At 48.9% G+C, this 69452-nt stretch overlaps 4 protein-coding genes across 9 annotated transcripts in view; 3 read left to right on the top strand and 1 right to left on the bottom strand.

Annotated features, from left to right (window-relative positions):
• The first annotated feature begins 6003 nt into the window (after positions 1–6003).
• Positions 6004–11708, top strand: LOC111139113 (small integral membrane protein 9). The gene is made up of 3 exons (XM_022491264.1): positions 6004–6145; positions 7309–7438; positions 11681–11708. Exons 1-3 carry the CDS (start codon positions 6004–6006, stop codon positions 11706–11708), a joined length of 300 nt encoding a protein of 99 aa, XP_022346972.1.
• Positions 11709–18105: 6397 nt separating this feature from the next.
• LOC111139162 (membrane palmitoylated protein 1) lies at positions 18106–40957 on the top strand. Of its 3 annotated transcripts, none has more exons than XM_022491330.1 (12): positions 18106–18274; positions 28661–28753; positions 29038–29116; positions 29848–29933; positions 31679–31747; positions 33432–33628; positions 34828–34934; positions 35769–35849; positions 36696–36776; positions 38567–38769; positions 38954–39028; positions 40371–40957. In XM_022491330.1, exons 1-12 carry the CDS (start codon positions 18173–18175, stop codon positions 40545–40547), a joined length of 1350 nt encoding a protein of 449 aa, XP_022347038.1. In that variant the 5' UTR covers positions 18106–18172; the 3' UTR covers positions 40548–40957. The 3 variants fall into 3 exon arrangements, with proteins under 3 accessions (XP_022347038.1, XP_022347039.1, XP_022347037.1); XM_022491331.1 differs by having other exon boundaries at positions 28661–28804; positions 33492–33628; XM_022491329.1 differs by having other exon boundaries at positions 18107–18274; positions 28661–28804.
• Positions 40958–41790: 833 nt separating this feature from the next.
• On the bottom strand, positions 41791–53999 carry LOC111139157 (dyskerin pseudouridine synthase 1). 2 transcript variants are annotated; one of them, XM_022491321.1, is made up of 15 exons: positions 53890–53999; positions 53053–53120; positions 52312–52398; positions 50932–51023; positions 50433–50617; positions 49522–49586; positions 49039–49165; positions 48688–48818; positions 48149–48292; positions 46385–46505; positions 45018–45136; positions 44266–44369; positions 43683–43791; positions 42841–42960; positions 41791–42536 (listed from the first exon to the last, which is right to left on the bottom strand). In XM_022491321.1, exons 1-15 carry the CDS (start codon positions 53903–53905, stop codon positions 42471–42473), a joined length of 1554 nt encoding a protein of 517 aa, XP_022347029.1. In that variant the 5' UTR covers positions 53906–53999; the 3' UTR covers positions 41791–42470. The 2 variants fall into 2 exon arrangements, with proteins under 2 accessions (XP_022347029.1, XP_022347030.1); XM_022491322.1 differs by having other exon boundaries at positions 44281–44369.
• A 13854-nt stretch (positions 54000–67853) lies between these two features.
• LOC111139210 (GRB2 associated binding protein 3) overlaps positions 67854–69452 on the top strand; it is a 79915-nt gene continuing 78316 nt past the window's right edge. For all 3 annotated transcript variants that reach the window (XM_022491413.1, XM_022491414.1, XM_022491412.1), the window contains exon 1: positions 67854–67925. In XM_022491413.1, coding sequence (XP_022347121.1) covers positions 67854–67925 — 72 coding nt within the window. The remainder of the gene's footprint in view (positions 67926–69452) is intronic.

Here is a 69452-nt window from a genome sequence, read left to right as displayed (position 1 = left end):
TTTCATTTATTTATTCATGAGAGACAGAGAGAGAGGCAGAGGGAGAAGCAGATTCTCTGCTCGAGCAGGGAGCCCAATGTGGGACTTGATCCCAGGACCCTGGTACCATGACCTGGGCTGAAGGCAGACACTTAACCAACTGAACCACTCAGGCACCCTATTTTATTTCATTTTCTAAGATTTTTAATTTATTTTTAAGTAAGCTCTATACCCAGCATGGGGCTCAAACTCACAACTCTGAGATCAAGAGTCACATGTTCGGGGCACCTGGGTGGCTCAATGGGTTAAGCCTCTTCCTTCGGCTCAGGTCATGATCCCAGGTCCTGGGTTCGAGCCCCACATCGGGCTTTCTGCTCAGCAGGGAGCCTGCTTCCTCCTCTCTCTCTGCCTGCCTCTCTGCCTACTTGTGATCTCTCTCTGTCAAATAAATAAATAAAATCTTAAAAAAAAAAAAAAGAGTCACATGCTCTACTGACTGAGCCAGGCAAATGCCCCAGAAACATTTATTTTAAAGCCATAGTAATTGGGGAGCCTGGGTGGTTCAGTCATTAAGTGTCTACCTTCGGCTCAGGTCATGATCCCAGGGTCCTGGGATGGAGCCCTGCATCAGGCCCCCTGCTAGGTGGAAAGCCTGCTTCTCCCTCTCCCTCTCCCCCTGCTTGTGTTCCTTCCCTCGCTGTGTCTCTCTCTGTCAAATAAATAAATAAAATCTTAAAAAAAACAAAGTCACAGTAATTAAGACAATGTGCTATTGACACAAGGACAGATCAATAGACTAGTGGAACATATTAGAATCCAGAAGTAGACCCACATTATATATGGACACTTGATTTATGATAAAATGGCTCTCCAGAACAGTAGTACCAGGTCAATCAGAAATCCATGTGGAAAATTGAAATTTGGGGCACATAGCCAGCTCAGTCAGTAGAGAATGTGACTCTTGATCTCAGAGTCGTACACGTTGAGGGTAGTGATTACTAAAAATAAGTAAATCAATAAACTTAAAAAAAGCTATTTTTTAAGAAATAAAATTTGACCCCTTCCTTGCTCTATATGAAAATGAAGTCAGTTTTAGGTTAATTAAACCTCTGTGACCAGCAAAAAATGAAACTTCTAGGAGGGTCATAGATAAGTTTCTTAAACAGCATCCCCAAAACCACTAACCATGAAGGAAAAGATTGATCGATGTGACCACATTTAAATTCGGAGCTTCTGTTCATTCACAGAGTGGGAGGAAATATTTGCAGTATGTGCAATTGACGAATGCATATGGAGCAGGTGGCACTCTCTTCTGCTGTTTATTTATTTCAGGAGATAATCTGGCATAATCTACTGAAGTCGGGCATGTAAATGCCCTATGATGATTCTTTCAGATAATGACCTACGAGTAGAATTGCCATGTGAACCAGGAGACAGCTCCAAACTGGAAACTGGCCTTATTGCATATGTTTCCTAGTGGCTCTGTTTTTTAAAAAATTTTATTTATTTATTTGACAGAAAGAGAGAAAGCACACAAGCAGGGGGAGTGGCAGGCAGAGTGTAAGGGAGAAGTAGACTTCCCACTGAGCAGAGAGCCCAATGAGGGGCTTGATCCCAGGAAGCTGGGGACATGACCCAAGCAAAAGGCAGACGCTTAATGACTGAGCCACCCAGGCACCTCTTTAGTGGCTCATTTTATTTATCTTTTATTTTTTAAGATTTTATTTTATGTATTTGACAGAGAGAGAGAGGTCACAAGTAGGCAGAGCAGCAGGCAGAAAGAGAGGGGGAAGCAGGCTCTCTCTACTGAGCAGAGAACCCGATACGGTGCTCGATCCCAGGATCCTGAGATCATGACCCAAGCTGAAGGCAGAAGTTTAACCCACTGAGCCACCCAGGCATACCCAAGTGGCTCATTTTAATTACTGTATGCTCTTCCATTATATAGTATATACCACAATTTATCCACTGTTTTTCTGATAGAATTCTAATACATCATTTATGCTGGTTCTTCTATGGAGGTGATCATCTTTTCTTAAAAATTAACTTGTAAGATGGGGTACCTCGGTGGCTCAGTCAGTTGAACATCCAGCTCTTGGTTTCAGCTCAGGTCATGGTCTCAGGGGTCATGGGATTAAGCCCCAGGTTGGGTTCCGCACTCGGTAGGGAGTCTGCTTGAGGATTCTCTCCCTCTGCCCCTCCCCCCACTCATTCACCCACATTCTCACTCTCTCTGTCTTTGTCTTTCTCTATAATAAATAAATAAATATTAAAAAACATTAACTCAGGGGCGCCTGGGTGGCTCAGTGGGTTAAATAAAGCCTCTGCCTTCAGCTCAGGTCATGATCTCAGGGTCCTGGGATCGAGCCCCACATCAAGCTCTCTGCTCAGCGGGGAGCCTGCTCCCCTCCCCCCCCGCTCCCTGCTTGCCTCTCTGCCTACTTGTGATCTCTGTCAAATAAATAAATAAAATCTTTTAAAAAATGGTTTAAAAAAAAAACATTAACTCATGGGGTGCCTGAGTGGCTCAGTTGTTAAGTGTCTGCCTTCAGCTCAGGTCATGATCCCAGGGTGCTGGGATGGAGCTCCACATCAGCCTCCCTGCTCAGTGGGGATCCTGCTTCCTCTTCTCTCTCTGCCCTGCCCCGCTCACGCTCTTTCTCTCTGAAAATAAATAAATAAAATCTTTTAAAAACAAAACAAAACAAAAAAGCATTAACATGTAACAGTTCTCTGTGTGTTGAGGATCTTAACCTATTTGTCATATATGCTATGAAATGTATTACCTAATTTGTCATTCATCAGTTATATTTCTTTACAATATTTTGTTTTATGAAAGCTTTACATTTTTTATGCAATAAATTTATCATCAGTACTTTCTTTTTATTTATTTATTTATTTGACAGACAGAGATCACAAGTAGGCAGAGAGGCAGGCAGAGAGAGAAGAGGAAGCAGGCTCCCCACTGAGTGGAAAGCCCAATGCGGGGCTCGATCCCAGGACCCTGGGATCATGACCTGAGCCGAAGGCAGAGGCTTTAACCCACTGAGCCACCCAGGCGCCCCTATCATCATTACTTTCAATTATGATTTGGGGTTTTATGACATGCTTAAAGTAGCTTTTTCCACACCAAGATTATAAAAACATTAACCCATATTTTATTCAAATATGTATATGGTTTTATTTTTGTTTAGTCCTTGATCCATCTAGAAGTTATTGCTTTTTGTGTGTAGGGCCTTTCCTTCCATGCATCCAAATGAATAGTCCATCATCATATTAAACCATCTCTCTTTTCCCCACTAATATGAAATGTCATTTTGATCATTCAAGTCATGTGTACACTGTTGTAAGGTACAGTAGACACCACGGGGCAAATAAAATACCTGAGAATTCTTCAAGCCTAAAAGGAAACACAGATGTTTGTACATAGGCAGTAAAAGATGCTCTGTGTTTAGCTGTCAGAGAGAGGTGGGGGGAGGGTCGTATGCATAGATGATGTCATAAGGAGCAGTGGAGTTCTAGTTGGAATTTTAGAGACTTTAGGGGGAGACTCTGACCAGTGTCTTCCGCAGACCACTGCACTCTGAAGACTGAAGCCTAATTCACTGAATTCTTTGATTCCCTTGTCCCTAAGTCAATTTTCAGGTAAGCAGCTTCCCACCTGACATGGGTCTCTTTAAGTCCTGTCAAACAGTAGATGAATGTATTAGTTATAAATGTCTTAAGTAATAGAAAGTCCAAAATAGGGGGCACATTGGTGGCTCAATTGGTGAAATGTTTGCCTTCAGCTAAGGTCATCATGATCCTGGAGTCCTGGGTTCGAGCCCCGGGATCGAGCCCCGTGTCCAGCTCCCTGCTTGGCGGAGAGTCTGCTTCTCCCTCTGCCTCTCACCCTGCTTGTTCTCTCTCTCTCTCTCTCTCTCTCTCTCTCTCTCAAATAAATAAATAAAATCCTTAAAAAAAGAGAGTCCAAATTAGAACGGCTCAAATAGGGGTTATTTTTCTCATACCAAGAAGCCTAGAGGTGGGCAGATGGAGGTGTTTGTTTAGTAACTTGAAACTGGCAGAGCCAAAATAGACGTCATCATCTTGGCCTTTCCTTCACATACATTGCCTCGTGGTCACAGATGGCTGCTCCAACCTCAGGTAATCCTTAAACAATGTTCAAGGAGCAAAAAGAGAAAAATGGCAAAAAGTCTTCCCAGATGCTACCCAACAGATTTCTGTTAGTCTTCATTGTCCAGAACTATGTTTTTATCTTTTCTTCTATTTTATTTTTTGTCATGTTATGTTAGTCACCATAGAGTACATCATGAGTTTTTGATGCAGTGTTCCAAGACTCATTGTTTAAGTATAACACCCAGTGCTCCATGCAGATCATCTGTGCCCTCCCTAATACCCACCACCAGGCTCTCCCAACCCCCCAACCCCTCCCCTGCAAAACCCTCAGTTTGTTTCTCAGAGTCCACAGTCTCTCATGGTTCATCTCCCCCTCCGTGTTCCCCCAACTCACTTCTTTCCATCTCCCCATGTCCTCTGTGTTATTCCTTGTGCTCCACAAATAAGCAAAACCATACGATAATTGATTCTCTCTGCTTGACTTATTTCACTCAGCATAATCTCCTCCAGTCCCGTCCATGTTGCTACAGAAGTTGGGTATTCATCCTTTCTGATGGAGGCATCATACTCCATAGTGTATATGGACCACATCTTCCTTATCCATTCGTCCGTCGAAGGACATCTTGGTTCTTTCCACAGTTTGGCGACTGTGGCCATTGCTGCTATGAACATTGGGGTACAGACGGCCCTTCTTTTCACTACATCTGTATCTTTGGGGTAAATACCCAGTAGTGCAATGGCAGGGTCATAGGGAAGCTCTATTTGTAATTTCTTGAGGAATCTCCACCCTGTTTCCCAAAGTGGCTGCACCAACTTGCATTCCCACCAACAGTGTAAGAGGGTTCCCCTTTCTCCACAACCTCTCCAACACTTGTTGTTTCCTGCCTTGTTAATTTTGGCCATTCTAACTGGTGTAAGGTGGTATTTCAATGTGGTTTCGATTTGAATCTCCCTTGGCTAATGATATTGAGCATTTTTTCATGTGTCTATTAGCCATTTGTATGTCTTCTTTTGAGAAGTGTCTGTTCATGTCTTCTGCCCATTTTTTGACGTTATTGTTTGTTTTTTGGGTGTTGAGTTTGAGGAGTTCTTTACAGATCTTGGATATCAGCCCTTTGTAGTGTCATTTATAAATGTCTTCTCCCATTCTGTGGGTGGCCTCTTTGTTTTGTTGATTATTTCCTATGCTGTGAAGAAGCTTTTGATCTTGATGAAGTCCCAAAAGTTCATTTTCGCTTTTGTTTCCTTTGCCTTTGGAGACATGTCTTGAAAGAGGTTGCTGCCTGTGCTCTCCCCTAGGATTTTGACGGCTTCCTGTCTCATGTTGAGGTCTTTCATCCATTTAGAGTTCATCTTTGTGTGTGGTGTAGGAGAATGGTCCAGTTGCATTCTTCTGTATATAGGTGTCCAGTTTCTCAGCACCATTTATTGGAGAGCCTATCTTTTTTTCCATTGGATAGTCATTCCTGATTTGTCAAAGATTGGTTGACCATAGAATTAAGGCTCCATATCTGGCCTCTCTGTTCTGTTCCATTGGTCTATGTGTCTGTTTTCGTGCCAGTCCATGCTGTCTTGGTGATCCCAAGCTTGAAATCGGGCAACATGATGCCCCCATAAGTGTCCAACTCTTAATATCAGCTCAGGTCATGATCTGAGGGTCGTGAGACAGAGCCTCACGTTGGGCTCCGCACTCACTGTGGAGTCTGCTTGAGATCTCTCTCTCTCTCTCTCTTTCCCTCTCTCTCTGCCTCTCCCCTGCTGCTCACTCTCTCTAAAAAAACAAAACAAAACCCCACCATTTTCTAACTTTTCAGACAAAGCTGCTTTGGAAAGAGCCAAGGAAAAGGACATCTCCCCTTGACTAGATGAGCTAGGAGTACAGCTGAGTGACTCTACAGAGAATTCATGGAGCCCTGGAAGGTGCTGAACATTGCGTTTCTGATGAGTTCCTTGAGCTGTGTATTGGTGGAGACTGCTGCTTCCTCGACACCACTTTCATCTGCTATTGGGATGCAAGACAAAGCAGGGTCAAAACCACGCTCAAGAGGTTTGTTTGCTGTTAGGATCAATGTTCCTGTTATCTTTGTGAGACATAAGACTCAGGTCTCAGGTCAGGAAAAGCTGATTTTGTATTGGTGAAAAATAGTGTTCACAGGGGCTCCTGGGTGCCTCAGGCAGTTACGTGGCTGACTCTTGATTTCAGCTCAGGTCATGATCTCAGGGTCCTGGGATCAAGCCCCTAATAGGGCTCCATGCTTGGTGGGGAGTCTGCTTGGGATTCTCTCTCTCTGCCTCTGCCCCTCCCCCCGCTCATGCTGTCTCTCATTCTCTCTCAAATAAATCAATAAGATCTTTATTTTTTAAAAGATTTTATTGACTTATTTGACAGAGTGAGAGAGTACAAGCAGGAGGAGGGACCGAGGGAGAGGGAGAAGCAGGCTCTCCGCTGAGTAGGGATCCCCACATGGGCTCCATCCCAGGACCCCGGAATTGTGACCTGAGCCAAAGGCAGATGCTTCACCGACTGAGCCCCCCAAGCATCCCAATAAATAAATCTTTAAAAACAGCCAAGAAAAGAAAAAAGAAAAATAGAGTTCATAGTAAAGCAGACTATTCTGGTTTGGTCAATTCAGATCAATAAGCCCTAACCCAGCAACTGTTTCACAGAAGGATGTGGAGTAGGAGTTCACAGATGGCCAAACCCAGAGACACAGGTCTTCTGTGAGATATGACAAAGGCTCCCTGAGGACAAAGGGATAATTCCAGTTGTTTGGGAGGAGGGGTTTCATACAAGGGGGCAAAGATGATATCCATCTGAGAGTACCTTTTTTAAATGCAAATCCCTTGAATGACTTAGAGGCTTCACCACAAAGTAGTTAAGAATATAGGCTCTGGGGGTGCCTGGGCGGCTCAGTCGGTTGGGCATCTGCCTTTGGCTTGTGTCATGATCCCAGGGTCCTGAGATCCAGTCCCACATTGGGCTCCCTGCTCGGCGGGAAGCCTGCTTCTCTCTCCCTCTGCTGCTCCCCCTGCTTGTGCTCTCCCTCTCCGTGTCAGATAAATAAATTAAAAAAAAAAAGAATATGGGCTCTGGGCAACTATAAGATCATGATATCTGAGAAAATGACTTGAACTTGGATCAGGGTTCCCATTACAGCCTTCTCATGTACTTGATCTCTCCTCATTGGACATCCGTGCTTTTTTCTGCAGAACACCACAGGTTCTGGCTTAGCAACTTCAGAGATTACTTGTGGGATCGCATCAGGAGCTCTGTGCCTCCAGCTGCTATTTTTGCTTTTCTTCCTGCCATAGCTGTCATGGGGGTCCTCTGCTGCCTCACGTAAGATGCTGTGGGATGAGGAGAGGGAGGGAGAGGGGACCCTGAGGGAGAGACAGAACAATCAAGCTCCCCACCAGCCTATACATCTAGAATTAAGGGTAAGTTTTAAGGAATGTCATGGTTGTTTTATCCAGCCCACTCCATCCATTAGCAACAACTTACAGGTGACATTCAATAACCAGTGTTTCTAACTGATTTTTTTTTTACTAACTTCATTAACTCCCATTAACTCCTAACTATCTTTCCCTTTGGTTTAGGAATTATACATGGAAAATATACAATTAACTATGTTTTCCAGGGCCACAAATTCAAAATTTGCCACAATATTTATATAAATCATATGAAATCGAAGAGATCCTTGAAATAGTTAACAAAATAAAGATAGGTAGAAAAACCTTAATTTTATTAATCCAATCAGAATTTACTGAGAGATGACTACTTGCCTGTCTCTGTCCTGGTTGCTAGTGAGACAGAGGAATGAGACAACAGAAGAACTGTCTGGTGGGTCAGTGTTACAGTGGGAGACAGAGTCCAAGTGGGGAACCTATGGAAGTATGCTCAAGGGTTGTTTGAACTGCACAGCCTAATAAAACGACTGAGGGCAAAGATCAGCTAAGGGTGTGGCATCCCCACCTAAGACTCCTGATAATCTCAGATGATCATGGGACCAAGAACCTCATCTAGGAAACGACCTTGGGTATGGTTGCTGATACACAGAACCGGTCGGAGCCAAACAGATGTCAGGTAAGTTTTTGAGAGAAGCTTCTTACCTAAGAAACCATGAGCCAGAATTAAATGAGTCTTAAAACAGGACTTGGACCTCTGGTCTTCCATGAGAAGGATATAGGCCTCGAAGTTTCCTAGGATGGCATCTTCCAGTCCCAGAGAATAATGGCTGGGAAGAACCTCCCAGAAGGTGGGCAGCAGGCCACAGAGCTTCTCCTACAAAGTGGCTCGGGCCTAATCAGTATGTGTGCCCAGCAGGGCTACAGGAGCACTTACAGAGCAAATGGCTGCTGTGTGTCTCCCATATTCCTTTCTCCAAATGGGAATATTTGTGGTGGGTATACTCCTCCTGCTCTGTCTTTGTACTGGGCGTGTGGAGAGCCACAGATAACTTGTTTTTCTTAATACGTTACTCAAACCAAGAGCAGCTGCACCCAGATTGGAGAGAAGCAAGCCTCACCCAGGTACTCTGGACTTTGAGCTGGGTACAGTGATAAATGGGATTTTAGTCTCGTGATAAAGTCGTGCCACGAGTCCACTGTTGTGAGACGGGAGTGCTGTGTTCAGGGTTAGGGTTAATTGTCAGGGGCCAACACCTGTGGAGCGTAGGGACAGGAAGGGAAAGGTCATACTGCTTTGCAAGCCCAGCAAAGCCTTGGTTGACCCCATCAGAGCTGTCCCCGTTAGCCTGAAAAGGGTAAAAAAAAAAAAATTTTTTTTGAGAGAGAGCACACGAGAACAGGGGAGGGCAGGGCAGCAGGAGAGGGAGAGCAAGAGAAACTCAAGCGGGCTCCACACCCAGCACGGAGCCCGATGCGGGGGCTCTATCCCAGGACCCTGAGCTCACGACCTGAGCAGAAATCGAGAATCAGACACTTCACCGACTGAGCCCCCCCAGGCGCCCCTGAAATGGCTGTCACTTTATAGAGGCTGGGTGTGGACGACACTCCCAGCAGCCAGAGAAATCAGGCTGCTCTCAAGGGGGAGCCTGAGTGGCGAGTGTCCTTGTGCCCTACAGGGTGGCTGTACCCCATGCAGGGCAGGAAAAATGAAGCCACGTTGCCCAACGAGAGAAGGCGGGACACAAGTGGAGAGCTATCTGATTCCGAATCTCTCCTCCCTGTGACTCAAACTCCCGCCTCAGAAGCCTCAGGAGGACTTTGGGGGAGATAAAACCCACAACACGCCCAAGGAAGGACTTCCTTCTTTGAAGTCGATGCCTCAACCTGGGGAGAAGAGCAATGAAAGCCCTTGCTGGGGACAAGCAAGCTGGCTGGGGAAAGAAACACCAGTGAGGACAGTGAGGGCAAGAGGAAAGGCAAGATGGAGTAAAACGAAAGAAGACATGGATGAAAAAATACAAAAGGAGATAGGGAAGACAGGGTTTAGGAAAGCCAACACCATTAAATAGACTTAATTTATTTAAAAACCTTATTTAGTTATTAAAAATACCTTAGGGAAAGTGGTATTAAAGGGAAAACTGATAGATGCAGGGGGCACGAAATAACCACTTTGTAGAAGAGACCGAAATCGCACAACAGGAAAAGAATGCTTCGAGGTATAATTTTAAGTGTTACAGTAATAAAGGCAGGTTTGAGTCTATAGTCATAAATGGCACATAAAGTCCCAGGAAAAATTGGCAATTGATACTGGGCACATAGCAGACTCTCAATAATACTGGATTTTTTTAAACGATTTTATTTTTAAGTAATCTGTACCCCCAATGTGGGGCTTGAAGTCACAACCCCGAGATCAGGAGTTGCATGTCCCACCAACTGAGCCAGCCTGGTGCCCCAATAATACTGATTTAAAAACACATTTCAGTGGGGTGCCTGGATGGTTCAGTTGTGAAGCGTCTGCCTTTGGCTCAGGTCATGATCCCAAGGTCCTGAGATCAAGTCCCGAATCCAGCTCCCTGCTCAGCCTCTGCCACTGTCCCTCCCCACTACTCGTGCTCTCTCTGTCTCAAATAAAGAGAATCGTTTAAAAAAAAATACATTTCACTGTAAAGACTGGGAGGAGTTTCTCTGTGCCTCTTACCCTCTATCTGGGCTGATACAGCACTAGCTGCTTTGTTGCCTGAGGAAATCAACATGGAAGCCTTCATCTTCCAGGGTGCTGGTGGCGATCAGGGACGCTGACTGCAGCTAACAAGTATGCAAAGAAACGTGTATAAGGAGTTTTTAATATGGTTTATTTATAATAGTGAAAAAATACATGAAACTTACATGGTTACTGGCTGGTTAACGAAAGCACCGAATGTTCATACAATGAGTATTATATGGTCACCAAAAAGTTGTTGTAGAGGATAATTCCATGGAATCCTGTTCATGAAATACTGAGTGGGAAAACGCAGATTATAAGAGAGGATATACAACTGAAACTAATTTGTTATTAGAAACTAGAGTCACCTGGGTAGCTCAGTCTGCTAAGCATCAGACTGTTGATGTCAGTCTGGGCCTGCATCTCTGCGGGGTGAGCTCAAGCCCCATCTCCACTAGCATGGAGCCTACTTAAAAACAAACAAAAAAATTAATTTAAAAAAAAAACTATATGTAGGGGCGCCTGGGTGGCTCAGTGGGTTAAGCCTCTGCCTTCGGCTCCGGTCATGATCCCAGGGTGCTGGGATCGAGTCCCACATCGGGCTCTCTGCTCAGCAGGGAGCCTGCTTCCTCCTCTCTCTCTGCCTGCCTCTCTGCCTACTTGTGATCTCTGTCTGTCAAATAAATAAATTAAAAAAAAGTTTAAAAAGCTTTTAAGGATCTAACCAAAGTATTAGACATTGGTTATCTTCTTGTGGTGGTAAATGGGTGATTGTAATTATTATTACTATTGTCGTTATTGATTTTCATGTTGATTTTCATCTAGCTGCATTTCCCAATCTTTTCAGAACAAACTGTGTTGTTTGGTTAGTAAGTTTTTTATCAAATACTTGATTTTCCTAAAAGATGTGTTTATTTGAGAGAGAGTGCAAGTGGAGGGGCAGAGGGAAAGGGAGAGAGAGAATGTTCAAGCAGACTCTGAACATGGGGCCCAATGTGGGTCTCGATCCCACGACCCATGAGATCGTGACCTGAGCCAAAACCAAGAGTTAGACACTTAACTGACTGAGCCACCCAGGTGTCCCCAAAAGATACTGTAAAAACAAAAGAAGAGGGGCACCTGGGTGGCTCAGCCAATGGACCATGTGATCCTTGATCTTGGGGTCATGAGTTCAAGCCCCATGTTGGGTGTACAGATTGCTTAAAATAAATTTTAAAATATTAATCACTCAATAAAAACAGAAGAAAAGCTACCTAACCATAGTTCTACATCTACCTCCAATCCCAACTATACAATGCTAGAAACATTCATACTCTTATTTTCTCAAGTCATCAAAGCATTTTGTCTGAATGAAATTACGTGGTTCATATTAAGAGGAGATGTTGTCTAAAATCATTTGTTGGAAAAGGGAACTACAAAGTACCTCGATGCAATCCAGACCACTTAGTTCATCGATTTCGCTTCTTTTCCCAGTATTCTCGTAGGTGACCCAGGCCAGTGAATCCGGAAGATTCAGCTGTGCAGAATACGCTATTTGCTTACAATGAGGAAGTACCCATGAATTAAAATTAAATTGTCTTCCATCTTAAACTATCTTTGCCTTTATTTTCACCTTTAAAACATGTAGTCGAAAAATGGGAATAGCCTTATTACTGTTTTGATTATAAGAGTATTACGTATTTATTACAAAAAAAATTTTACAAAATACTGAAAGAAGAAAAAGTACCTGTAATCCTAGTACACAAAAATAAACATTGCTTTAAGATTTTATTTGTCAGATAGAGAGAGCACAAGCCAGGGAGCAGTAGGCAGAGGGAGCAGCAGGCTTCCCATGGAGCAAGTTGAGAATATAGGGGAGCAGGGACAGGGGCTGGAGGCTAGTCAGGTGACAACTTCACTTGGACCCAGTGGGGAGCAGCCGATTCTGGAGTCATTGTGAAGGGAGAGCCTGGCAGGATCTGATTCTAAGTTGGATGAGTGTGGGGGAGAGCAAGACTTCAAGGATGCCTCGCAGGCCTGTGGCCCGAGCCAGTGAAGAGAGGGAGTCATCATTTACTGAGCTGAGGCAAACTACTGGAAGGTAGGAATTTGCTACATGGAAAATGCAAAGAGAAAGAAAGACCAAAATGGTATTCTAATTGATGCTGAGATGAGATCTAGGGAGCTGTGGGCCGCAGCCACACCGCAGGCCAGAGGGGAACTTGGGTAAGACCGACAGGCTGCTGAGAGCATGATCAGACCCAAAGACCATGGGCTGCCCTAGAGGCCAAAGGGGAACAAGTGGACAAAGTGAACAAATTCGTCATCCCCCTCCCCCCACCCCACCATCGCATCACCAGCCCCTCCTCGTCCCCAGGGCAAACCCTGTCCCATCTTCTAACACCAGAGCCTTGTCTGTTTTTAAACTTTATCAAACCTCAGTCATATGTATGTGTTCTGTGGTTTTCTTTCTTTACTTGCTTTATGTTCTGAGATTCTCCCAGCTTGGTACTTGGAAAGCATTCTCCTTATTCAGACCATCGAGTGTACAAGGACATTTCTACTGTTTCCGGGTTGGTTGGTTTGTTTTCTCTTCTCCATAAAGCTTCTATAGGCATTATTGCCTGTCTCACGCTGCACACGAACGAGAGTTTCCCTACAGAATGTGCCCTGGAATTGACTTGCTGGGTCAAGGGGTAAGTGCACGCCCCGCCCCAAGGTCAGTGCCGGCTTCCCTCAAGTGACTACAGGGATTTGCACTCCTCCCACCAGGAGGGAGGAACAGTCCCAGTGTCCCTCCCGCTTGAGAACAGGAAACATCACTTTTCATTGCCCATGAGAAATTACACCCTGTTGTTTTCTTTGTATTTCCCTGAAAACCCATGAGACCGAAGACCTTTTCATGTATTTGTGAATCATTTGTCTTTCTCTTCTATGAAATTCCTATGAATGAATTTTGCCCACTTTTCTAATGTGTAGTTTTATTCATTCTTCTGTAGGAATTCTTTACGTATTCTGTATACCATTGTTTTGAACACTATTGATGTGGAAAATACCTTCTTCCAGTTCGAGGATTGCATTTTCACTCTTGATAAGATGTATTTTGAAGAAGGGACATACTTACTTTAAAGTGATCAAATTTGGCAATCACTTTCTTCTAAGAAATCCTTTTTTACCCCATTGTCATAAAAGAAGTCTCCTACATTGCCTTCTAGAAGTTTTGTGCTTTTACCTTTCACTTTTAAGTCCTTACACTATTCAAGCTAAGTTTTATATGGTGTGAGGTAGAGTCCAATTGTATTTTATTTTATTTATATTTTAAGGTTTTATTTATTTGACAGAGAGAGAGAGAGCATGCACAAGCAGTGGGAGCATCAGGCAGAGGCAGAGGGAGAAGCAGGCTCCTCGTTGAGCACAAAGCTCCACGCAGGGCTCCATCCCAGGACCCCGGGATCATGACTTGAGCTGAAGACAGATGCTTAACCAACTGAGCCACACAGGCGGCCCCAATTTCATTTTTTTAATATTGTGAGAAGCTATACTTTTCCTTTCATGAACTTTGACCTGGAATTCTGTGCCTAAAGGCAGTTCTAGGAACTGAGAAAAACAGATAATTGCAATAAATTCCAAGAAGCAATAAATTCCAAGGAGCAAAGCCAGATTCTGAGCAATGAGCACCCTGAACTGGAACGGGCCACCCAGGAAAAGGCTGTGTGACCATCCCTTCTCTGAGCCTGCTGACTCACTTGTCGGGTACTTCTCCACCCTGAGCTATGCCTCAATAACAACTTTAGCTAAGTTTTGCTCAAGGGGTCATTCTCTCTGAAGGTCTTCTGAGAGCAGTAGTTCGGATAAAGTGTTTGCCTTCACTTCTAACCGGCCTCAGCTTCTATTTTGCTAAGATCCATTTCTAGTACGGCCAGTGCCACAGAATCCATAGGCCGGTCTTCCAAACCATGATCATGACTTCTCTCTATTTCTGAGCTCTTCTGTAGTGGATTCCAACAGAATGTTATAATTCTGTCTCCACAGTATATAGAGTCACATTTATTTCTAAGTATTTTATTGTTTTAGACGTTACACTGAATGGTATCTTTTAAAATTATATTCTCTGTGTGTTGTTGGTATGTAGAAATGTAATCAATTTCGGTATTTAAAAAGCTATCAGGGGCACCTGGGTGGCTTAGTGGGTGAAGTGTCTGCCTTCGGCTCAGGTCATGATCCCAGGGTCCTAGGATCCAGCCCCGCATCATCGGGTTCTCTGCTCAGTAGGGAGTCTGCTTATCCCTCTGGGGTCTCCCTCTCTCTTTCTCTCTCTCAAATAAATAAATAAAATCTTTTTAAAAATAAAAAAATAAAAATAAGATTATATTAATAGCCTTACACTTAGCGCTTTTTGTTTTTATTAAGTTATTGATAGATTTTTTTAGTTTACAAAGATAATACAATATCTGCTGATAGAGACAATTTTGTTTCTTCTTTTCCAATCTTTGTACCTTTATAATAATTTTACTTTTACCTTACCTTATACAGGTGCTCACGCTCTCTCTCTCTTTCTGCCAAATAAATAAAATCTTTGAAAAAAATTGAATATTTTTCATCTATTGAGATAATAGGATTTTCCCATTAATATGGGAAATGCAGTTAATTTGGATTAATGCATTTTCTTTTTTCTTTTTTTTTTAATATTTTTTATTTATTTACTTGAGAGAGAGAGAGAGAGCATAAGCAGGGGGAGCAATTCAGGGGCTGGATCGCTGGACCCTGGGATCGTCACCTGAGCTGAAGGCACTTAATCCACTGAGCCACTCAGGAGCCCCCCAATTTTCTTTTTTAAAAAAGATTTTATTTCTTTAGACAGAGAGAAGGGGGCAGGGCAGAAGGAGAGGGACTCTCTGGGAGAGAGAGCTCAGCCTCACTACCCTGAGAACATGGCTTGAGCCAAAATCAAGACTTGGACACCCAACCACTGAACCACCCAGGCGCCCCTGGATTAATAAATTTTCTAACGTTAAGCTAATCTTGAATTCTGAAAATTCAAATATCTGAAGGTTTGGTCCAATTTGGTTATCTGTTGTTCTGCTGGATCTCACCCATGGTTCCTTGTATTTTGATTGTATGTAGTATTTTATTTTATTTTATTTTTTTATTTTACTATGAGCTGCAAGGGCCGAACTATACTTATCAATTCTCAAGGGAGAATTTGTGTTGAGCCCTTTGTGGTAGACTCAGTTAGTCCTGCAGAAAATGGGTGAGTGCTTGCCAGGAGCTAAAGACCACAGGACTGGGCAGTGACTGAAATGATGGCTTCATCTGGAGTGATGACTGTACAACTCTGTGATTATGCTAAAAGTCACTGAATTGTTCACTTTTTTAAAAAAAGATTTTATTTTTATTTATTTATTTGCGAGAGAGGGAAGAAGACCATAAGCAGGAGAGAGGGGCAGAGGGAGAGGGAGAAGCAGGCTCCCTGCTGAGCAAGGAGACTGACTGGGGCTTGATCCCAGGACCATGGGATCATGACTCAAGCCCAAGGCAGACGCTTCACCAACTGAGCCACCCAGGCCTCCCTGAATTGTTGACTCTAAGTGGGTGAATTTTATCTTGTCTTGGGCCAGCCCTCAGAGGAGGTCTGCTTCATGGGGAATTGGGAAAAAGGAAGAATGGTTTGGCTCAGAAGAAGCAAGGCCATGTGTTCTGCGGTTTCTCTACCTAGACTGTAGTTCTGAATACATTCTCTGCACAGAAAGGAAGGTCTGGAAACCTAATATTCCAAAGTGGGTAAGGTTGTTCCCTCTGCGTATTGCGAAGGGGTGAAGGAGGGATTTTTCTGTACTTTATATATTTGTGTATCTCTGATTTGTTTTCTTCTTAGTTGTGTGAGTATGCCACGGTTGATGGGCATTTGAGTTGTTCATAGGCTTTTGCTATGAACAAAACCATTTTCATGAGCATTGTTGTCCACGTTCTTTGTTGTACATATTCAAGAATTTCTCTTGGATATATATACGTAGGAGTAGAATGGCTGGCTAAGAGGGTAGATGTGTGGACTCATATGGACTCACATTGTCTCTCACAGTTGATATTTTAAGTCTTTTTAAATTTTGATAACTGGGTGGGTATATAGTAGTATTTCATTGTGGTCTTGATTTGCATTTCCCTGGTCACTAATGAAGTTGAACATCTGTTCCTATGTTTATTTCTCCATATGTGAGATATTTAGCCATGTGTTTTACCCATTTCTCTACTGGACTTTTAAAATTTGTAATTTATAATCCTTTGTATATTTATAACAGGAATCCTTTGTCATTTGTGTATGCTCAGAATATTTTCTCCCAACACACGTGTGGTCTTTTTTGGTTTTGACTTTGTCTTTTGATAAGTAAGATTTCCTAATGTTAACAAAGCCAACTTTATCAATATTCCATATACTCAGTGGTTTTTCTGCATTATTTTATAAAGAAAACTTTCTCTTTTTTTAAAAAAGATTTTATTTATTTGACAGAGAGACAGCTAGAGGGGGAACAGAAGCAGGGGGAATGGGAGAGGGAGAAGCAGGCTCCCTGCTCAGCAAGGAGACCGATGTGGGGCTTGATCCCAGGACCCTGGGATCATGACCTGAGCAGAAGGCAGACGCTTAAAGACTGAGCCACCCAGGTGCCCCAAGGAATCTTTTTCTATCCCCCAAAGTAAAAGTGGTGCATAAACAATGACTTTTGGAACACTGGAAAAAAAAGTTGTTTGCTGGTGTTTTCTTTCAAGAGCTTTTTGACATTTAAGTGTATTTTTGACATTTAAGTTCTTAATCCATCTGGAATAGATGGGGTTTGGTTTTTTTGTTTTGTTTTTTTGGTTTTGGTTTTTTTGCATATGGCAGGGAAAGATTTCGTATTTTATCTCTTTCAAAATAAGCAAGCATTTTCCAGCTTCACTTAATGAAAGTCTTTGTAGAGTCACCTACCATCCCGGCTGTATCACGTAGCAGTTCTGCACCTGTACAGTGTGCTTCCGTGTTCTGTACTCTGTTCCACTGCTCACTTAACACGTCCCTGGGCCAGGATCAGACTCTTCATTTTGACAGCTCTCGCTTCTTTCCTTTTCTGCTGTGTCTGTCTCTCTCAGCTTTCTATAGTGCCTTTGGGCTCATCGTGGGGGAGGGCGCCATCAGCCTCTTCTCCGAGAAAACAGGGTGATGCGGCTCTAAACTCTTGCCCTCGGACTTTTTCCTTTTGGCTATGAGTTCCTGAAAGGTCCAAAGATTATATGTGGAGGAACAAAGTGCTGATAACACTGTGAGGTTCCTAGCTCGCGGCAGAGGAGGCCAGGTTTTCATCAGATGTGTGCGTGGGGACAGCTGGAGCCCTGCAAGCGCAGTAAGGGTTTGTTTTGTTCTGAAACCCTTCCCTCAACAGAACTCCTGCTTTACCACCACCAAGGCATTAAGGTGCTAAGGAATGTAGGTTCCCTTGGCTTCCCCTGTTCCCTCAAATTTTTTGTGGCATTAGCAGTAGGAGATGTGGCCCAAGACAAGGAGAAAGAGCTTGTTGTTGGGAGCAATCAGGCCTTTCATCACTGACTCGCAGACAGCAACGTAAATCACAGGGTACCTGCAGCCCAAAGAGCCTTAAAGGCATTTTCGCAACGTTTGGGGCCCGCAGAGATTTCTGGGTAAAGCCTGCGGTTGAAGGGACGTCTTTCCTGCTGCCCCACGCAGTAGGCCTCGGGTGTGGGCCGAGCTGGGGACCCCTCCGTGGTGCTAGCGCGCTTTTCTTTACACCCCTGAACCCTTCGGGGTCAGCTCAGGGTCGGGGCGGGACGAGGGGCGGGGGTGAGGGGGCGGGGCGAGGGCGGTGCTCCGCCTCCGCCCCGCCCCGCGCACCGCCTCCGCCGCCTCCACCGCCTCCACCGCCCCGCAGGCCTCGGTTCTCGCACTCCCGGCTCGGCACGGCTCCCGGATCTGCGGCCCCGCGTTCAGCCTCCGGCCGGATGACGCTCAAGGCGAGCGAGGGCGAGGGCGGGGGCAGCATGCGCACAGCTCTCTCCGACCTCTACCTGGAGCACTTGCTGCAGAAGCGCGGCCGGCCCGAGGTGAGAGGGCCCCGCGGTTCCCCGGGCGCGGGGTGAGGGGCCGGGACAGGGCTGCAGGCCGCGCCACCCGCCGCGGGACCTGCGGGGCTCCCTGGCCCGGCCCCCGGGGTAGGGGGGGCGTCCTCGGAGGGGAGGCCGAGGCGGCTGCCGGGGTCGACGTGGACGGCCGCAAGTGCGGGGGTTCGTTTTCCCCAAGAGCCCCTTGGACGTGGAAATTAGGAGAGGCCGCGGCCTGTGCAGAGCGCTGGTTAAGGTCAAGGAAAACTTCTTCGTGGACGGAAGTCAGGGTGAGAGAAAGACTTTTAGGAACAGATCCCACAAGAGGAAACTGCCTGCTTGTTGTCGCTGGCGGTGTCGGGGTCTACAGAAAGGGCCATTAAAATCCACGTCTGCCTCCAAAGCGCTCACTCAGCGTCCCTCTGCATTTCGGGAGGGCCCCTTGTGCTGCCTCTGTGTATTGTCCGGTGGACAGGCACTCCCGGATTCCAGAAGTGATTCTGGAACGGGTGGTAGATAGCTGTTAACCTCCATCGCCCAGGATGCCCGGAGAGGATGTTGATCGTTTTCGCATTCTCTCTCGCAGTTCCGAGTGTGGATTTCACCCCGCAAAATAAGTTTGTCTCGTAGACGGGCGTGCACCATCAACACCCTCCCTGGGTGACTCCTAACCCAGAATATAGGCCCAGCAGCCCCTCCGGTAGCCTGGCCTTCCTCATGGGCTGGTGGTCAGGCACTATGAATAAATGTCCACAGGCAGAAAGAGAGAGACAGAGAGCAAGAGCCAAGCGTCAGCTGCACTGTCCACAGGGACCAAGACCCAGAAGTCAGGCTGAGTCTCCTTCCTAGACTGCAGGATGGTTCGGGACACAGCTATTTCTGCTCACTGTTTTTATTTTAAATGTCTAATGAATAGGTCCTCAGAAATGTCTGTGAGTCAATAAATGACTGAAGAGGTGGACATTAGAGATTTAGCGTAAGCTTCCATGCACAGATGAGGACACTGAAGACCCACAGGTAAAGCAAACAGGAGAGCGATAGACTGTTTGGGCCAGTAGCTCAAGGAAACAGCTGATAGGCATCGGCGTGCTGTTCACACCTTCGTGTGCTTTCCAGCCATGATGGCGGGATTCTAGGCTTGACTGACTGCCGGCATGAGCAGGTGGGGAACACAGATAGAACTGGAAGGTCCGCAGTGAAGTATGCACTGGGAGCGAATCAGGATCTAAAAGCACCTGGCTCCTCAGAGGCTTGCATTCTCTTTAATCAGTTCACTTGGCTGAGCCTTAACTTTTTAATAAAATCTCTTTATTAACTTGACTTCTGGCAGCTTTACTGAGGTGTGATTAACATACATGTAATTCATAAATTTATGCAGTCTGTTCAGTAAGACTTCACAAATGCATACAGTCATGTAACCATCACCCAAGTCATGAAAGAGAACATTTTCACCTTTCAGAAAGTTCCCTGGTGGTCCTTTATAGTCATTACCCCACCCCAGAAACCTGGAAATCACCCTGGCAACAGGTTGAATTTTGACATGAGCATTTGGCCTTTCTCGGACTGCCTTATAAATGGACTCCCACTGTATGCAGTCTTTTCTATCAGGCCCCTTCCACTCAGCACAGCCAGAATCCCACATACAGCTAAATGACCAGACCTTGTATAAACCGGCCTGCTGTTAGGGACGGCCTTGAGAGACTGCCTGCCCTGTGGAAGGGAGGCCCAGCCCTCCAAGAATCTGTCGTGGTGCACACCCTTAGCATCTGCGGGTTGGTGGCACTGTTGAGTTCCTCCTCAGTTACTGCGCATGGGCTGCTGGCTGGCCAGTTTGGTGTTCGTGAGGATCTGAAGAAGATGAAAGAAAGCATGCTAAATCCTTCAGCAGAGTAGCATCTAGATCGGCCACAGTGAGGACGTTGGAGGGAGAGTATCCAGTGATTTCTTGAGGTTCACCTTCCCTCTCAGACTCTTATCTTTGCTGCCACCATGGGCTCTGCCTCTCGCTGTGTATCAGGCAAGCTTCTGGGCTCTCTGTGCCCGAGATTTCTCTTCTCTGTCAGATGCACCTCTTTGGAGAGCTGTGCATATGGTGACGGGAGATAATGCTTGTCCAACACTTGGAACTTCCCTGGTACAACACTTGGAACTTCCCTGGTACATTCAAGATCTCGCTAACAGCTGCCTGTCCCAGGGCATTAGCACATTTTGCTGTCCTGGCAAACCTGTGATGGAAAATGATGAAACTGAAGGCTTCATTTAAGGGGAATGCTTTCTGTGAAAGTTCTAAAGACTCAAAATCCAGTTTCACTTTTTTAAAAAAGATTTTATTTATTTATGTATTTACTGGGGGGAGAGAGAGACAGCACAAGCAGAGGGAACAGTAGAGGGAAAAGCAGGCTCCTCGCGGAGCAGGAAGCCTGATGCAGGCCTCTATCCCAGGACTCCAAGATCATGATCTGAGTTGAGGGCAGATGCTTCACCAACCGAATCATGCAGGTGTCCCCGAAAGTTTCACTTCTGACTATAGTTCACATTTAATATTGAAAATGTATGGGGGGCGCCTGGGTGCCTCAGTCCATTAGGGGTTAAGCACCTGTCTTGGGCTCAGGTCCTGATCCTAGCCCAGCAGGGAGTCTGCTTTGTGCTGTCTCTTACTGTCTCTCTGAAATAAAATCCTTTAAAAATAATTTTGCAGCAGATTGGAAGTATAGCCCATCTCCCGTATTTAAGTATATTTCTTTTCTTTGAGAAACTCAGAAGCCATCTCTGGCCTTATTCTTTGCAAATACAATTAGGTTGTGGAAGTCCTCCTGTACCCTGCTCAAAACAGCACTTTCCCATGCAGTAGTGCGTTGAGAATCTCTCAACATTCCCTTGGGCCTGTCCCACATTGGGAAAGGATGTAATCAAAACAGCCAGGCCCTAGGTAAGCGTCCGCTTGCATCCGGCTGTCGGTGCTTGGGCAGGCTCCCGCGTACCGCCACGTGGGCGGTGGACCGTCGTGCGCAGGCTCTCTGCTGGCCCACTGTGCACAGGCGCAGGTGTAGCGAGCGATCGGGCTGTGGACCCGGCGTCTGGCCGACTCCCAGGCGTGGTTGGGGAATGGCGCTCCAGGCCGGCCTAGCTGCTTGTGCGAAGCCGTGGAGGTTCTTGTGGACTGTGGCCCTCTGAGTGTGATCATTCTTTGTGGTGGAAAGTAACATACTCCCCCGAAGTTGTGACAGTCAAAACATGTCTTGAGACACCGTCAAATGTTCCCTGGGCTTGACATTTCTTTGGTGCAGAGATTTCACCCCTAAGCAGAGAATTACTCAAACCTTTCAGTGTTGCTCAAAATGGAGGCCCTGGGTGTAGAGCGTAGGAAGGCAAGAGTGAGTCTGTGGGGAGGGGAGGGGGGCCCGAGGGTGGGAAATGGGAAGAAAATCTCTGAATTAGGGAACCAGAATTTTCTTGTCTGATTCTTCCCTTTTTCCTTTTCCTTCACATAGAAGCAATACACGTACCTGCATACATACGTAGGTTTTTGCTCAAAGTCACCTTCCCTGCAGGAGAAGGAGCCTTTGCCTCTGAACACCGTACACTGGGTAGATAACGCGTTGGAAGAGGGTCTGCGGAGACTTGACCTTTGGCGTGTGTTGGCAACGGATTTAGTGCCTGAGAAACAGTGCGTCCAGTTAACCTTCGATTGTAAGGTCGTTCTGGCCGGAAACTCCTGCCCCCGGCTCTTCCCCGGCTCTTGTCATCTGCGATGGAGGCGCTCGCGTGTTTCTTTCTGTTTTCCCTCGGTTTTCCGTGGTTCTGTCCTCCCGAAGCGGACGCGGGGGCCGCCGGCGCCGTGGGCCCCCTGCCGGCCGGCCTTGCTCAGCGCGGCGGGCGGAGAGCCCGGGGCAGGCCGAGCAAATGTTTGTTCCCACCTACGTGCACCGTCGCTCGCTCTGAATCCGGGCTTTATTCCCCCCAACCCCCCCCCCCCCCCCCCCCCCCCCCCCCGGCCCACGCCCCACCCCCGCCGAGTTTGTTTTTCGTGTCTTTCTAAATCCAGCTTCCTGTGAGCCGCGGCCTCTGCCCTGGGAGCCCAGGCGCAGATGTTTCCTCGGAAGGGGCTCTCGGAGCGCGCGGCGCGTTTCCTCCCCAGTGTCTCCTCTTCCACCAGAGCCCCCCCTGCCTCCACCAGGGCCCGGGGGCCTCCGGGGCACCCCGGAGAGGAGGGTAGCGATTTTCAAGTTTGAAGCGAACTCTAGGACGTCCGCCTTTATTATTTGGTCACTCACGTGGCGCTGGTGGCGATGGCGGCGGTGACTCGGAGTCCCACATGTCATCAGTGAATGTGGCGCCAGCTCCTGTCCTAGGTACCTGTGTGGGACTTAGGTTCCAGCTCAAGGGGACAAACTGGACGGGATGAACAATCAGGTGTATATCTCACCGAGTGGAATGCCTCGCCAGCTGTGCAACCAGACAAGTTAGGGCAGATCAGGGGCCAGGACAGATGCCTGGTATGTGTTCTGTCTGAAGGTGGGCAAGTTTAGAGGCCCCAGCAGGACGCAAGCGCCTTCCCCTTTCTCCTAAGCTCACTGTGGGCCGGCTTCGTAGCAAGAAGCCTGGGATGCAAGTTCCTGCGGCAAAACTTGGCTCTGAATCCCAACTCTTGTCTGCCCTTCTGTCCACCCCTCCTTTTCGTTCCCCTGCAGGTGCCACCCTCCTCACCGGTCAGAAAGCCTTCATGGAGCTCCATTTGCTAGTTCTGAGGAAAGCTGGAAACCGTGTTCCGTGTCCTTTGAGCACTTACGGTCTAAGATTACCTTAAACTTGATGGACACTATCTTTCCCATTTATCATTTATGTTGCGTGAATGAATGAATGAATGAATGACTTCCCCTTACAGTAATGAGCTGCCGAAGGGCAGACAGCAGGATGTTACTATGTGAAGACGTCCTGTGCTTCATGTAGTCACAGACCCACAGACTGGAGCAGGGAATCACCTTAGCTCTGTGTGTGTGTGTGTGTGTGTGTGTGTGTGTGTGTGTGTGGACACAGACGTCAAGGGTCAGTATATGTGTGTGTACCCTTACTCCCACAGTCGTCTGTCATGAGGAGATATGGGGGGGCACATTGGAGGAATTTGCCCCGTGAGATTGAGGAGCTGTGCGGGGACGCTTCGCTGAAGCTGGCCAGGCCCTGGGGAGTGCGCAGCAGCTCAGGAAGACAGGGCTGCTCAGGGCCAAGTTTGCTTTCAGAAGCCTCGCTATGGCCAGTGAGTTCTTGAGTTAGTGCTTTGGAGATTTCCGTTTCTGTTACTCATTGCTCGCAGCTGCCAGGTGAGTGTCACGGTGACTCCATCACCGCGGGGAACACCTTGACAGGTAAGCACATTCGAAAGACCAACCTCGGGGATAGCAGCTCTTGAACTTTGCCGACTGGAATGTGTTCTGCCTCTGGTGAGCTTTGCTGAGTCCTTACTTTAAAGGCTGACATGGTAAAAACAGTCTTTGCAGTATAGCTGAGTAAGAGGAACGGGGTGAGTGCGGCTGTTATCTGCCTGTTCCAAGTTCACTATCATGTAGGCTTCTTCCCCTTCCAAGGGTCAGTTTGTGCTTTCTGGACTGAGACTTTCTAATCTCTCACTGTGGGGCACATGCTGCAGGGTCCTGCCGAGACTGGAAGCTTGGGCGAATCGTTGTCAGTGGCTTATTGCCAGAGTGTTATAGCACGGTGTGTGTGTGTGGGGGGGATGCGGCCGCGGGGCCCCGACTCGGTGGCACTGGGCGGGCGTTAGCATGCACGACCATGACGGCAGTGCCTTTGGCCTGGGCGGGGCGTGCAGCTTTCTCAGTCCCATGGTTGGTGGTGGTGAGACATTCGTAAGTGACGGTCCAGGACAGTCCCGAGTTGGATTTCGTGCTCCGAGGCCAGAAATGTGACACTTAGGCCCATCGCCTTGGGGCAGCAGTCACAAGGTTGGTGTCCTTGGGGTCCTCATTCCAGAACACATGCAGATGGTCGGAGCGTCTGGAGCGCGCAGGTGGCAAGTTTGAGAAGAGGAGGTCTCCCTTGCAGTGGAGCCCCATGCCTTCCTGAGTCTACTCACGGGAAGTGTGCAAACTCATGCCCAGTAGCTGCTTCGCTTTGAAGAGCGTCAGCTGCGTGGTCCTAGGGCAGTGTGGGCCGTGCTTTCGAGAACTATTTGGTCACCGTGTGTCGTGGCCTCTTACTTTCCTGAAAACCGAGCTCTCCAGCGTAGTCTGGCTGCAAACAAGGGTTGCTGCTGCCCGCTGCGCCGCCAGGTGTGTTTTGGGGACGACTTCAGTTCTGTCTGCGGGAGCTCAGTCGTCCTGCCGTCACACTGTACCAGGCCGCGCACTTGACACCGGTTCAGCGTGTGAGTGTGCTTCGGTGCCACTGCGTCACGGGCACATGTGTATGAATGCCACACTCCAGCGCCACAAAGACCTCTGTGGTGCCACCCCTGGACAGCCCTGTGGCCCCTCGTTCCTACCATCCCCAGTGCTTGATGACCACTAACTTGTTCTCCATTTCTATAATTTTGTGAGTCCGTTATATAAACGGACTCATAGAATATGCGGCCTTTGAAGGTTGACTTTTTCCACGCCTCAGAGCGCTTTCAAGACCCATCCCAAGCTGTTGTGTGTGTTAATAGTTTGCTCCTTGCCGCCGAGAAGTGTTTCGCGGTCCGGATGCACCACAGCCACCTGCTGCGGGGACCAGCGGCTCCACAGCCGTGCCTGGGTGTCCAAGCTGCCACTCTTCAGGATAAAGGTGTGCTGACCCTCCACATCCACATTTTGTGTGACCATTTCTCTCCAGGTGCTGTTGCTGGGCTTTAAGTTAGCTGTTGTTGTTGTTTGTTTCCAAGAGTCTATCGACTTATTTGCCAGAGAGAGCAAGAGCGCACGCTCAAGCAGGGGGAGGGGAGCGGAGCGGCAGAGACCAGCGGGCCCCTGGAGGAGCGCGGCCTCCTTCTCTGCCTCTGCCTCTCTGTCATGAGTAACTAAAATCCTTAGGAAGAAGGGAAGAACGAACGAACGGACCTAACTCTTCCCACGTGGCCGTGCCATTTCCCATTCCCTCCAGGAAGCCCAAGAGAGTCATTTCTGCACATCCTCACATGCATTTAGGGTTGTCGCTGGTTTTATCTTCGCTGTCATGATGCGCGCGTGGTGGGACCTCACTGGGCATATAGTTTGCATTTCCTTCCTTGTTGTCTTCAATGAGATACCTGTTCCTGTCTTCTGCCCATTTAAAAAAAGACTTATTTATTCATTAGACAGAGAGTGCGTGTATGGAGAAGGGCAGAAGGAGAGAATCCCAAACAGGCTCCACCTCCCGTGCGGAGCCCTGTGTGCACTGATCCCAGGACCCTGAGATCGTGACCTGAGCTGAAATTAACCTGATGTCCAACCCACTGAGCCAGCCCAGGCTTCCGGTCTTTTGCCCATTTTTTAATTAGATGGGTTTTATTTTTTAATTAATTATTAATTTATTTTTAATATTTAATTTATATTTGTATTATATTTTATTTATATATTTATATTTTATATTTTATAAATTTATTTTATTTTATTTTACTTTATTTTATTTATTTGAGAGAGACAGAGATAGAGAGAGAGCATGAGCGGGAAGGAGGGGCAGAAGCAGACTTTCCGCCAAGCAGGGAGCCCGATGAGGCACTCGATCCCAGGAGCTGAGCTGAAGGCAGACACTTAACCCACTGAGTCACTCAGGCGCCCCAGGATTTTATTTATGTATTTGTTGGAGAGAAAGAGAGAGAGAGTACAAGCAGGGACAGAAGCAGAGGGAGAAGCAGACTCCCCGTGAAGCAGGGAGCCCGATGCGGGACTCCATCCCAAGACCCCGGGATCATGACCTGAGCTGCGCCTTGCACTTCTGGCCGAGGACACATGAATCAGTGTCCACTGGCCTGGCCCTTTTTCCTGCCTTGAAAGCGGGGAGCCAAGGGCCTGACGGGCAGCATTTGGGGAGCTCTTTTCACCTCGGGCTTCATCTCTTCCATTTCCTGCACAGGGACTCCTGAGCCCCAGGCCGCTGTGCTCTGCTGATGGCAGAGTCCTCCAAGGCTGGTCCTTCCGGGAGCAGGTTCCTGGCTTTGCTGTCTTGACTCTGTGAAATCTCTCATCCCTAATGCCTTCCTCGTGTTTTCTTTTTGTATGGGTTTGTGTTTCCCTCCCCCCTTTCCCCCTTTCTTTCATTAACACAGGCTGCCAACTTGAACCTGGATCACAATTACTTAGGACGCATTTTATCTTGCCTGAGCAGAAAGCACTGTGCTTTGTAGCGCTTTGGAGAATATAGGTTTTCATTTGCCCGTAGAGAAATTAATTAAAAATGAAGGGATGCATGACATTTTGAACGCTGCCCATTTTCTACAGCCGTGGTTAAGGGTGACCTGTTACTCTCCTTGTTTTGCAGATGGGGAACCCAAAGCACAGAGAGGTCAAGAAACTTGCCCAGAGTTAGCCAGGTGTAGTGGATAGTCAGTGGCTCAAACCCAGCGTGCGTATAGCACCGTGCAGAGGTTCGCTGCGTGGTGTGCACGTGCAGATGCAGTGGTTACCGTGTCCCTAGAGCATTTCCTGTACTCCCAGGTGCCCCACGTCTGCTAAATACAATACAGTTCTATTTTCATAGCAAATTCTGCAGGATTCATGTGACATATGTGTCATGTGAGTTTTTTTAAGCTTTAGTTGCTACACAAGGCCCTTTCTGCACACTTCCCTCTTTTGAGGCCAACCAATAACTAACACTCCTTCAAACCTCACAGCTTATCTGAGTTTCTGATGACCTCTTAGAAAGGATGCAGTCAGTTAAAATTGAAATATCATTTTGTAGTACTTCATAAGGCGCACCCCCATCTTACGAGATGCACGTCTGTCTACAGGCCTCTACCCTCTGCTCTTCCAGTGCTTTCCCCCTCTAGGCCCTTGGCTACTAGATTCACTCATTCAGTTACTTCTAGTTCTAGGTAGACACACTCACACCTGGGGATATTCTCCCGGCCCCTTCCTCACCACTTGCTGCATCCCTAGTTGGAAGATCTTCCTTCCCCGTTGTTTCTGAGGCCCCCACCCCAGGTGTGGCTGGAGTTTAGTTGCCATCCATTTTGAGCTTGTATGCAGATACTGAACTTGCCCTTCCATAAACCAAGCTCGGGCCTGTTCTGCCTCCTCTGGTTGGCCATATTGTTTGTGACTTACTGTTTTACCTGCAGTGCGTGGTGGACGCATTCAGAGATTTCCACTTGACCTTCCCCACTGTGCTAGCTCTTACCACGAGCTCTGAGCTACTTCCACATTAATGGACTAGAAACAGGAAGAACCAGCAAAGGAGACAGAGACAACATCACTTCCGTGGGATTCCTACCAAAAATGTACAACCTCAACCTAATTGTGAGAAAACATGGGACAAACCCAAGTTGAGAATCTACAAAACAGCAGGCCTGTCCTCTTAAAAATGTCAAGGTCATGAAAGACAAAGAAAGGCTGAGGAGATTTTCCAGATTAAGGGGAGCTAAAGAGATGTGAAAACTGAATGCATTGCATGATCCTGGATGCTGGTCTGGGAAAGAATATATATATATAGCTAGAAAGGACGTTGTTGGGATACTTGATAAAATGTGTAGAGAAACTGGGGACCAGATATAGTATTGTATCAATGCTAAATTTGTGGGGCCCATGGGTGGCTCAGTCGGTTGGGCGTCTGTCTTCAGCTCAGGTTGTGATCCCAGGGTCCTGGGTTGGAGTCCTGAATCTAGCTCCCTGCTTGGTGGGGAGTCTGCTTCTCCCTCTCCCTCCGCCTGCCACTGTGCCTGCTTGTGCTCTCTCTCTATCTCTGTCACATAAATAAAGAGAATCTTCAAAAAAATGCTAAATTTTCATTTTTGAGAAACTTTTTGTTCTTAGAAAACACACGGAAGCATTTATGGGTTAAGGAGCATGATGTCTTCAGATTATGTTCAAATGGTTCCAATTATTAAATTTCATAGTATTTTCTTCTACAACGTAGTGCTGTGATGACATCCGTGTCCACATCTTTTGGTGCACATGGCACGCGGCCATGCATGTCTGTGGAAGGTTGGGAGAAAAGGGTCACGGTGGAGAGGTCATCTTGGGCTAGGGTCGGGGTTCAGTGGTTCATCATCCTGGGCCAGGGGCTGATCCTACATGCCTAATTCTCTTCCCGTTTGTAGCGAACTGGATAGACACGTTGGATGATAACATTTATAAGTAGCTCCCATCGGTTTAGATGCCAAACTTGTGAAATAAGCGTTGGTTTTCTGAGCCTTCTAGATTGTAGACTGATAGCAGGCCTCTGCTCTCCCTTACCCATTGCTTTGTTGTTCGGACCTGCCAGGCTGTGGCGCACCAGGCAAATGCAGTGACCGAGGACATGTACACCAATGGCTCCGCTGCCCCAGGTAGCCCGACCCAGGCCAAAGGGCAGGAGGTACGGAAGGTGCGACTCATACAGTTCGAGAAGGTCACGGAAGAGCCCATGGTAATCCCTTGTCATGCCCTACCGCCCCGCTTCTTCACACGCCTGAGTCCCCCCGTCCCCGGGCTCCCAGCCCTCCCCCAGCGCTCTCCTCCTGGCAGCTCTCATGCCTCTTCCCATCGTGAACCCCAAGTACCCATAAAAAGTCTTTCTCCGAAGAAACCCCTTCAGCCATCCTGAAGATAACCCGAGAAGGAGCTGAAAATAACACGTGCCGCGCTTTGTCCTCACCGCAGGGCATCACGCTGAAGCTGAACGAGAAGCAGTCATGCACGGTGGCGCGGATCCTTCACGGCGGTATGATCCACAGACAAGGTATCCGGGGCTCCAGAGCTGTGCCTTCCCTGATGGCCCCATTGAGTGGCGTGGGACATGAGGGTCGCCCTCGTGACTGGGGCATCTCCATGTGCTGGGGGTCAGGCCCGCCGGGGTCCGTGGCCAAGGTCTGAGCGGTGACAGCACAGCTGCCACACCAGCCCAGACGCGCGACCAGGAACCGGACCATCTCGGCTTCCTGGTGCTAATGGTTGAAGGGAAGATACACATTAAACAAAGCATTACAAGTACCGGTTGTCTGTCCTTCACATGAAGGGGCCGTCGGTTTTCCGATGCATCGTTTGGTAAAAGCTCTGTGTGGCCGGGCGGGGGGAAATGTGTCTCAGTGGCCGCGGTCGTCGCTGCTTGCCGCCCGACTCGTGCCGGTCTCTGAGCCCTGCCCTCTTCAGTCCGGACTTTGTTTTCCACCCAGGGCAACGCAGATACTGGTAACTGCTCCACACACAAGACTCTAACCTTTGGTTAACGTGACCATCAGGTGGCAGTTCTGGGTTTTAGCTATATGACAAAGAAACATGACACTTGCCAAGGACGTGGTTCTTTTGTTCTGCTTGGTCCATGAAACTGTCAAGTGCTTGCCTTGGCATATCCCTCAGGGGCTCAGAAGAGCCACCCCTCCTCCTGCGGTCGTGTAACGTGCTCTGGGTCGTGCCCGCTTCCCTGTGGTATCTTGTCGTGCTCTTTTTGGACAGAGTCTTCATTCCGTGCAGGCTCCCTTCATGTCGGGGATGAGATCCTGGAGATCAATGGCACCAATGTGACTAACCACTCAGTCGATCAGCTACAGAAGGCGATGGTGGGTATTTTCTGTGCCTTTATGTTTGTGAGGTGTGGATACATGTTGGTGTCAGTGGGCAGTGTTATCCCATCAAGTCTTTGTACCTCACCGAGGGGACTCTTCCCACCGCTAATCTCTATTCTGTGCAGGAAATGACCGTTCTCTACTTTAATCTAGTACATTTCTAAAACAAGGCGAATGGCCCAGAGTATCTCCCTAGGAAGGACAGTGGACTGGGTGTCAGAAAGCATTGGTCTTTATTGGCAGCTCTGAAACCCGGCCGTCCTTGGGTCTAACCTTACAAACAGGTGAACTCATTTCTCTAAGTCATCTGCAAACCGCAGGTAGAAGTCCCTCTGCACAGATCGGTTATGGAGAGTGGATGGGAGATTATAAATGCAAAGGTGAGGGGTGTCTGGCTGGCTCAGTCAGAAGAACCATGACTCATGATCTCAGGGTTGTGAGTTCGAGCCCCACGCTGAGCGAAAGCTTACTTCAGAGAACCGAAGCAGACCCCACCTGGGGTGGTCGGGTGTGGTTGGCCACTGCCTGAGGGAGCCACCTGTCAGACACTCAGCAGTGACCAGGGCTGTTGAACCAGAGAGCTGGGATCTGCTCTCATGAAAAGGCCTCATGCAGCACCTGGCCGGCTCCGTGGGAGGAGTGGGTGACTCGATCTTGGGCTAGGGAGTCCGAGCCCCACATTGGGTGCACAGTCTACCTAAAAGAACAACAGACAACAACGACAACTAAATGAGGTGACACGGGCCACATTTACCTTTAGAAACAACCCAAGTCCTGTACATCATGTACCCAAGAACAGAGCCTTGAAAGACTTGAGGCAAAAACTGCTAAAACCGCAGGGAGGAAAAAAAGAAATCCCCAATTCTCATCCAGGGTTTCAGTATCTCTTCCTCACTGATCAGAGGAAGCAACCCGAGTTTGTTTTGAATCTGATGCAAGCACACGGTATCAAAGCCTTTGCCCGCAGCCTCATGGGCTGATGAGAAGCTCATTGCCAGGGCACTGGGGGGCTCAGGTCATGATCCCAGGGGCTCGAGCTGCCTGCTCGGTGGGGCGTCTGCTTCTCCCTCTCCTGCTCCCCCTGCTTGTGTGCTCTTGCTGTCTCTCACATAAATAAAATCTTAAAAAAATCCTAAAAAAAAAAAAATCCTGAACATCCATGTGCCGAATGACAGAGCTTCAAATAAATAAATAATTAAAATCTTTAAAAAAAAGATGTCTGTTGCAGCAGATAGTGAAAAAAAGCTGACCACCACCAACATGCCCAGTAACGGGGAGTATAGCTGAACGGACAGCGTGTTACAGAATACCATACAGAGTATAATCCCATTTCTGTTAAAAGCAGCCAAGAATACATACATATGAGTATGGACCTATGTACAAACGCTTGCAAATGTTTTCTTTGGCGTGGAGAAAGGTATGGGTATATGTAGGCCAGATTCATTTCAGTTTGTCTGGAAACCTGTTAGGGTTGAGTGTGGGGAGGAGGGAAAAGTCATTCACTTTTTCTTCATTATTCTTTGTGCATCTCCAAGTTGTCCCATTGGCTTATGGGGGCACATGAGACTTTGATATTGGAGAAGGAATTGTCCTACAAAGTTTCAAAGTGTACGGTAAAGATGGGTGTTGGAAAAAAAAAAAACAGTTTTTGGGAATTTTCAGGGTGAAAATAAGAGTTTAGGAAACCCCAGATCATCTATTATATATCCATTATAATTTTATTTCTCCTTTCTCAATAGAAAGAAACCAAAGGAATGATCTCATTAAAAGTAATTCCCAACCAGCAAAGTCGTCTTCCAGCACTGCAGGTAGGTGACGCCATTTATTGAGATTTGACTGAAATGACATGATTCTCATTTTAAGTTCTCAGTATAGCATGAGTGTAGCTGCCTGGGCCTCTCTGAACGCAGGTGCAAACAGGCAGACCTTCCTTCCGTAAGGAGTAACTGATGTGAAAGGAAGGAGGGAAATGGGCAAAGCAAATGAAGACATGATAATTCACAGGAGGAAAAATACAAATGGACATCAAACGTATGAAAAAATGGCCAGTTTTACCAGTCAGCAGAGAGACACAAAATGTGTGCGGTATCATTTTGCACCAAGCAAATTGGCAGATATTTTTTAAGATTTTATTTATTAGAGAGAGAGCATGAGTTGGGAGGGAGCAGAGGGAGAAGCAGACTCCCCGCTAGGCAGGGAGCATGATGCAGGGCTCGATCTCAGGACCCCGAGATCATGACCTGGGATGAAGGCAGACATTTCACCGACTGAGCCACCCATGTGCCCCACAAACTGGCAAATATTTTTTAAAACAGTAATAAATAGCCCAGGCAGTGATAGTGCCAGAGGAAACAAAGAGTTTTAAGAGCACTTACTCAAAATTCGTGGAGACTCTACCTCGTACACATCGTACACACCGTTGGCAAAGGAATGTGTGTGAAAGTGTCCAGTGCAGGTCATTTATGTTATTGTGGCAAAGTTTTCTCTTTGAACAAACTTTTAAAACTGAAGTTTGGGTATACGTGGGTGTGTGTATAAAACAAGAGTGACTTTCACTTGGCCAGAGATGGGACATGGCTAGGCACCCCTGTATCCTGACTTCTCACGTCGAAAACAGCTGTCGCCCCTTGGGGCGTGCATGTAAAGGAAATCAGTCCTCACTGTGGCCGCTCTGTGCTGTTGCATAGGCGACTCCTTTTTGTTCATTTGCCCCAGATCCCCGCCAGTACTTTTTCCTCACTTTGGCCGTTGTGGCTTTAATCTGCATTTCTCTGGTGACTCATTACAGTCAGCTCCTTGTTTTATGTTTTTCTCCGTTTGCATGCCCTCCTTTGTGAAGTAGCCATTCAAGGCATTTTCTTACTGATTTGTAGGCACTTTCTATGTATTCTGGCTAAGAATCTCGCCCTGTGTCTGTCTGAGACCAGCCTTAGTTCTTAGTTACATTCGGAGACATTTGCCATCAGAGCCAGGGGGGCCTGTGTGTTTGGGAGGAGGGGAGGGTTAGGGGAGGACGGTGTTCCGTAATGGCTCTCAGTGCTTTCCTGTGGAGATACGTATTTTCAGTTTCTTGTGTCGTTTTTGGGAAATTGTGTTTCGTAAAGGATTTGTCAAGTGTATTCATGTGAAGTTGCTCATGATATCTCCTTGGAGCCTTTTAAACATCTCTAGGATGTCTACCTATCTTTTACACAGTGATTTTTGTAGTTGGCCTGGTAATATCATCAGTAGATGACTGTACTTAGGTAAGTCCTCATTCTTGGAAAATTAGCTTGACTCCCATATTGCAGTCTTGTAAATAACGCTGTAGTGAACATACTTTTCCATACATTGTAACTGACAACTTGTGCGTAGAAGGGCATTGTGCAGACAAAGGGTATCCATATTTTAAGACCTTTGACACATTCATAATTGTTTATTTAACGTACCATGAAAGGATTTCCCAAGGAAACATGCATTTCCGATAGTAGCTGCTTTGTCCTTACTTTTCAGATGTTCATGAGAGCCCAGTTTGACTATGACCCCAAAAAGGACCATCTGATCCCTTGCAAGGAGGCGGGACTGAAGTTTGTTACTGGGGACATCATCAAGATAATCAACAAAGATGACAGTAACTGGTGGCAGGGGCGGGTGGAAGGTTCTTCCAAGGAATCCGCAGGATTGATCCCTTCTCCCGAGCTGCAGGAATGGTGAGCCACTTTTGTAAGAGTGAAGTGGGCCAGTGCGGGGAACCCAGGCTCGCCACACGCGGTCGCCTAGCTGCACTACTCTGTTTCTCGGCTGAGCCAGCCTCCAGCTGTCACGGCTGCGGGGACTGCAGCAAGCCTATGGGTACAGGTAAAGGACCCTGAATTCCGGTTGATCTCATCTCTGGAGGTGACCCTGTGGAGTCATCCAAACCATAGCCCATGTCCTACAGAAGTAAACTCTTCCAATTAGAGGAACAAAGGAAGGGCATCCGGCTGGCCCAGTTGCTAGAGCGTGTGGCTCCTGTTCTCGGGGTTGTGAGTTCGAGCCCCACATTGAGGGTGGAGAGGATCTAGAAATAAACTCTTAAATTTGGAATTAGAGCAAAAATGAAATATAGCACCAGCCTTGCGTGCTCATGGTGACAGACCCAGTTAGGTTGGCTGTGGCTTCTGGGCCATTTTCAGAGGCAACACGTGTGAAGAACACCACAGGCAGGAGGCTGTGAGGCACTTCGCAGACATTCTCTGCAGCTCCCACAGTGGCTCTGCAGACACGCCTCCCATGCCTTTCTGGAGAGTTCATCCAAACAGCTGGCGTTGGAAATGCGTCCAGGATGAAGTGACCCCCCTCCTGCCACCACATCCTTTTCAGTGCAGCCCGACCATTGAGCTGGGCTCCTCCATGCTAGTCTAAACCATGCTCATCGCAGACGCAGAGCCTTCTACTCCCAGGGAACTGGTGAGGGTGGGAGGGGAGCGGGAGAGAGCGCAGCAGAGACACCGAGAGCAGGAGACTGGGGGGGGCATATGAGAGAGACATAGAGACTGGAGAGAGGACGAGAGCTCCACACAGAGGCTGAGAAACAGACACAGAGAGACAGCGGGGAGGAGAGAGGGACAGGCTGAGAGCCAGGAGGGGCCCCTCACAGTGGGAGGGACAGGATAAGACACACGCCGAGGGCTGTAAGAGATGGGAGGGTCAAGGACAGCACCGAGGTTTTGGCAGATTGGTCTGGAGGTCATTCAGTTTGCAAGATTTTATTATTAAGTGATCTCGCCGCCTAACCTGGGGCTCGAACTCCCGGAGCTGACATCTGGGCCCGCGGACGTCCCTGGTCCGGAGGGTTTGGGCGCAGGTTGGCGGCCTGGGCTTTTGCACTGAGGCTCCCTTGACATTCTGGGTCATCTTGTCCTGCCAGGCGGGTAGCAAGTGTGGCTCAGTCCGCGCCCAGCGAAGCCCCCAGCTGCAGCCCGTTTGGGAAGAAGAAGAAGTACAAAGACAAGTATCTGGCCAAGCACAGCTCAAGTAAGCTTCCCAGGTGTCCCCTCTGCTGCACGGCGGTTCGGGGGACGGTGTCGCACGAGGGGGACCATCGCCATGGAGAGCAGGCCATGTCCTCTGCTTTCCTCTCATGACAACATTCGTCTTCCCAGTATGCGGGAAGGAAAGCTACTGGTCCGCTCCCAGCCGTGCACTGTCCTCACTCCTCAGGTAGCCAGCCGAACAGCCTTCCAGAACTTTCTCAGTGTGTCCATGCCATCATCACGACCAGCTCATGGTCTGAGCAGCCCCAGAAAAAGGCATGTTTTCCCGAGAACTAATAGTGATTTTGTTTTTTTACCTACCGTGGTAGGTAATAGAAATACACAGCAACTGTAAACGGCTTCAGCCAGTCGAGTACTCGGCTGCCGTCCAGCTCCCACCCCAGCTGTCGGATTTCCTTGCGCAGCTGTGTCCACTGGGCAGGTCGGGGACACAGAGGCTGGCTCCGGAGGGTTTGAGGGGTGAGCGTCCGAGGAATCCCTGGATGGTCGTGCGCGGCTGCGGGACATGGAAAGAGCCGGGGGAAGAGCATGTGTGCTCGGCCGGCCCGGCCGCCGTCTTGTCCCTGCCAACGGCGGCCGCACGGCAGTGTCCCAGCTGTCCCCTCCGTCCCCCGGCTAGCTTACATAAAGACAGCGGGGGGGCACTTAAGGCTCTTGCTGCTGCTTCCGTCCCCGCCCCAGTAGCTGTCGCCTACCAGAGGTCGCCTTCTGACACCGAGATACAGTCAGGTCACCGCGAGTCCAGGCACACGTGCCCCTGTCATGGCCTTCCCAGCTGTGCCCGGGCACATCGCTCGACCTTCTTTGTCCGCAGTTTTTGACCAGCTGGATGTTGTTTCCTATGAGGAGGTTGTCCGGCTCCCTGCATTCAAGAGGAAGACCCTGGTGCTGATTGGTAACTTCTCTGGCTGTCGCGTGGCTGGTTTGGGTCCGTCTGTCCGTTCTCCCGCCTGTGCTGTGTGATGCCCCCGCCCGCCCACCAGGAAGGCAGGGAAGATGCAAAGGGGGAAAGGGGGTCCAGTCTCGGGGGCTGCGAGTCCTCACACCTGTGCCTTCGGGATTTAGCCTCCCAAGTGGTGGGGCAGCTAAGTAGTTGCGGTGGGTTTAACCCCCATCCTGGCTTGCAACATTTGTTGCTTTGAGGAACTCCGTTATAGCTCCGGAGAAATTCCCGGGAAAAACGCTCCTTTAAATTCAGTTCCACTGGGATGTCTGGGAGGCTCAGTCGGTGCAGTGTCTGCCTTCAGCTCAGGTCATGGTCCCAGGGTCCTGGGATTGAGTCCCGAATCGGGTTCCCCATTCAGTGGGGAGCCTGCTTCTCCCTCTGCCTGCTGCTCCCCCCGCTTGCGCTTTCTCTCTCTCTCTCTCTCTCTCTGTCAAATAAATGAAATCTTCCCAAAAAATCAGTTCCACTAATTTCAGAGAGTTCAGTAAAGCAAGTATCTTGAGAAAAGAGACAGAAAGTCCCATGTGTTAGCTGCTGCTCTGGAAACAACAGTTACGTTCTGAGTCCTGATCCTCGGCCCTTAGAGCCTCCTCTCCCAACTGGGACAAAGGGCTTGGAGCCCCAGACCCTGCTGGCCCCTCCGTGACCTCAGTCTGGAAGCCGCACCAGCTCACTGTCACCCACGTCCCATTTCGAAGCCTGTCCCTGCCTTTGTCTCTGGGGAAAGAAATGGAAGCCTTGATGACAACAGTAGCCTGGTTCCCATCTTCAAGCCTTTCTTCTCTCTGTCCACAGGAGCCAGTGGCGTCGGCCGCAGCCACATTAAGAATGCCCTGCTCAGCCAGAACCCGGACAAGTTCGCGTACCCTGCCCCATGTGAGTACCTCTGGGGTCCTCCGAGTGCCCTTATCTGTGTGTGACTTTATCGTACATGTTTGATGATAAAAACAGAACACAGTTGGGAAGGATGCAAGTGTGTGTATGTAACTGCTTTGTTGCTGTTCTCTGTGCTGTTCGCCTTCTTCTTCTGGTGAAGATGCTCTCGTCCTGCTCTCGTCCTGGGCTGCCTGGCTGGCTCGGTTGGTGGCACGTATAGCTCTGGAATCTCTGGGTTGCAGGTTCAAGACCTTTGTTGGGTGCAGACATTCCTTACGGATACAATCGTTAAAAAGTTCTTACTTTGTTCATGTTACTTTATATTACCAACATTTTCTCATTGCCTAAATCCTAGTCCTTTGAGTGGCTGTAGCTATCCACCACTGCTTGACGTCTAGGCTGCTTCTGATTTTCCAGAAATGTCTTCTGAATCACAGCAGCGCTCAGGAAAGGCACAGTCTGGGCAGTCGTCCTCAGTAGAACAATCAGGCCAGTGGTCAGGTGGGGAATCAGAGGCCTTGCATTCCCAGAATCTGCATAGTCTGATTGTGCTTATCAGAGTAGGAAACTGGATTCTGTGTTTGTTTGTTTTTAAGATTTTATATATTTATTTCAGAGAGAGTGTGTGTGAGAGAGAGAGAGAGATCACGAACAGGGGGAAGGGGTAGAGAGAGAAGCCGACTCCCAGCTGAGCAGGGAGCCCGATGTGGGGCTCAAACCCAGGCCCCTGGGATCATGACCTGAGCCAAAGGCAGACACTTAACCCACTGAGCCACGCAGGCTGAAAACTGAATTCCGAATCTGCTATTAGTATTTTTTTTACTCCTTGCTTCTGTATTTTGTCTTTAGGGATAAGTGACACGCCAGGGGCAGAAAGCAGATGGCCCTGGGTTGAGGAATGAGTGGGAAAGTTTGAAAGTAGAAATAGCCAATAAAGAAGAGTTGTTGTTTTAGAAGATGGTAAGAGAGAGGCCTGAGCACTTGTGGATTGAGAGACAAGCAGAGGATGTGCGAGACAAGGGCGTAGGGGGCTTGATGAACATGGGATGCAGGAAAGGTCCACTGGGGACGGGTGCGAGGGGTTGTGTTGCAAGCCGTGATATGTGGAGCACGTTTTAGAGGACAATTTATATGAATAATAGTAAATGTTATGACTTAAGAATATTCCAACATTTAACAAAATGAGTTTAAACCAAACCAAAGTACTCTTCTTTCCACACTGTAAAAAGGAAATTTTACATACACTTTCAAGAAGTCCTAACCATAGCCCATAGATCTGCTTTAAAAATATAATCAGGGGCACCTGGTTGGCTCAGTCAGTTGGGGGCCTGCCTTCAGCTCAGGTCATGATCCCAGGGTCCTGGGATCCAGTCCCATGTCAGGCTCCCTGTTCAGCGGGTAGCCTGCTTCTCCCTCTCTCTCTGCCTGCTGCTCCCCCGGCTTGTGCACTCTCGCTCTAACAAATAAATAAAATATTTAAAATATATATAATCAGCTGTCCTTTCTCTAGTTCTGAGCTCTCATATTCCTGGGGTTGGTGGTTTAAGAGGTATGTAACTTCATATAGGGAAAGGGATAGGAATTTTGTACATTGGGCTTTACCTCTTGAAGGTCTAGTACCTTCTAAATGGACAGGGCATTTCCTGCTCTGCGGGATCCTGTGGGAGAAACCCCGCTATTGAACTCTCTGCACCGAAGACAGCTGGGATTCATGGACAGAAGCCATGGGCCAAGGCCCTAGAGGACGGTGAGGACCCCCAGTTTCATCGGGCATTTGGCTTCTTGTGCAGACACGACACGGCCGCCCAAGAAGAACGAGGAAGATGGGAAGGAATACCACTTCATCTCAGCCGAAGAGATGGCCAGGAGCATCTCTGCCAACGCGTTCCTGGAGTTCGGCAGCTACCAAGGCAACATGTTTGGCACCAAATTTGAAACCGTGCACCAGATTCATGATCAGGACAAGATCGCCATCCTTGACATCGAGCCCCAGGTGAGGAGGCCTGGCGAGGCGGGCACGGATGAGGTTTGGTGCACGTGGTTTTGGTGGAATTCTCTAAAACCAGAACAGTTGTACCGGGAAGGATGGAAATAGCGCTGGGCTTGGTGATGCTCAGAGTTAGGTATCAGAAGGAAGTCATCAGGGTGGCTAACTCTGGCCCTTCCTCTTTTTCTAGACCCTGAAGATTGTCCGCACGGCGGAACTGTCACCGTTCATTGTGTTCATTGCGCCTACTGACCAGGGCGCTCAGGTGGGAAGCCGGGGTTTCGCAGGGTGGGTGGAGGTTCATTCTCCAGGTTCGCCAGGACTGTGACATCAGTCCAGAGCTCAGCCTGTGACCAGACCTCCCCTGAGCCTCCTGGCTATTGCTGCCCTTCTTCCTGCAAGACCAGGAAGCCAAAGGGCATGGGGCACATTTGCTTTACTTGGCAGACACTTCCTAAACTGCTCGGTGGGCCAGCATCCGTGCCAGCTCACAGACGGAGTAAATCAGGAACAGTCCGAGGTCCACAGGTGCTGGGGGTCCAGGGGCAGAAATGGGCACTTTGGCAGATCCTGACGCTGGTGCAATGTGGGCTTCAGTGGGAAGAACAGAGATGGCACTGAAGCCACCACACCACCAGGGCTGTAGCGTGGCTATGGGGAGAGAGGAAGAGCCAGGAGGCCCGAGATCTACTGAGAGGGCAGCCCCTACTCAGCACGCCTCGGAGTTCCTGTCCCCGCTGCCGCCAAACACAGCGGAGCGCTCTGTATCCGCATGGTTGAGCCGTTTCAGCCTTTGTAGCCACGTGGCATCCCCTGTGCACATATGGCAGGACCGTTCCGTGTCACCGGTCCCGCCCAGCCATCCTAGATACTGTTGTACTCGGTGGCTGGTGTGTGTGGCAGGGTTGCCAGGTGCTTGCGATGGGGACTGAGAGCTCGCTGGGAGGGTGCTTATTCCTCTGTGCGGGAGCGTGTTTGACTGGTCTGCTGGGGAAACGGAGCCTCACTACTTTCTTCTGTCACCGCTAAGGGCTTGCGTGTCCTCCCGACTGTTGAGGGCCGTTTGTATCTCTCCTGCCAACTGCCTGGTCCTGTCCTTAGCTCGTTTTGCTCTTGGCTCATTAGCCTTTCTCCCACCGCTTTCCAGGAACTTGGATTCGGCTCAGTCGCCCTCCATCATGGGCATAACCATTGCTCCCCGTTCGACGCGGCTTGGGGCGCTTCTTGCGATATAGATGTTTTTATGGAGTTACGTCTTTCTGTGGCCACTCATTTAGGGTTCTAGAAAGAGGGCTGGGGTCATAAGTCACCCTGGCCTTGTTCCAGGATGGCCGCCGCGGTGGCAGCAGCAATGGCGAGACGCTGCTCGAGTCCCTGCCGGGCTCCGGTCCGGCCTCGTTCGAGAGCCCGTATGGACTGCGGTGTTCTTGTCTCTCCGGCCCGCTGGTAGCTACTCTCAGCGGAGGCCTCCGGGGCTGGAGTTGTGAGGCCAGGGACTCCGAGCCAGGCAGGGGTCCCCACAAGTGACGTCTCTCACAGCCCGTCCGCAGCCTGTGGGGCCACCGTGCCGGGGGCCCGCTCCAGCCCCACGTGTCGTGTCTTTGCAGACGGAAGCGCTGCAGCAGCTGCAGAAGGACTCGGAAGCCATCCGTGGCCGGTACGCGCACTACTTCGACCTTTCGCTGGTCAACAACGGCGTTGACGAGACCCTCAAGAAACTGCAAGAAGCCTTTGACCAGGCGTGCACGTCTCCGCAGTGGGTGCCCGTCTCCTGGGTTTACTAAGCTCGTGGGAAAGGAGTACCTGCTCCATGCCCTTCCCTAGCGGTCTGCTCCGCTCTCCTTGCTTTGTCCGCTCCCAGCGCTCTGCAGTTGTCCTACCTAGGCCAGCGGGGGTCAGTCTTGCTCAAGTTTCTTGGCTGGGCTCTGAGTTTCCTGAGAGACGGAGCCCCATTGACCGGGCTTCCAGAAGGATCTCTGGGAATCTGAAGCCCATAGTACTATCAAAATGCAACTGCTAATCAGAGAGGAAAGGGCGATGGCCTCTGCTCCTCCACCTCCACTTACACTGGGCCTCTCCCGCGTCTCAGCATCTGTAACCTCGACTTTCTAACATGCCAAACCGAAGCGGCTGTGCAGTAGGATGTCTGCTCTAGGGAAACCCTCAAAAGCAATAAAAACGTTGCTGTGTTAAAATGCCAAGACTTTGTCAATCTCTGGGTCCCTGGAGAGGGAAAGGGCACCACCTGGGAGCCCCCCAGGACGCTATCCACACCAGTTGCCTCTCCTGGGTTTGTAAGTCACCCTGAAGCACACAGAGGTCCAGGCACCCCGAGCTCCCGTGAGGGCACGTGCAGGGCACGGCGCCATGTGGTGCTGCATGTGGACCGGAGCACAGACGTGTGACCTGTCACACAAGGTGGCCGGCAAAGGTGTGATCAGCCCATTCTTCTCCTGGCAGCCATTCCTTAGTTTTCTCTTCATTCTCCAGACATGGTTTCCAGAGCAGCCCCATGGCCGGCTGCCCAAATCAATCTGTACACAAGTGGAAATGGCTCCATCTCACCGCTCACCCAGCAGCTGAGACACAAACCTGTGCCCTCCTGACGCTGGTGCCCAGACTTTGATCTGCCACTGGCTTTCATCCTAACCTTTCTGGTGAGGGAAACCCAGCCTCGGGTCTAGGCTCGGAATACCTCCCCACACACACTGGCACCTCCCGCCAGGCCCGCGACATAAATACTCCTAGCACCTTCCCTGCGACTGTTTGGGGAGATGACTGGAATGGGGGTGATGCCCCTTTTTATCTATTATCTAGCCAGTGTCCTGAACAAAGATTCCAGAGTATTCGGTCCCATGCCAGATAAAAGGCCTCAGGATCAATGTTGTGAGATACAGAACCAGAGAAAGTAACCAAAGGAAAAGCATCAAATTTCAAATAGAACAAAGTTCCCTAGATTTTTAATCAAAATATATATTTTTGTTCTACTAGTTTGACATCCCCAACAATTAGAAAACCCAACAGAAATACTTAAAAACAAGTAAACTTTAATAAGTAAAAAGTACAATCTTCTCCTAGCAATGAGTGACTGCATCCTTTGAAAGTAAAGGAGTTAGAGGAGGAAACACGGATGGTTCTTTTGCTTCCGTCACGAACACAAGCAGGCCGACGGGGGCAGGTGCGTGAAGCCGGACCCCCAGGCTCCAGAGGAGCACACGCGGGACCGCTAAGCCAGAGATGGCCCGCGTGTGGCTAGAACAGACCGCTGTCCTCACAGGACACGGGGGAAAAGGCTTCTCCCTCCAGCGAACAATGTGGTTCGGGTCTATTCCTCTACGTGCTGAGCAACGTTTAGAAACTTTTAAAAAATGGGTTGGGGGATGGTGCAAAGCAGGAGAGCGCTATCATGTTCAAGGAGCCATCGACAGCAGCTGCCAGATCTGAAGGAGTCAATCCCCAACTCTCCAAAGCAGGGAAAGGGGTGCTATCAAAGCTGCTTCCTTCACCCGCGTCCTTAAAACAGGAAAGGATGGGGCAAGCACACCAGGCGACATCACCCGAGTTCTCGGGGAGCAGCTAAAATGTGCCGGAACGCTCCACCCATCCTGGGGCCTGTGGCGCATTCCCTCAAGAACGAAAGGAATTCTGTTTTCCCAGTAAGGCTTTAATTCCTCCTCCCAGCTGGCCCCGCGCTCCAGTGCCGTCTGCTACTCAGAAACCGCTTCTGCTTTGATCTTCTTTTTCTTCTTCTTCTTCTTGGTACCATCACTGTCCTGGGAAAAAGAGAAAGCCTCACAGCACCTGTTAACAAGCAAACCAGGGACATCCCAAAAGCCCAATAAGCCTTTGCAGGATGAGGGAGGACATTCCAGAGAAAACCAGTTTTGCACAGAACACCAGGTCCTGAGCTCCCCAGTGACACCGCAGCGGGCTCTTACACACTCGCCCTCATCACCAGCAACACCGCAAGCGCGCACGGTTACTACAAAATGGTGGCACCAAGGGCACGGGTACTGTCGCTGACAGGAGGCTGCTACTCCCTTCCGCCCTGAGTGTCCTGACCGGGTATGGACGTACCCCGTCTCCCGTATCGCCCACACTCTCTAGAGCAGCTTTGGCCTTTTTGTCCTTCTTCTTCTTCTTTTCCTTCTTGACCAGCTGTGGGGAGGTCTCGTCGCTTTCACTCTCTCGTTTCCGCTAAGGTGGACACAAGCGATCAAACGTCAGATTTGGGGCAAAAATGGATGAGAAACGTTCAATAAGAAGGCAGAGATCACCAAAACAGCCCCTGACTACAGGAGGAAGCTTTCTAATGACAAACCCCAAGAGAACCGTAACTTAGAGAATTCAAGCACGGCCTCACCCCCCGAGACCGGAAGCCAGGGCCACAGCAGGAGCCTGGGAAGTTGGCCCGCACGCCTGCGAAGGAGCACAGACAGGCCCCACACACGCCGGGAGCGCTTCCCAGACAGCTCGTTCCGGGCCCCTTGGCGCACCCATTCTGTGCTCTGATGTCAGGGGTGCCCCCCGGACCCTGAGAAGCTGAGGTGGTAGCACGTACTTCCCTTGACCTTCTCTAAGGCTGTGCTAATGTGATCTAGGGCGGTCAGCCTCAGGCGAATCCGCCCCAAGGAGGGGCCAGAATAACGCGTTCCTCCACCAAGAGCCAGTGGCGCCGCCTCCGTAAGCTGGGAGCTGAGGCCAGTCTGATTTCTGAGTCCCCCACGCCCCCAGCAGACACAACAGGGAACAGGAACCGGAGCCCACACAGTCCAGAGGAGTACACCAAAGTCGCACAGTGGCTGGGGCGGCCTTGACGCGCTAAGCCATGACCCAAGACGCGAGCGCCGCCGCTGAGACAAGCCAACACGATCGTGTCCCAGAGCACACTCGCTACTGCTCCTTACTTTACTCCTTACCTTTGGGGTTTTTACTGCTTCAGCAACTACTCTGGGGGCTTTTACTACTTCGGCAACTTCCTGTGGGTCTTTTACTCCCTTGGCCCCCACCTCTCTCTTCGCGGAGTCACTGAAAGACAGGCACCAAGCGGTGAGATGTGCTGAGCGGCCTCTGGGGAGGTCCTGCTGCGTCCCCAACCGGTGATATCCGGCAAGTCTGAAGCCACCATCAAAATACTGACGACAGACAGAAGAACTCACCACTTACTGTTGCAGACTGACTCCCTCTAGAGTCCCACAAGCCAGACTAGAAAGGGATAACTGTCTGCTGGGCAGGCCCGAGCCCCTACCTGGCCCGGGTGGTCGAGAGGAAGTCCCTCCAGCCCCCGAGGCCTCGTCAGCAGCACGTTGTCGCAGCACTCCCCACACCTGGGCTCCCTGACCTCCTGTCCCGGCTCCCCTAGGCAAGCACCGAGCTGCACTGCGCCCACCCCTCAGGGCCCTGCAGCCTCCCCTGCTTCCCTGGAGCAGACGTACTACCACATCCAGGGGGGCAAGCGCGCTGTCTCTGCCTATCCGGGGCTCCGAAGCGCCCTGCCCTCACCTGTAGTCCACATACTCCTGTGTCCAGGTGGCAGGCGTGCTGTCTGTGGGCTTGCCGTGCTTATCCAGAAGACCCTGCTTGATCATCAGCTTCTTCTGACTTGCCTGGTGGACCGTCAGGGTTTCAAGGTCAGAACGGTGGGACACATGAAGCAGGTACTACGGCGGCTTGGTGAAGGCCCCTCCCTTTGGCCTCACACTTCTCTGCAAAGCACTCTGAACTCACTCTCTTCAACAGGAGCGAACATGGGACTTGTCAAAAGTCACAAAGCCTACTTTTATCAGTGACCGCCTCCGAAACGTCCTTCGGTGGCACCTGCCTCCAGCCCATTCTCCCACCATAGGGCCTTTGCAGCATATGCTCTTCCGGCTTCCCCAGACCCTCCCACCCTTCTTCACCAACAGATGTCCTTTATGCTGGCTGGCATGGCTGGCAAAGATCCCTTACCCAGACCCCCCAACCAAGTCGAGCCCCTCATTCTGCACTCCCGAGGAGCCAGGCACCTCCCGGTGCCAGTCAGCCTGCAGCATGACTTTGGTCGTGCAGTACGAGCGACAGCCATCCATTTCCCCCATTAGACTGACACCTCTAAGGTCTGAGATAGTCCCACAGCTACCCACCAGCACTCCCCAGAGCCCAGTACAAGGCAAGTTGTGGTGGCAGGGACACAGCCAAGGGCTGCCCACGTGAGTATTCAACAACGCAAAACTGCAGAGTTACTCACAGCAGGGCGCACACCCAGTCCCACTTACCTTTGGACCTAAACCCCACTTCCGAGGGTAAGTGTCTCTCTCCATGATGACTCTCTTGATCTTGGCTACAATACCATGGTCACAGGTAGAGATCACTGCTGTGGTCATCAATGCAACAGCTACAGGTGTTGGAATGAGATTAAAGAATGACTTGGAAGGGAGAAAACTTCCTATACTCTGAGCCCTAATTCCACTGTTTTATATAAATTTTAAAACCCCATTTTTGGGGCACCTGGATGGCTCAGTCGGTTAAGTATCCAACTCCTGATTTCAGCTCAAGTTATGATCTCAAGGTCGTGAGATCAAGCCCTGTGTCGAGCTCCACAGTCAGTGTGGAGCCTGCTCAAGATTTTCTCCCCCTCTGCCCCTCCCTCTGCTTGTATGTGTGTTTGCACAATCGCTCTCAAAATAAGATCTTAAAAAACAAAAAACAAAACAAAAACAAACAAAAAAACCCCAAACGTTTAAAGGGCACCTGGGTGGCTCAGTCGGTTAAGCGTCTGCCTTCACCTCAGGTCATGATCCTGGAGTCCCGGGATCGAGCCCCGCATCGGGCTCCCTGCTCAGCGGAGAGTCTGCTTCTCCCTCTGCCCCTCACCCCGCTTGGGCTCTCTCTTTTTCAAATAAATAAATAAAATCTTAACAAAGAAAAAAACATTTAAAACTCGAAACTCTACTGCTTGAGGTTTCCTTTGCTGAGGATGTTCATATGGAGAAATTCCACCTCTATGGGAAAAAAGCTCTGAAACCACATTAAAATTGTCAGTTAAAAAAAAATATTTACACTAACCACATAAAAATCAACGGTTTCCTAGATCCTCAGGAGACCTCTTAATAAGGAAATCAGAGCTATCCATTTACCGTGCCTACTTTGCACTAGAAAGAAAGCACACCATGAGAGTCAGAGGAGGGGGCGCCTCCAGTAACCCTAAAGATACACTCACCAAGCTTGGGGCTCAGGCCACACATAGCGAACAGCCTGCAGAGCCCCTTCAGGGCAACGGAACATTTGAAGTTGTAAAGGACACTCCAACAGCAGTTCAAAGCTCACAAGTTAACTGCTACTGGCAGACAAGAAACGGACTGAACTTTTCATCTCAATTACCACACTCATTCCCTTCATCAAGGGTTTTCCGTCTCCCCACTGGAGCCAGGCTGCTGCCACACACCTCCAGCAGCCAGCTGGGACAAGGGAAGCCCCACTGACCTCATCTCTCTGCCCATCTAGCACAGTGCTGTGCTTTGACTCCCCCTCCACATCCCAGACAACACAAGTGTTAAGATGAACCCGAGGAGCCAGGACTTTGGGTCCTGCTTAGTAAGCCTGGCTCTGACGGTACAGAAGGAACCAGGGCAACTTCCCTTACCCATGCAGATCGCCTCCCCTTTGGTGGTGATGACCACGATCTCCTGATTGACTTCAATGCCATCCTCGTATCGGAGAACACCTGGAAGCATGATTTTTGCGCCATAGCAGATTGCATTCACCTGCAGAGACGGCGCCGCACGTCAGAGCCCCAGCTGCCGCCCGAGCCCCTGCCCGCCACTCCCGCCCTCGCCAGCACAGAGAACGCCTCCAGGCGGGGCTGCAAAACGAGCGATCTGGCACACGCAGCAGCCACCCACCACGGGCGAGGCGCCTCAAAACACATGGACGCAGAAATGTTAAAGAGGAATTTAAATACCTACTCCTCAGAGCACCTGGGTGGCTCAGTCGGTTGAGCATCTGTCTTTGGCTCAGGTCGTGATCCCGGGGCTCTGGGATCGAGCCCCGTGCTGCATTCCCTCCTCAGCAGGGAGCCTGCTTCTCCCTCTCCCCCCTCATGCTCTCTCTCACACCATTTCTTAAAATACATAAATGAGTAAATAATACTTATAAAAAAAATAAATACCTATTCATCATTTCTCCACTTCACTTAAAGATATTTTCATCTTAAACCAAAACCCAGCCTTGGTTTTCCTTATTTACTCTTCTCTGTTTTTTAATTATTGAGGAGGGAAACCCTAACAGAAGCAGGAGACCTTTTTGCTTTTGGGGGAGATCTGGCCTCTAAAAGTCCTCCAAAATAACCAACAAGCAAGATCACTGAGGCCTGCTGAACCCATCACATGAGAGCTCAGGGTGAGCCTCTCCCGGAGTTCAATGGCTTGTGCCATCTGGTCTTCACTTACCTGGATCTCTTTTCCTGACCGTATTTCACGTCTCCCCTAAATTCACCCAGCGGGCACCAGTCTGACCCCAGCATAAGGAGGCTCTATCACATTTATGTCGTGTTTCACATTATTTTTTTTTCACTATTACAACGGCATAGTTTAGTATACCTCTGTAATTTTTTTCTATTACAAAGCAAGACGTACAAAAAAATGCATCAAAAACCTTCAACTGAACTATCCTTTGTCCCTGATATAATTACATCGTTATGAAACTACTTGTGGGGCACCTGGCTGGCTTGGTGGAGCATGCAACTCTTGATTTCAGAGCTGTGAGTTCGAGCCCCACGCTGGGTACAGAAATTACTTAAAATCTTAAGAGGAACTACTTTCAACGTTATTTAGTAAATGTGCTAAAAAAAAAAAAAAAGCTTGGTAAGTTCAGTGATGTTTAGGTTTTATAGCCTCAAACTAAGATTTAAAGGGAAAAAAGCTTTACTGAAATTCCCAAGGACATAGCTTATAATATCTCTGAAATGCTCATCTTAACTTTCAATCCCAATTAAATCTTCTCTGGCAACAACTTAAAAATATATCAAGGTTTCTTAGGCACACATAGAACTAGCAGGTTACAGGAAGGCAAATTTGATGTACCACTGATAGTTTACTTTGGAAAAATTCATAGTAAATGTTTAAACAATCTGCCTTATTTTGATTTGGAATTATGTCTAGCGTTAAATTTTCCACTCTAATTTAGTATATGTGACTTTGATTTAGTAAAAACAATTATAAATGCTTATTAACAAAGAATCCAGAGCCCAACTTACAAAACCAGAAAATAAAAATAAGCCCAATGGAAAACAGTTAAGTTCCCATCATGTCACACCTCTTTACACAAAATGTGGATTTCAGAACAGACGGCATCTCAACCTTGTGGAGTCACATTTTGTGCAAACATGAACTTGTAACCCAGAACTTACTGCACTGTCTTTCATAACCAGCCTTTTATGAGAAGTCAACAGCTTTTCCAAAGGGTAAACAACTCGCCGCAGGTAACTGTCATCCTTGTGATTGTCGTACAGCCACTGGGCATCAAGCACATCATGCATCGTCACCATGTGGTCCTGAAAAGCAGCCATGTATGAAAACTATTCAGTGTCACTGTCCCTGAAATAGTCCAACCGTGCCCAAACTTCCAAACCCTGAATGAATTTAGTCCAAACTCACTGGTCTTCATTCTCTTCTACACTTCTGTAACTACCGCTTTACTGAGATCTAAGCAGGCACTTCTGTAGGCCGAGAGGCAGCAAATGAACAGAGTAATGTTCTCTATCCAATCATCTCCCACAGCCCAGGTTTCAATGTTCCAAAGTTTAATTAACAGAACAGGGAAGCTGCCCTGAGCTGAACTCAACACTTTGGAAACCGCCTCTTCTAGGCTGTGAGGCAGGCGGGATTGCAGCAAAGGCGGAAGGTGTTAAGTACCAGCTCTAGAACTTCTAGCCCCGTAATGGTGTACCTTTTCACTCATGACTCCAGAGCGAACCCTCCGAAGTTCCTGCATCTGACCGCCAACTCCCAGTAACAAGCCAAGGTGCACACACAGTGTCCGAATATAGGTGCCGGCCTCACAACTCACCCAAAAGATACCTACGACACACACACACAGAGACGTTGAGTACATCACTGGCTAACAGGCACAGAGCTACTCTCCGAGCCAGTGAGACTACATACATGCCATAGAAACAGGCTCTGACCACACCATATTCTAAGGGCATCTACTCCTAACCAGAAAAAGTAATTCAGAAGAATGCGGTCCTGTCCACACGTGGTCAATGTCAACTCAGTTCCCCACAGGCCCATGACCCACCTAATCTTCTTTCGGGGTCATACTCGATCATCTTGCTCTCATATATGGTCCGCACTCGGAGCTGCCTCTTCACTGCAGCAATCAGTGGGGGTCGCTGGAATAAGGCACCTGTCAGAGTTTCTAGGGCCTGAGAATAAGCACAAACCAAAACAAAGACTCACCGCAGACTCTCACATAAGAGCAAACAGTCTACTGTGGCAGTTTGAGGACACCAATGAGAAAGTTCTTTTCAATCATTTAAGATCTCAAATGTCCTTTCCCTTTTTGCTTCTTTATTCAACGACACAGGGATGACTCAGTGCTTATCGGAGCCCTTTTCTCAGAAGGGACACGGCCAGAAGTGCCCCTGTCAATGCGCAGTACACGTCCAGGCTGGTCTGAGCAGCCCACTGAAAAGGGCACAAGACAGGACAGCCAGGAAAGCCACCTGCCACAGGTCTCCACGGGCTCAGATACCCAGGCTGCCCGTAATCACAAACTTACCCTAGAAAGTTGAGTCCCCCCTTCAATAGCACTGTGTAGCCGGACAATTCCCACATACTCTTTGCCTAAAAAATGACAAAAGAGTAGTCAGGTGTGGCCACTGAGTTTTCTGTATTTCTATATGGTCACAGTCCCACCTTGTGCAGCAAGAAAAGCATGCAGTTTGAGGACCTCTTTCTGTCAAATTTCCACCAAGATAGATTTCATGGTTTGGACATGGGAAAGGAATGAAGATGCTTCTTCTCATTGGGAGTTTCGGCTTCCAGTGTGCTGACAGGGACAGCTGCAATGCGCAGCATGGAGCCAGCTTAGAACAAAGCCTTGTGAGGTCATGTAGGAGTTCCCCCTGATGAAAATGAAGGAAGGGCACTTTCCGCAGAAGCAGCAGCAAAGAGTCCGAGAAGCCTGGAGCGACAACCCTAGAGCCGGACTCAGACACAGCCCCGTCTCAGTCCCAGGGACAGACTCCGTCAACCTGATGTGCACATGGCCAGTATGTGGAACTCCAAGAAAGGCAGACGGACTAGGATCTCGCAAGGGACAGAAGGTACACAACCAGAGCATCTCTGCTTAGAATTTGTTTTTAACTAGGGGCGCCTGGGTGGCTCAGTGGGTTGAGCCTCTGCCTTCAGCTCGGGTCATGGTTTCAGGGTCCTGGGATCGAGCCCCTCCCTGGGCTCTCTGCTCAGCGGGGAGCCTGCTTTCCCCTCTCTCTCTGTCTGCCTCTCTGCCTACTTGTGATCTCTCTTTCTGTGTCAAATAAATAAATAAATAAAATCTTTAAAAAAAAAGAATTTGTTTTTAACTAGTGGAGAAACAATTACCAAGGGCCAAAAAGTAGAAGGAAAGGAAACCTAGAAAGCCTTCCAATAATAAAGGAGCTACCTCTTTTCACCCCCTCTTCCACATACCTGCACTCTGCTGCGACTTCACCAAGCGAGTGGCTCGTTCTATGCACACGATTAAACAGCCAGTCACCTTGGGGTCCAGAGTACCACTGTGTCCCGTCTTCTCCACCCGAAGTATCCGTCGGATCCAGGCTACCACCTCATGGGAAGAGGGGTTGGAAGGCTTGTCAAGATTAATGAAACCTGTCCTAAAATGGAAAAGAAATCACTGTGCTGTCATCTCCAGCCCTCTGATAAAAACTGCATCTGAAGAGTACAAGTTCACCACAGGTATAGGTTATGTATTTACACCAATTCTAGAACATTCTAAAACGCCACTACCACCTTGAACAACTGATGTGAAAAGTCACTTTTTCAAGCAAACTCTATGACCAATGTGGGTTCAAATTCATGACCCCAAGATCAAGTCCCATGCTCTACCAACTGAGCCAGCCAGCACCCCTGAAAAGGTCATTTTGAAAAGAAAAGAAGTCTGAGCCATACATGCTCCCAACACATTTACCTGATATAGTCCCCAATCTCCCTCTTGAGAGGATTTGAACCACAGGGAAGAGGTGTATAGTGTGCTGTCCTTACATTTAGCTTATCAAAGTTCTGGAAAGCAATGATACAATACAAAATAAACTCAATAAACCATTAACGTATATGAGAGTCAGCACCAATATCAGCCATGTTATGGTTAACCAGCAAGTTTACGAACCCAGATTCTGCTATGTTTTCATTCTCTAGTGTGACAGACTGTTAAGCCTCTTTACATACTGGAAAAATTACCCACGTGAATAGAATTAAGACAAATTTGATCACTCCTCTAGAAAGATTTCTTGGGGTACTAAGACTGGCAACGTTTCCCAAATACAACCATCTTGTTCCTGCTCCAGACGCTCCCATCTCTGCTCTTCCAGGTCTCCTCTTCTTCATTCTCCTCTCAGGCCTGACCACAGATGGGACAGAGCTCCCTTCAACTAGGTTGCCTAGTTTAGCTTCATTACAGTACTTGACATAAATAGCGATTTTTAAAAACTATCTCCCACCCCTAGATTTTAAATTCCAAGACAGTAGGGACTTTGGCCTACCCAGTTCACTAGCATATCCCCAGAGCCTACAATAGAAAAGCAGCTGTAAACAGCAGACCTACTTGACCAAGCAGAAACTCAACTCTGTTGAATTATATAAGCAAATCTCATTCATTTACTTCATATATAATGGTTTATTATAACACTTGGTCAAGATGTGTCTCAGTAACTTTGTGTGCCCTAGCCTTCTCTCCTCATACCCGGTGCCCACTAAGCTCCTCGTGAAGCTTGTAATTCAACTCATTACTGAGCCACTCTAAAACCCAGCCAACAGTCAGCAATTTCTAGAGGACCTATTGCATGGTAGGCACTTTGGCTAAACACATTTCATGGATTACCTCCTACAACCCTCAGCCTGAGAGAAGACACAATAAGCAAATAGCTTCAGAGGTTAAATAACTGGCCCAAATTCACACACTCCCTGACTGAAATTGGTGTGGCTCCAAAGCCCATGTCCTCAAGCACTAAAGCAGTCCTACTCCAAGTGTGGCCCACAGACTGGTACAAGTCTGTATGGTGGGAGTTAAATACAGAAACCAAGAACTAATTATTTATACACTTTGATGGCAGTATGACACTCTTCTGACATTTTAACTGTTTTTAACTATAGCACCGGGTGCACTGGAAATGAAAAATGAAACAAAACTCGGTCCTTCTTGTCAGACACCTGGAAGAAAACAGCTTTAGACTGTAACATCTGGCATTTCCCAAGTCAAAGATGGTAGTGCTAATCACTCTTAATGAAGTGCTTAACACTTAAATAATGTAAAAGCTAGGTCTTGATCTGATACATAATCCTAACCACATACCTTGAGCAACAGGGGCCACTGAGATGTGTCCAACTGAGCCACCTTGGACTCAGGTTTGATAAGAAATTCTTCAGCGTGCTGTATCTCCTTACACAGGACAGAAACGCACTGTTAGACTTCCGATCCGATTCTGAACAATTCCGTTACTACCACGTTAAGTCAAAGCCTCTTAAATAGAAAACAAGGTAGTCTTTATGCCTCTTCACTGGGACTTCCAAGTGAAAAAGAAATGAACAAGGATCTCAGAAGGACAATGAACTGCCACCAAGATGGGGACAGCTAGGAGCACCTGGGTGGCTCTATCAGTTAAGTGTCTTGATTTCAGCTCAGGTTATGATCTCAGAGTCCTGAGATGGAGACCTGCGTCCCGGCTGTTATCATGGGTATGGAGTCTCCTTGAGATGCTCTCTCCCCCTTGTCCTCTGAGTTCTTCCCGTGTGCACACACACTCTCAAGAAATAAGTAAAAAGAAACAGGGACAGCTACTTAAAGAGGGACAGTGGGTCTGTGGGTGGGATAAAAAAGAATTTCAGGGGGAGCTGCTGGTGTGATCAACACTACTTGGCAAACTATTATTTGACAGGAGAGATTTAGGTGGCTGGGTTTGTGAGGCTTACAACACAACCACTACCAACTCCAACCCATTCCTTAGAAACTTTTAAAAACATTTCCTGCATGTCATGTATTATCTAAGTAATCTTTCCCTTTAGTTAAAGCAAAGTATAACATATTCCTACTCACTGCTACATCTTCTTCTGGTAACGACTTCCGCTCCTTTTTCTTCTTATGTTTCTTTGGCAAAATAAATACTAAAACAAAAAGACAAGAGATTTGGGAGTTTTTCCCAAAAACAAGGGTAACAAAGCTTAAAATAGATAATGAAATCAGAGCAAGCAGAGAATGGACGTTTCATCTAGAATTAATGGGGGAAAACAAAGTGTGTAAGGCCAAACGCGTGGGTTGCTGCGCGGCTCGGTAACCGAACGCAAGCAGTCGCACATGTAGGCTTCCATTCAGGTTCACCACGTGGCCGCGGCAGGGCTCAAACCTGCCGCAGAAGTGTTCTGCCCACGGGCCACAAAGTTCCCTAACTAATCACTGAACTGCCCCCTACCTGCTCTGTGGCCCACAGAACTTTCCTTTGACTTGGAGCCACGCGGATGTCGGAGCCCCTCGGCCCTTATTCTTCCCCGCCTGTTCCCACCGCCCTTCCGCGTGTTGCAGACCGCGCCTAGGCAGGCGGCGGTACAGGTACCACCATGTCTCCCGTCACGGCGGGGTCGCCGGCGCGGCTGCCGATGCCTTTCAACGGCGACCCGGGCTCTAAGGAGGCTTGCCTCGGCGGGAGGCCCGGGCCTTGCGGAACCACGTCACTACGAGCACCCCTCCATCCTTTGCCCTCACCGTAGACCCAAGGCCAACAGGCAAGGCCAGCAGGAGGCCCGACAGCCACGGGACCCGCCTGGCGGCAGAGCAGCAGACACCTCAGCCCCCGACACCGCCACTCTCCCACCCTCAGCTCTCCGAGGCGGCAGAGCTGGTACTTAGCCCAGCCAACCACGAGGAAACGACCCTTACCTGCCGCGTCCGCCATGTTGCCCCGCACAGCGTGCGAGCCGCGTGGGCCACCACCAAGGGAGCGAGCACAGACTCCCGCCGGCCTCGGGACGCGCCACTAAAACCCGCCCACCTGTGCGACGCCCGGTGCGTGCTGGGCCGCGGGGATGGGGGGCGGGGCCAAGCTCCGGGAGCAGAGCCCCAGGCGCGCGCGGGCCGCCTGCGCAACTCCATTGGCTGGCTCGCGCACCCCACCCCGCCCCGCATTTCCGCGTCCGCGCGTGCGCTTTGGAACTCGCCCAGCCCAAGGCTGCGTTGGAGACGCATGCGCAGCCCGCCCCGGCGGCTCGTAGCCGGTGGGCGTGGCCCGGACCTTGGCTTTTCTGACCTTCGCTGGGTTTGATGGGGGCTTGGATACCCGGTTATCCCGCGAGCACTCTGTTAACAGCAGCTCTCTGCTTCCTCTCGCCGAGCCTTTAAGGTTGGTATCGGTTCAGTCCTGATTGGAAAATGAAGACGTTGAGGCACAGAGAGGTTGAAAGCCCTTTGCTGCTTGCAATTCCCATCTAGCTAGAGTAGTGCTGGCCAATAGGAATATAGTGTGAGCCACTTGTACACTTTTAAATTTCCCAGCAGCCACATGTAAAAAAAAAAAAAAAAAAGGTGAAATTGATTTTAATAACGAATTTTGTTTAACCCATTAATTCAAAATATTATCATTTCAACATATAAGCGATACACTTTAAGAATGGAATATTCCACATTTGTGTTGGGGGGTAGTATAAAAAAGAAATTCAGGGAGAATTTCCAGTGTGTGTTATACAATTACACCGCACCTCGATTTGAATTCCATGGGGGGGGCTCCATGTTAAGTGCTCTATAGTCACAGGTTGCTTAATGGCTGCATTATCTGACAGCAGGAAGTAGCAAATCCTGGTTCAAATCCCTTCCATCTCTGGTGTTCCTCTCACTCTTCCTTCTCTCAAGCGGGGGTTTTTCATCTAACGTCTGGGGATTTGACCGAACTCTATTTATTTAATTCCTTTTTGCGGTTGTAAATGAAATCTTTTCCGATTACCTTTTCTGATGAGTTGCTACTTTTCTTCCATTTCTCCTCTGCCATATGAAGATTTTATTTTGCTGTGGCTTAAAAAACAGCTGATGATTGGTTTTTCCGCACTTTTTATTCCATCGAGAATTTACTTAGGTGTGTGCTAAGGTAATAATAATGATGATGTAAATTGACTTTTTAATAGATATCCAAACTCCCTAGAATCAGCCAATCCATGAGTAGTTCACTACTTCCCCCCCTTATTTTATAATGCTTCACTGGTAAATATTTCACTGAATAACTTTTTAAGGTATTCATTGATGGTACTGCTGTGGGCTCTTTCTCCAAAATTCTGCATCCAGTCTGCTAGCAAACCTCTCAGTGCTTTGCCATCATCTCCTGTATCTTTCCAATGGGCTCCTACGGTCCCCCTGCTTCGACTTTTTCCAATTATACTGTTTTAACATAGCAGCTGGCAAGTGTCTTTAAACTGTAAATCAGTCCATGTCCCTCCTCTGCTCAAAGCCCAGTGACTTCCCATCTGTAGTGGGATGAAGACCCTCCCACCCTCTAAATGTCACCTTATTTGGAAAAAGGGTCTTTGTAGATAGAACTAAGAATCTCAAGATGAGATCATGCTGCACACTCAGGTGGACCCCAAATCCAATGACAAGTACCTTAGAAGAGAAGGGAGGGCGCTGGGGGCTCAGTCCGTGAGGCTTCTGGCTTCAGCTCAAGTCGTGATCCCAAGATCCTGGAATCAAGCTCCACATCAGGCTCCTTTCTCATAGGAGAGCCTGTTCCTCCCTCTCCCTCTGCCACTCCCCCTGCTTGTTCTGTCTCTCTCTCTTTCTCAGATAAATAAATGAAATCTTAATTTAAAAAGCCAAAGTGTCTGTGATGGCTGCTTCCCATTCTGTTTCTGAGGCCACTCCTTCCACCCTCACTCACCTCCCTCCCAGCACACGGCCTCTTGAATATGCAGGACTACTCCAGGCTCACTCCAGCCTCACTCTGGGCTCACTCCAGGCTCACTCCCCCTTCCAGCGTCTTTTGCACCTGCTCTCCCCCCTGCCTGAAATGAATCTAGTTTCTTGTCTCTCTTCACTAGAATGTTAGCCTTACAGAGCCAGGAAAAGTTTTTCTGTGTTGTTCACTGCTATATATTCAGTTCCTAGAAGATGCTCAGTAAGTATTTTTGCTTAATGTGTCTGTCTTGAGCCCAGAAACCCCATGGACCTTCTCTTACCAGTAGAAGCAGTTCCTCCTGCCCTGTCTGGTGAGGCTGATCCTGGCTTTCTTGGAGATCTTGTGATGAAATCACCTTGTTAGTTACTGAGCAAGAGAATGCCAGTACTCCTTGTGCCCCAGCTCCTCACATCCCTCATTGTCTCCAATCCTAAGACTTGGGTACATGGAGATGTTGGAATGAAGTTGTCATGTGCAACCTACTGGCTCAACCCTTAACTGCATCCCCTGAGAGAGCTCAAAGGACACTCCTTTTACCAAAACATTGAGAAATACTTTGGTGAAGGTTCTGGAAAACTAATCTAGGAAAGGAGGTGAAAGGTGTTGCCATGAAAACAGGGATCCTGGAGCCGCAGAGGCCAAGTAGTGGCACTACATCACATAGAACAGGATGGGTATCATGACAGGCAACAGGACTGGCAGCTGGAACCAGAATGGTTTATCCCCAAGGATCTTTGGTGGTGGCTAATTGGTCATGATGTCATATTAATAATAAGCCACCCAGAGTGCCTGGGTGGCTCAGTCAGTTGAGTGTCTGCCCTCAGCTCAGGTCATGATCCCGGGGTCCTAGAATCGACCCCCACATCGTCTTCCTGCTCAGCGGGGAGTCTGCTTCTCCCTCTGCCTCTGCTGCTCCCCCTGCTTATGCTCTCTCTTTTTCTCTCTCTCTGTCAAATAAGTAAATAAAATATTTTTTAAAAAGTAAGCCACCTATAGTAGGCCATGATCTATACACCCCACCAAGAGAAACTCTAGGTCCGGTGAATGGCAGTTGGCCTTGTATTGCTGCAGTGGAAAATGTGGCCCCTCACCTAATCCCCGGACCCAGCTGCCCACAGGCTCAGAGCCGCCAAGTGAAGACAAGGCAATGTACACATAACACTTAGTGTGTGCTTCAAACCTTCATCTTTCCTTCCCTGGGGACAGAGAATGCCACTGTGGTCCACTAGTCCAAAATGAAGACTTAGTCTGGGTGCCCTCTCACTGTGGGTCCTCCTATGGCTTTTCTCCCAGTTCCTGACTGCATAATTGGAACAATCCGCAGCTGAAAAAATTCCCACAGGGGAATTTTGACTCAAGGGCTGAGGACAGTTATGGAAAGAAAACTCAAAAGGAAGCCTCTGGAACTGTCCCTTCAATTCTCTGGCATATCATTGTAATTAAGTCCCCAGGGACCAACTCGACCATGTGGCTGTCCACCAAGACATCGTGCTGGTCCGTTACATGAATGGCATCCTGCCGACTGGGCCTGAAAAAATAGTTCATCACAGGGTGAGAGATAAGCCCCTGGAAAATTTAGGGGCCTGCCACCTCCATGAGGCATATCGAGATGGTTCCCCAAAGTGCAAACCAAGTTGTCCGACCTCAAGCCCACTGCCACTGAGAGAGAAGCACTGTGCTTGGTGGGCCTCTTTCTGGAGGTGGCATCCCCCACTAGGATGTTACACAGCCTTTTCCAAGCCTTGATAAGAGAATTACAGTTCAGGCCTCTGGAATTTGGGATAAAAGTAAAGCTAGGACTGGCCACGCAGCTGGTTAGCTTAGTTGGTGTAAAGCTAGGACCTACACATGCACCAATCTGCCGGGAGGCAAAGGCAGCAACTTTCTTTAGTCCTTGGTTGAAAGCGAATGACTGTGTGATCTTAGACCTGAGCTGCATGTTGTGAACTGAGTGTTTGACCGAACGAGCCGTGAAGTGGGGCATGAGCAGCCGCTGGGGCGAACAGTCCGGCAGTTCCTCAAAAGGTTGAACACAGAGTTGCCGTATGACTCAGCAATTCCATTCCTATGTATATATACCCAAGAGCCTTGGAAACAGATGTTTAAACACATGCTTGTGCAAGTGTGTTCATAGCAACATTATTCACAATAGCCTAAAGGTTGACGAAACTCAAATGTCTACAGATGACAGGATAGACAAAATGTGGTCTAGCCATACGATGGAATACTATTCAGTCATAAAAAAGGAGTGAAGTGCTTTTATGTCCTACAACATGGATGAACCTTGAAAACATGAACCTAGGGGACACTTGGCTGGCTCAGTCAATAGAGCATGTGACTCTTGATCTCAGGGTTGTGAGTTTGAACCCCACGTTGTGGGTAGAGATTACTTAAAAATAAAATCTTAAAAAAGAAAAGAAAGAATGGGAGCCTGGGTGGCTCAGTGGGTTGAGCCTCCACCTTCGGTTCATGTCATGATCTCAGGGTCCTGGGATCGAGCCCCGCATTGGGCTCTCTGCTTGGCAGGGAGTCTGCTTCTCCCTCTGCCCCTCGTCCCACTTGTTCTTTGTCTCTCAAATAAATAAGTAACATATTTTTTTTTTAAAGATGGGCGCCTGGTGGCTCAGTGGGTTAAGCCTCTGCCTTTGGCTCAGGTCACAGTCTCAGGGTCCTGGGATCGAGGCCCTGCATCGGACTCTCTGCTTAGCGGGGAGCCTGCTTCCCCCTCTCTCTCTGCCTGCCTCTCTGCCTACTTGTGATCTCTCTCTCTCTCTGTCAAATAAATAAATAAAAATTGAAAAAAAAGAAAGAAGAAAACATGCTAAAGGAAGAAAGCATAGAGGGACAAGTATGACATGACCCCACTTGGGCAAAATAGCCAGAACAGGTAATGGTCATGTGAGAGAGGAGGTTTCCAGGAGATTATAGCCTCCAGCCGTCTGGTCACCCCCAGCTATTAAGTCATCTCAGCTGAGGCCCCAGACATTGGGGAGCAGGGAGAAGACATAATATGTCAGCAGAATAGCAAGCCATCCCAAAACTTCGCGTCATTAAGCATGTAGCTATACTGATAGAGTATGCGTACGGTGAGAAATCAGCCGGAAGGCCAGGTGGAACTGGAAATGGAACAGGAGTCTGTCCCTGTGGCTTGGACTTCCTTATAGCATGGCAGCCTCAGAGCAGTCAGACTGGACTCAGTGGCTCAGGTCTCCCAAAGCAGGTGTTGGAGTAGACAAGGCATAAAACGGTCAGAATAACCTTTTGTAACTTGGTTTTGGGAGTCCCGTCAAATCATTCCTGCTGTGTTGTATGATTCAAGCAGTCACAAGCTTATCTAGGTTCAAGGGGAGAAAGCATCAACCCCACCTCAATGAGAGGAGGGTCAAAGAATTTTGGAGCCCTAGTTTAAAACTGCCACATTCATAGGGGTGCCTGGGTGGCTCAGTGAGTTAAAGCCTCTGCCTTCGGCTCAGGTCATGATCCCAGGGTCCTGGGATTGAGCCCCATGTCAGGTTTTGTGCTCAGTGGGGAGCCTGCTTCCCCCTCTCTCTCTGCCTGCCTCTCTGCCTACTTGTGATCTCTCTCTCTGTCAAATAAATAAATAAAATCTTGAAAAAAAAAACCTGCCACATTCACGAAGACTTAACCAGCTGCTGCACAAAGCTAAACAGTGAATTAAATGGGGATATGATAGGAATTTCCATCCCTGCGTTTCTCCAGTCTTTGAATAAATTTCTGACATTGTCCCCTAAGTATTCGTTATTTCTTTTGACTTACACTTTGGTAGAAAGGCAAAGCCCTGGAGGTTTCCACGTGGGCCTTTCTGCCATGATTGCCTCATTCCACGGGTCAGGAACCAACGTGGCAATTCTGCTAATGATGTTGACCATCTTTCCATAGGCTCATTTGCCACTGTCTGGATAGCCTCCTCAGTGAATTGTCTCTTCATATCTTTTACCTATTTTTGGATTGGATTATGAGTGGTTTGGGGTTTTTTTATTATTGAATTTTGAGGGTTCTTTATATATTCTTGATATGAGTCCTTTGGCAGATATGTGCTTTGTAAACATTTTCTTCCAGTCTGCAGCTTGTCTTTTTTTTTCCCCTAAAGATTTTATTTATTGAGAGAGAGAGAAAGAGAGGGAGCATGAGCAGGAGAGAGAGGCAGAGGAAGAGGGAGAAGCAGACTCCCCACTGAGTAGGAGCCCAGCAGCCCCTGGGATCAGGACCTGAGCCAAAGGCAGACACTTAACCGACTGAGCCACCCAGGTGCCCCTTTAGCTTGTCTTTTTATACTCTTAACACAAGTGTTGATTTTGATGAAATCTCATTTATCAATTTTTTCTTTCGTGGATTGAGTCTAAGAATATTTTCTCCTATGTTGTTTCTAAAAGTTTTATAGTTTTATGTTTTACGTATAAATACGTGATTCATTGTGAGTTAATTTTTATATAAGGTGTGAGGTTTTGGCTAAAGTTCTTAACTTGCCGATGGATGTTCAATTTCTCCAGCACTGTTTGTTGAAAAGACTATCCTTCCTCCATTGAATTGCTTTTGTATGTTTGTCAAAAACCAGTTGGGCAGATTTATGTGGGTCTGTGTATCTCTTTCCCTGCCAAGAGCACACAGTCTTGATTTACAGAGCTACTATATAATAAACCTCAAAATCATGTAAAGAGATTTGTGTGTTGATCTTGTACACTGCAACTTTAAAACTCACTTATTAATTAGGGAATTTTTTCTGTAGATACCTTGGGATTTTCCATGAAGACAATTATATCATCTGCAGATTGAGACAGTTTTATTTCTTCCTTCTCAATCTGTATACTTTTTGTTTCTAGAAGTTTCAACACTATGTTGGACAAGAAGAGTGAGAGCAGATATTCTTTTTTTTTATTAACATATAATGTATTATTTGCCCCAGGGGTACAGGTCTGTGAATTGTCAGCCTTACACACTTCACAGCACTCACATAGCACATGTCCTCCCCAATGTCCATACCCCAACCACCCTCTCCCTACCCCTCTGCCCCCAGCAACCCTGTTTGTTTTGTGAAATTAAGAGTCTCTTATGGTTTGTCTCCCTCCCAATCCCATCTTGTTTCATTTTTTTCCTTTCTTATCCCCCAAGCCCCCCACTTTGCCTCTCAAATTCCTCATGTCAGGGAGATCATATGATAATTGTCTTTCTCTGACTTATTTCACTCAGCATAATACCCTCTACTTCCATCCATGTCGTCGCAAATGGCAAGATTTCATTTCTTTTGATGGCTGCATAGTATTCCACTGTGTATATAGACCACATCTTCGTTATCCATTAATCTCTTGATGGACATCTAGGTTCTTTCCATAGTTTGACTATTGTGGACATTGCTGCTATAAACATTGGGGTGCAGGTGCCCCTTCAGATCACTACATTTGTGTCTTTAGGGTAAATACCAGTAGTGCAATTCCTGGGTTGTAGTGTAGCTCTATTTTCAACTGTCTGAGGAACCTCCATGCTGTTCTCCAGAGTGGCTGCACCAGCTTGCATTCCCACCAACAGTGTAGGAGGGTTCCCCTTTCTCCTCATCCTCGCCAGCATCTGTCATTTCCTGACTTGTTAATTTTAGCCATTCTGACTGGTGTGAGGTGGTATGTCATTGTGGTTTTGATTTGTATTTCCCTGATGCTGAGTGATGTGGAGCACTTTTTCATGTGTCTGTTGGCCGTCTGGATGTCTTCTTTGCAGAAATATCTGCTCATGTCTTTGGCCCACTTCTTGATTGGATTATTTGTTCTTTGGGTGTTGAGTTGAGAAGGTCTTTATAGATTTGGGGTACAAGCCCTTTATCTGGTATGTCATTTGCAAATATCTTCTCCCATTCTGTCAGTTGTCTTTTGGTTTTGTTGACTGTTTCCTTTGCTGTGCAAAAGCTTTTGATCTTGATGAAGTCCCAACAGTTCATTTTGCCCTTGCTTCCCTTGCCTTTGGTGATGTTTCTAGGAAGATGTTGCTGCGGCTGAGGTCGAAGAGGTTGCTGCCTGTGTTCTCCTCAAGGATTTTGATGGATTCCTGTCTCACATTGAGGTCTTTCATCATTTGGAGTCTATCTTTGTGTGTGGTGTAAGGAAATGGTCCAGTGTCATTTCTCTGCATGTGGCTGTCCAATTTTCCCAGCACCCTTTGTTGAAGAGACTGTCTTTTTCCATTGGACATTCTTTCCTGCTTCGTCAAAGATTAGTTGACCATAGAGTTGAGGGTCTATTTCTGGGCTCTCTATTCTGTTCCATTGATCTATGAGTCTGTTTTTGTGCCAGTGCCATGCTTTCTTGATGATGACAGCTTTGTAATAGAGCTTGAAGTCTGGAAATGTGATGCCACCAACTTTGGCTTTCTTTTTCAACATTCCTCTGGTGATTTTTTTAAAGATTTTATTTATTATTTGACAGACAGAGATCACAAGTAGACAGAAAGGCAGGCAGAGAGAGAGGGGGGAGGCAGGCTCCCCGCTGAGCAGAAAGCCCAATGTGGGGCTCGATCCCAGGACCCTGGGATCATGACCTGAGCTGAAGGCAGAGGCTTTAACCCACTGAGCCACCCAGGCGCCCCTCCTCTGGCTATTTGAGGTTTTTCTGCTTCCATATAAATTTTAGGATTATTTGTTCCATTTCTTTGAGAAAAATTGATGGTAGTGTGATAGGGATTGCATTAAACTTGTAGATTGCTTTAGGCAACATAGACATTTTCACAGTATTTGTTGTTCCAATCCAGGAGCGTGGGAGAGCAGATATTGTTGCCTTATTTCCAATCTTTTTTTTTTAAGATTCTTATTTATTTGACAGACAGATCACAAGTAGGCAGAGAGAGAGAGGAGGAGGCAGGCTCCCTGCCGAGCAGAGAGCTCAATGTGAGGCTCGACCCCAGGACCCCGGGATCATGACCTGAGCCGAAGGCAGAGGCTTTAACCACTGAGCCACCCAGGTGCCCCGCCTTGTTTCCAATCTTAAGAGAAAAGTGTCTGGTTTTGTTTTGTTTGTTTGTTTGTTTGTTTGTTTTTGAAAAGCGCCTGGTTTTTGACCAGTACGTCTTCTGTGCGCATTCTTCAACAAGTTGCAGAAGCTCCCCTAACATTTCTAGTTTTTTGAGAGTGTCTGTCACAGATTGGTGCTGGGTTTTGTCAAATGCTTGTTCTGCATCAATCAATACAAGTGTATGACTTTTCTTTAGGTTGTTAACATGGTGGATTGCATTGATTTCTTTTCTGTTCATATAAGTAACTGCTGCCCCCAACACGGGGCTCGAACTCAATACCCCGAGGTCACACACTCCACCGAGGGAGCCAGCCAGGTGCCCCTGATCAACTTTCACGTATCGAAGGAGCCTTACGTCTCTGGAGTAAACCCCACCTAGTCATGCCGTATAATCTTTTTTACGTACTTGTGAATTCTGCTTGCCAGTATTTTGCTGAGGATTTGTACATCTAGATTCATGAGGCATAATGGTCAGTAGTTTTTTTTTCTTTTTTTGTTTTACTGCCTTTTTCTCGTTTTGGTATCAGAGTAACACTGTCCTCATAGAATGAGTTCCCATGTGTTTGATTTGGACTTGTGATGATAATTTCATACTATTTTATTTATTTAATTTTTTAAAAGATTTTATTTATTTATTTGACAGAGAAAGAGAGATCACAAGCAGCTGGGGTTGGGGGGAGGAAGCAGGCTTCCTGCTGAGCAGAGAACCCGATGTGGGGCTCCATTCCAGGACCCTGAGATCATGACCCGAGCTGAAGGCAGAGGCTTAACCCACTGAGCCACCCAGGCACCCCTTATTTTATTTTTAAAGATCTCATTTATTTATTTGACAGGGGGAGAGGGAGCACAAGCAAGGGGAGGAGGATCAGAGACAGAGGGAGAAGCAGGCTCCCTGATGAGCAGGGAGCCGGAGCCAGATGCGGGGTTCCATCCCAGGACCCTGGGATCATGACCTGAGCCAACGGCAGATGCTTCACCAACTGAGCCACCCAGGCGCCCCTAAAATAGAAACTCTTAATAGTAGATATTTATGTTTGCAAATCCTTCTAGTCCTAAAGTTTATAGGACTCAATGAAAGGCCAAGCCAAACCTATTTTAAAATAATAATAAGCGGGGAAGCCGTGGGCTAGGGAATTCAGGTGCTGAAAACCACTTGTTATTCAAATGGGTCTCCCCTCCCGGGCTGGAGGGCAGAGAAGCTAGGAAGGGGCTTGCTGAAAGGGAAATAAAAGTTGCAGTACAAACAGGTCATCTCTCCCTAGAAATTTAGGAGGAGTAACCCTGCAGAAGCAATTTGGATTCGTCTGGAAGAGAGAGCAGTGCCCCCTGGAAGCTGCCGGAGTGACTGTCCATATCATATCCTTATTTAACTGACACGGTTAGCCTGGAGACAAACAACGGGTAACTGTAAAATTAATCAGGTTGTGACTTGAATTGAAGCTGCTGTTCCAGATGCTGTTGCTTTTCTGGAGTAAATTAACGCAGCCCCTGGTACCTGGCAAGTGGCTATTTGCCTGACAAAGGCTCTCTTCTCTATCGGAAGCAGCTCGCCTTCGTCCGGCTGGACCAGAAGTACAGCTTTAGTGCCTGGCCGCAGGCTATGTCTCTCTGGCTCTGTGTCATAATCTGGGGTGAACGGAACTTGATTTTTGCCACAGTTATGGGGAATATCATGCTGGTCCATTATACTGAAGACCTTATGCTTACTGGACCTGGTGATCAAGAGGTAGTTATTTTATCAATAAACATGTATGCCAGAGGACAGGAGATAAAGCCCGGGAACACTCAAAAGCCTGACCCTCAAGAAACATCTTGAGACGGGCGTGACCACATTGGGTATTCAACGGGTCGCTGCCCCTCATGCCACCTCCCGCTCAGAAAGGGACGCCGTGGCAGGTGCAAGTCCTTGGATTTTGTCGGCAATGTGTACTGCATCTAAGTTTTGCACACCTGGGGCACCTGGCTGGCTCCAGCAGAGCGCGACTCGATCTCAGGGGCGTGAATTCGGGCCCCAGGTTGGGGGTAGCGTTTGCTTAAGAAACACAAAAAGTGCAAAATTGCTGCACACCCACGCATTCAACAAGTCATCTGTGAGGCTGCGTGTTTTCAGCAGCACCGAGGGCCAGGAGAGGTTCCGTAGCGGCTCCAGGAACAGTAGTTCCTGACCTTTACAATCATGTAGATCCAAGATGAGCAGAGCCTGACACACCGGCAGGTGACACGGAGCCTCTGGCCAGTCCTAATAGGAGAAACAAGAGAGTTGCTGGAGCGAGCGGCTCCCGTTTCTGTGGGCCCTACTGCTGCACGGCCCCCTTTCCCTTGACTCGCCCCTGTAACCTCATAGGAAGTTCTCTGTGACTAGGTATGTGGGTCAAAGTCTCAGAGGGAAGCAAATGGTAGAAGGTTAAGGGAATCTGCCACAAGTAGTGAGGCTCCCAGGGACTGGCATCAGCTGGTGTGGTCATTGCCACTGCTATGGACTCAACTTGCCCACAGGAGTGACAGCCCCCAATCAGGCAGCATTGCTGGGGTGACCAGCCAGCTACGTGGTGGCAGAATGAGATTACATCCATCTCGAAGGGGTAGCAATTTGCCCCACTTAAACAGGCACTTACTGTAAGCCACACTTCGCCAGCGTTCGCTTCCGCCCAGAGACTTACCGCACTTGACCCACTTTTGTAGGATCTCACCTAAGAAAATCAGTCAAAGACAGAGGTACCTGGCTGGCTCAGTCAGTAGAGCATTTGACTCTTGATCTTGAGGTCGTGAGTTTGAGTCCCTTGTTGGGGGAAGAGTTTACTTTATAAAAATTTATTTGAGAGAGTGCATGAGCACATGAGTGGGGGGAGGGGCAGAGGTCGAGGGAGAAACAGACTCCCCTCTGAGCAGGGACCCCAACGTGGGGCTTGATCCCAGGACCTGGAGATGCTGACCTGAGCTGAAGGTAGATGCTTAACTGGCTGGGCCACCCGGGTGCCCTGGGGATAGAATTTTCAGAAAGGAAGGAAGGAAGGGAGGGAGGGAGGGAAAATCGTAAAACACAAAAGACACATGCCAGTGTGCTTGTGCTGAGGGACTGCACTAGTCCTGGTAGGACCTCATTGCCCTGCAGCACCTGGCCTGCTGGGAGGGTTGGCGTGTTGACGACTGTGTTATTACACGGGTTGGGGGAAAATGTGCTGAAAGGTGGAGGATCTGTCTTAGAGGATCAGGGAAGTACCTTGAACTGGTGAGAGAGCAGTCTGCACAGCCACAGTCCTCTGGGGCACGTCCCACCGCAGCCATGCTAGGCAGGGCCACTGAGGATTCAGACCAGGTGGGGACAGAGGTTCGGGTCACTCATGCGATAACGAATTCTGAGCGCCTGAGTTCTTGGCTGGAGAACAAAGGGAGGACAGGGCGGGTAGTAGAAGGAAGAAGATCGTAAAGCAGTTACAGAACTAAGGATATTGTAGTCACTGTGTGTTACATATAAAGTTTTTCGATTTTCTGTTTATATTTTATGCATATAAAATAAATGCTGGCAGAGGTTAGCTTTCTAGTGTTTTCCTTTAGGATGCAGGATACCGAGGTGGGGTGATATCAGAACTAGAAGAGCAATGACTGTTTCCCAGAGATGGCTGCACTGACCAAGGGCACTTTTGGTTTCCTGTTTCAAGAAGAGCTTCTCAGTTGGGAGGAGGGACAGCGCATTGTTTTGGTGGGAGCAGCGGTTGTTCCTTCAGTGAATTTATTTTGCGCGCAGGGTGCATAGATACTGAGTAGTTAGGGGGTGGGCTGTGGTGCATATGCGGGTCTCCTCCTGTTTGGAAAGGTAGGAGAGCTAAAAAAAATTTGAAAGATATTTACCGTTCTCCCTTGAGTCGAGGTTTCTAGATGCGAATTAGGTTTGGCCAGTGAGCTACAGGTTTGTGAGGTTTGGAAAGCAGGAGGGAAGTCGGGGACTGCGGTGGTGGCCAGGGGAACGTGGGTTCGGAGAGGCGTGAGCGCTGGCGGTAGCCGGAGTCCACGTGTGAGAAAGTAATAGTGTGTGGGTGGTGGGACCTCGGAGCCGAGAAGTGTCTTTGTAAGTTGCAGAAATGATGTGACGTTTATTTATTTGTCTTGCAAGTGTCAGTTTCACGGGACAGGCACGACACCACGGGAAAGCAGTATGGGTCAGGGTGCCGTGCAGGTGGTAACAAACCTCAGGGAGATGCTGCGCGTGGGCGGGGGGCCGGGTGCTGATTTCAGGGTGACCGTCAGTGCTTGTCTGTGCACACAGTACGTTGGCCCCTGCCGGCCGGTCTCCCCCAACATTAGCTCAGGGCCGCGAGCACGCGTGGCGGCAGCTGGTTGTGGTTCTCGGTGTCGTGGAAAGTGCTCGGCGCACGCCGCAACCCGGCCGTTCAGAGACTCAGCCCTGAAAGCCCGGGGGCCGCGAGGCCGCGGACGGCACCTCCGGGGCGTAAAGTTTGTAAAGCTCGGGGTCCCGGAGGACGTTTGAGTCGCTCGGCCGCCAAGCTCAACGCCACGGGACGGTGATCCCCGGGGGAGGGGCGTGCGAGAGCCCCTCCGCGGCCGCTCACGGCGGGGTTGGTGGGGGACGGGGACGTCGGAGGGGAGCCCCGCTTTCCCGCCTCCCTGGCCCGGGCGCTCGCAGGTGCGGGTCCCTGGCCTCGGCTCGCCGCCGTGACCCCGGGGCCCGGAGCTCCGCACGAGGGGGCTCGCCCGCCCCTCCCCCCCCCGCCGCCCCGCGCCGTCTGGGCCGCGGCGGTGGCGCCATCCCTCCCCCCTCGCCCCCGCCCCCGGGGAGCGCGGCGGCCGGGGGGGGGCCCGGGGGTCGCGGCGGGGGCTCGGGGCGGTGCCGGGCGGGCGGCGCTGGGCCCGCCCCGCCGGCATCCCCGGCCCGACTTCCTCCTCCTCCCGCGGCGACTCAGCTGGAGGAAGCGGCGGCGGCGGCGGCGGCCACGATGAGTGCGGGCGACGCCGTGTGCACGGGCTGGCTCGTCAAGTCGCCCCCCGAAAGGAAGCTGCAGCGCTACGTGAGTGGGGGCGTCCTCTGGCCGCGCGGGCGCACACACGTCGAGCCGCGGCGGCCGCGGGGTCGGACCGGGAGGCTCCGCGGCGCCGCCGAGCTCGAGCGGGGGAGGCGGCCCCGGGGCAGAGCCCGCGGGCTGCGCGGCGGGCGGAGGCCGGCGCGGGACGGAGAGGGGCGGCGGGGCTCGGGGCTCCCCCGGCGCCGTCTGCGGCGCTCTTTCGTGGGGCTGTCGGCAGACTCGCCTCTTCGGGAGCCTTCCCCAGGGGCACTCGTGGTTTCTCTCCGTGTCGCTTCTCGGCTCTTTCTGCTGACACCGCGCTTTCTGAGCACCGGCCGGAGCGGAGGACTAGTGCCGGGGGAGAGACGGGGCGCTCGGGAGAGCGCATCCTCCTGCGCGCCGCAGTGCCAGGTTCCGTGTGGCGCCGCCGCGCCGGGCGCAGGGCTAGTAAACGGGCCGCCTCGGAGGACCTAATTGTTACTGAGAGCAAGACGCGCTCGAGCCCTCGGGGACTGCATGTAAATAGATACTGGCGCTTCTTGCCGTGTTTAGGAGCAGTTGGTTGGATCCATGTTGTTCAGGATTCGTAACTTCTCTGCAGCTGCAGAGCCCGGTGCTCGGGACAAACTGCCTGCTCCGGAGGCGCCGTTCCTGTGTAGACCGTGCTGCCATACCGGGATCCCCGTGGCCGCCAAGTTGCATCTCCGTTTTTCTTCTCATGTTTATGAGGCACCTACCGTGTGAACCGGGAGGAGGTGGAATTCTAATGACAGGACCCATTTGTGGACATGACTAGGCCGCTTTCCCCATTGACCCTAAACTACTCAGTGCCCCTCTCTCAGGAGTTGTTGAGAATTTTCTGTTGTTTGGTCTGCGGAGCAACATTTTAACAATATATTTTTTAAAGATTTAGTTATTTATTTTATTGATTTTTAATTTTTAAAAGATTTTTTGTAATCTGTACACCCAACGCGGGGCTGGAACTCCCAACCCCAAGATCAAGAGTTGCACGCGGTACTGGCGGGGCCAGCCAGGCACCCCACTGCTGAGCAACATTTTACAGGAATATTGTTCAACTTACCAGGCACATGTCTGTCCTTTCATTATTCTCTCTGAGCCCCCTACTCCATAAACACAAGGTCCGGTACTTCTCAGACTGTTACCACGCAGCTGCTCCCTTAACGATGAAGCTACTTGCAGGACAAGTAAACCTCCCTGAGCTCTGCAGGGACAGGGGACAGGCACAAAGACTGTTTATAAAGCCAACTCGGGGTGGCTTTCCTTGTGGCCCTTTGACATGTGAGGCTTCTTCCAGGCTCACTACCTATTTTCACAGTGGCGCTCACCGTCACGATGATTTCTGATGATTCAGAAAAAGATGGTGCACCTGGAGGGCAACGTCTATGGAAGATTTTCTTTTTCTGGTCTTGTTTTCTATCTTGTCCCGACCAGACTGTCTCAGGAAAGATGATTAGTATTTCATCAGTTTTGGGAAAGCGTTCATGTACATACCTAATACCATATGCGTTTCGA

Source organism: Enhydra lutris, unplaced genomic scaffold, assembly GCF_002288905.1.
Source record: "Enhydra lutris kenyoni isolate GAN:26980312 unplaced genomic scaffold, ASM228890v2 scaffoldscaffold96, whole genome shotgun sequence".
Lineage (NCBI taxonomy): Eukaryota > Metazoa > Chordata > Mammalia > Carnivora > Mustelidae > Enhydra > Enhydra lutris.
Note: the sequence above shows the minus strand (reverse complement) of the source record. Positions and strands in the feature narration are given on the sequence as shown.

Coding starts and splice junctions, on each gene's coding strand:
- LOC111139113 (XM_022491264.1), top strand. CDS start 6,004: ATGGAGCCCTGGAAGGTGCTGAACATTGCGTTTCTGATGAGTTCCTTG. Junction 6,146..7,308: donor GTCAAAACCACGCTCAAGAG/GTTTGTTTGCTG, acceptor TTTTTTCTGCAG/AACACCACAGGTTCTGGCTT. Junction 7,439..11,680: donor GGGGTCCTCTGCTGCCTCAC/GTAAGATGCTGT, acceptor TTCTTTTCCCAG/TATTCTCGTAGGTGACCCAG.
- LOC111139162 (XM_022491329.1), top strand. CDS start 18,173: ATGACGCTCAAGGCGAGCGAGGGCGAGGGCGGGGGCAGCATGCGCACA. Junction 28,805..29,037: donor AGGTCACGGAAGAGCCCATG/GTAATCCCTTGT, acceptor TCCTCACCGCAG/GGCATCACGCTGAAGCTGAA. Junction 38,770..38,953: donor TCCTTGACATCGAGCCCCAG/GTGAGGAGGCCT, acceptor CTCTTTTTCTAG/ACCCTGAAGATTGTCCGCAC.
- LOC111139157 (XM_022491321.1), bottom strand. Junction 49,587..50,432: donor GAAGTCGCAGCAGAGTGCAG/GTATGTGGAAGA, acceptor GTCATTTTTTAG/GCAAAGAGTATGTGGGAATT. Junction 43,792..44,265: donor CAGGAGTATGTGGACTACAG/GTGAGGGCAGGG, acceptor CCTGTCTTTCAG/TGACTCCGCGAAGAGAGAGG.